Below are 72,089 nucleotides of genomic sequence, written 5' to 3'. Positions count from 1 at the left end.
AGCTGGTTACTTCTAAGACCCTCTGCTTTGGCTCACCAATGGCTCTTCTGTCCCTGTGTCCTCTTCTGTAACCACCAGTGTCTTGGTCTTCTCAATATCATTCGGGGGGTTGGAGAGATGGCTTAGCAGTTAAGAGCATTACTCTTCCAGAGGTCCTGAGTTCAATTCCCAGCAACCACATGGTAGCTCACAACCATCTATACTGAGATCTGATGCCCTCTTCTGGCATACATGTGTACATGCAGATAGAGCATTCATCTATAAAATAAATCTTTTAACAATATATACCATTCAGAATGGATTAGGGTCACTCTCATTTACCTCTAATTGACTCTTAAAGATTCCCTTTCCAAAGGCAATCATATTCTGAGGTTGGGGTTAGGGTTTCAGAATGTGAATCTTGGGGATACAGCCCTGCCATACAGGCAGGGCCTAGCAGAGGCCCAGAGAGACTTGATAAATTATTCTAAGGTGACCTGAGACTAGCATAGGAGAGGATCAGAAAACAACAAAGTTTTCTAAAAGATTATCTTGCCTGATGTTGTGATTAGTGTCCCAGGAAGTCGTTCTGAACTAAAGGTCCCAAGAGAGGACAGCAGGGAGATCCTGGTGAGGGTAGCATGGTGGAGCTTTGTTGGTAGGAAAACACCTGGTACTTGGTATTTTGGAAATAGAAATGGCAGTCCAGGCTGATGAGTGACCAGACACAGAGTATGAGAGAAAGAAATGGCAAAGTCACACAGCCTCAGCACACTGCCCCCACTTAGTGGCTTTGGGGAGGGCATTTCATATCTTTGGGAAGATTGAGATGTGGTTACCGACTACTGTTAGACTTGTAATAAATCCCCGAGGCCGAGGGTGATTGGTTCAGCCCCATGAGATGCTCCTGGCCTTGGAATCTATCCCATTTGCAGAAGCTTATCAGATTACAAACTGCAACTGCCCCTCGAACTGTATCCTCTTGCATGCTATACAATCTCATCTCTGGGTCATGGGAGGCATTTCATACCTGATCCTTCAGGTAGGGAGGATGTCCCAGGCCCTGTAATGATAACACACAGTTGGAAAGTGGAATCCTGGCTCTGGTTGTGTGATCCTGGCCCATCCCTTTAGCTCTCCATGGTAACATGGGGATGGTCATGACTGCCCCATGGGCTGCTGGGATCAGGAGATAAGCCTCTACAATGATTAACTAAGGACGGTACATTTTATCGGCCATTAGCCATTATCTAAATTCTACATGTGACCAAAGTGAAAGGTACTAACCCTTTTCTCACTCCCCATCCACAAGGCTTCTCATAGGCTGGATGATAGTGCAGTAGTATAGATCATGCAGCTTTGTTTGCAGAGCACTAGCTGCTTCTAGCTGAAGCTTTCGGGAAAAGCTTGACTGGCGTGGGTACTTTCACTACCACAGTAATCAGTTGTCTCTCTATATGGAACACACTCTGTCACATGATGGTGTTCTAGAGCATCATCCTTTCTTGCAGCTGTAAGCCAAGTCTCAGGCTGCCATCAGCCTCACTCTTCCTAGGACCTGAATTCAGGTCCCCAGCATCTAAAGCCAAAAGACAGGAAAAGCTGCAGAGCTGCTGTTCCAAGTCCAAAGGCAGCTTTCCCTGTCCTCTGGCCTCAAGCTGGGAATCGGAATTCAGGTCCTCAGCCTTCCACAGCAGCACTTAAGCAACTCCCCAGTCCCCAGCACCAAGCCACCTCCCCAGTCCCTCCATCTCTTTGTTTGTTTGGTTTGCTGGTTGGAGTGTTGGGATGGAGTAGAGGCTTCCTTGTACATACATGGAATTGAAACCCTTCTTAGTGACAATGCAAAGTGATCTGTGACAGGGCTTGCACCGCTCCAGTACTTGGTGACTGGAGATACAGTCACTGTCACTTAGGCTGGGGTCTCTTCCCCTGAGCAGCATTGGAGCAGCTGCCAGCACACCCCACCACATGGCAGGCCAGGCAGTCAGCTGCCTTGGGTTAAATCTGGAATGTGTTGTTTTGCTGTGTAATTAACAGTATTCACTTTTAGGGCCTGACTTGGGACTGAGTGCCAAGAGCATTCCTGAGGGGTCAGAGGGAGCCTGTTTACTGCGGCAGGAAGTTCCTGCCAGGAGTGCTTGGTTTGTGCTCTCATGCTCAGTTGCTCAGTGAGCCTCCCTGGACCCTGCTGTGTGCCAGGCCTGGAGAGCCATAGAGCAGGTGGGGGTGGGGTGAACTTTAAGAGGACAGTTGTGGGAAGATCAATGATATCAATGAGTCCAGGACATGGTGGATGGGAACAGGAGGGTGGCTCCAGAGCCCTGAGCACCAATGTTCTTTATGCTGGAGAGTGGGCCATTTGCAGAGATACTTTTCAAACCCAAAGAGCAAAACAAACAAAAAAACAAGCAAAAAAAGCCACAAACAAACAAGAATACCTTATTCATTCTTCCTTTCAAAACGACAAAGTGCTGTGAAATGTGTGTGTTCAACAACACAAAGTCCTAAGAAATCACCCACATGAGTTGTGAACATTTTTTTTTTCCTAGAGTTTTCTCCTAGATTTCAGAATAACAGCACCCATGAAAGCTTTTAGCACTGGGGCTGTCCCCAGATCTCATACAAAATCCTGTAGATGTACTCTTCACAGTGCTGATGGTCACAAGACATCAAGGGACTGGTCACTTAGGAAGTGGTCACTCCAAACAGGAGGGAGGAGGTGAGTCAAGATTCACAATGGGGCGCCTGGATCCCTTTCTGAGCACTTGCTTGACCCAATGGCAGAGAGTTCAATAACTCACCACCTTCATTAGAAACCAAAATTGGCTCTAAGTCCACCTTCTGCTGCCACCAGCGGGACAAGTAGTGCTGAGTGCGGTATCCTTGCCTGTATCCCAACCCTAGGGAGGTGGAGGCAGGAGGATTTGGAGGTCAAGGCCAGTCTTGAGTACTTGAGACTTTGTTTCAATAAAACCACTCAAGCAAACAAACACAAGAAAGAAGAAACTGTGGTGGTCAGCGTTTGTCAACTTCCCACAATGGAGACTCATTTGAGGAATTACCTAGATCAAGTTAGTTTGTAGCATGCCTGAGGAGATGTTCTTGATTGTTAGTTAAGGTGGGATGATCCACCCTCAGGGTGGGCCCTGGACAAGCATGAGAGTGATGAAAGCTAGCAGAATACAAGAGACAAAACATGCAAAGATGCCTTTATCCTCTCCCTGCTCTTGACTGCTGTGTGATGAGACCAGCTGCTTGAGTTCCTGCCTTGCCTTGCCTGAAATGGTAGAAAGAGCTGCACTGGGGAGCAGAGGGGGTGCAGCTGGCTTCTTCCTTCTTGCCAATGACTGTAAGTAGTTCTTTGTCCACCTGTCCTCCATGGAGGAGAGCTTTGTTCATGTCTGCCACCTGTAGCGGTCCCTTGTAGAGGGCTCACGGAGGATGCTGTTCCTACAGCAGCAGTGATTCTGGATCAGGACCACGTGAAGCCTGGAGGGAGAGGGGCTGTGAGGAAGTACCCACAGAAGAAGAACAATCATGTTCTGTCCCTGTGCTGCAGTGGTTCCATCTGCTGAGGTGTAGGGTGTCTACCACCAACTCTTCTCACTGTCCAGCACCATAGTAGTCAGGCCCCAAGGAAAGGATTCCCTAGTCCTTCCTATAGGGTCTTTGATCCTACTTGGGTTTTATCTGCCTTAGTTGGTTTATTCTTGCTGGGAAAGTAAACATTTTCTGAGCATAAAGGTTGAGATAACAAGACATGCAGAGTGGAGACACAGGCAATGGAAGTACATGGTATATATAGTGAGGTTCAGTTCCAGGTTTGTCTGACTTCTTTAGTACCCTTGAAGGGGACACTCCACCTCTATGAGTTTATCCTCCTCACCATTTACGAATGCCTACTCTACCCACTTGGCACTGGGCAGCCACATGACCCATCCCTGGATCCTTAGAACAGTACTTTTCCTATTGCTGGGAGATGAGGGTAGGGGTAAAAAACAAACAAACAAACAAACAAACAAAAAACCCTCACCAATGCAACTTAAGGAGAAAGGGTTTATTTGGCTCACAGTTCAAGGATGCAGTCCATCACAGTGGGAAAGTCAAAGCAGAAGGAATTTGAGTAGCTTGGTCACATTGTCTCAAAGTCAGGAGGCATTGATGCTCACCTTTACTTTTCTTTTTTTTTTTTTTATACAGTCAAGACAAGACCTAGCCTAGGGAGAGATTCATCCCACTTTTAGGGTGGGTCTTTCTCCTTTTTCTAGTTTATTTAATTTTATGTTATGTGCATTGGTGGTAGGTGTCAGTCCACCTCGAACTGCTTACAGACAGCTGTGTCTTGTGGGTGCTGGGAGTTGAACCCAGGTCCCTTGAAAGAGCTGACAGCTCTCTCAACCACTGAGCCATCTCTCCAGCCCCAAGGGTGGGTCTTTCTATCTCAACCTAATCTAATACCTCACAGGCATCCATAGAAGCCAAGTAATACCTCACCAGTGTATATGGAAGTTTGTCTCCTGGGTGATCCCAGATCCTGTGAAGCTAACAGTCAACGCTAACCAAAGAAAGCAGAAAGGTCTGGGTAGAGACAATGGAGCCCCACAGGCAGCCCAGCCCACAATCCTTGTCTTTCCCTAACGGCAGGAGGCTCATTGCACAGGTGGCTTTGTATCATGAAACTTGGTCCCAATAGGCCCCTTAATCTCCCAGCCCTGGTGTGCATGTCTCAGACTCAGCATCCTTTGGATGTTTCAGCCTGGCAGAGCAAACAGCACTGCATTAGCGTAGCTGTCTCCTCTAGGTCTCCAGGCAGAGATGTGGGCTTTGGTGACCTACAGAGGCTTTGCAAAAATAAAGTCTATAATAAGGTCTGCAAAACACACAGACCCTAACCTGAGATCTTACCTACCCATCACTCCTGTATGCACATGATTTTGGGATGTTCAAGGGAATGTATAGGATATGGAAGCTGACTGAGGGTGGGACTCCAGGAATACAACATTTTAAAATTGTCAGCCATGTTGGACTGGACTTTTTGTTTTGCCCCTCACCCATGTTTCTGTAAGCAACCCATCACCTGTGGCTCTCGTAAGTAGCTCACCACCCATGTTCCTGTACCAACCTTCACCCATGCTCCTGTGAGTAACCATGATAATTCATTGGTTCATCAAGCTGGACTTGGGCACTCATTTCTTCAGTTTGTCAGTGCCCTATCTAGAGTGAATATTCAAGTTTCCCTCAGAAAAGTCATACAAGTACCAAAGCCTCACTAGGCCCAGAAACCAGTCTAGAAGGACAGGTCAGTGGCTAGGTTTGAAGCCATGTTTATATTTAGTCTGTAGACCCAACATTGTCTTCCAGGGGTTCTCAGTGTCATTTTACTGTTTGTTTAGAAAATTTCGAAACAATGAAAACATCTGGCTTGGATCCCCCACTGGGTAGATAACAATAAGAAACCACTCTGAGTTTGCTCCAAGGAGGTTGTGGGACAGTGACACACCACACACCCGTGATGAACATCACATGAACCACATAATCCCAGGCTCCTGCAAAGGCAAGACCTGACCACTTCTGTCCATCTGGTTACTTGGCCCACAGACACAGTGCTTCTATGAATACTCCAAAGTAGGGGTACTCCTGGCATCTGGATCCCCATGTCCCCTGTGACCACTGACTGCAGCTGTTGTGGTGTGGCTGCAGGTTATTTCTGCTGACTGCTGAGGGATCTCTTTCTCTCTGTCTCTCTGTCTCTGTATATGTGTGTGTCTGTCTCTCTGTGGTGTGTGTGTATGTGTGTGTGTGTGTGTGTATGTGTATGTATGTGTGTGTGTGAATATGTATGTGTGTGTGTGGGTGTGTGTGTGTGTGGGTTAAAACAGTCCTCCAGGCCTGTTTTATGATTTCCACTTCTGATATGAGCCAAGGTGTCCCCATAAACAGCCCATGAGCTGTCAAATGCTTCTGCTGGCCTCTGTAGCCACCATATACAATGTTCCCCCTTTTGAAACTGCTCTAAAAGAAATTTCAGTTTGTGAATGGTGCAAAACAAGGCAGAAGATGTTAGTTCTTATAAAACTGTTGTTCTTCACCCCAGTGGGCCCTTTCCTGGGTGGTGGAGTGTTGTGAGGCCCTTTAACACAGGACCCTTGTTCTGGGCAAAATGATCTAGGGAAAACCACCTAATCTCTCTGAGCATTACTGTCTTCGCTTGATAATGACATATATCCATCTAGATGTCAAGGGTTAATAAGATAGGAGAAATAAAAAGCTGTGCTGGCAATGGATAACATTTGATTTAAATTCTTTTTTTTTCTTTTTTTCTTTTTTTTTTTTTTTTTTTTTACCTTGTGGCTAGATAGAATCATGTCCATTTCTTTTTCACAGATGTACTATGGGATGGCATGCTCCAAAGGAGTGGCTATGAGCATCTGGCCCCACCATACCTCTTATTGGTTAGTGTATATCTATGTTTAGGAGCTGGAGATAAAGGGAGCCCAAGGTGATATTCCAACCTTCCGTCTTCATAGGGCATCACTGTAAGATAAGCCTAGATAGCAGTGTGTAGACACTGAAGTGCCAATGCCATACGATGCTTCTCAGTAAGTGTTACAGCGACCAAGAGGGTGTGACAAATCTAGGGTCACTCATAGCCATAGGGATGGAATGAAGTTGAATCTCACCTCCATTTCTAGCAAGTTCTCAGGTCCTGCTGAGTCCAGAGCAGGAGAGAAATAGGGGATGAGACAGGAGGTCTAAATCCTCAAAGGAGTGTTACTGCTTGGCACATTCAGAGTGCTACCCATATCTGTCCCACACTGGCTGTGGACAACAATACAACTGTCTGGATCTCACTGAGGATACTCGTGTGGCCCTGCCAGGTACTAGCTCTGTGATGGATACTGCTCTGAATTTGACCACATGTCTGCTCTATTGCATCCATAGTCCAGAGGAAGGGAGGGTGTGTGTTGTCACATAATGTCACACTGACCACTTCTCCCTGGACATTGGATGCAGCTGACCCTGAAGGTAGAATTGCCACCAGCATCCCCCTGGCTTTTCTTGTAACCTTAGAATGCTTAGGCAGGGAGGTTTCTGCCACCTTCCTAGAAAATGGAGGGTTAGGCTGTGTGTGGGTTGAAATACAGGGTCAGCTTCTCCAACCATGACCAAATTAACAGTGCTGAAGAAAACAGGAGTTCCTGTTTCTGCCACAGTCTGGCCCTGCCAGCCCCGTTCAAAGGGTTGTTCAGCTCTTCTCGATTACTCCATCAGTCCTGGCTTGGGGTGTAATGAAGATGACTCACCGGGGCTACCCAGCATGTGATCCCTGGGTGCTTTGCAGAGAACACAGGGATTGATCTTATAGTCTCTGGAGTCAAGGACACAAATGACACTACTAATTCTATTCATGAGCCAAAGATCACAGCTCAGCCCTATATTCCAGCTTGGTTGCAATAAGGCCTGGACAGAAAGCTCTGTCCTTGTGTCTGCATATTCAGTTAAATATGAGACATCAATGACCACATACTGGGACCTTCCATCCTATTCTTGTAGAAAGCTATCCTTTCTAAAATGTCATTGTCACCTTGTTCTCTCCTTTGAAAGTAGGAGACATATATAGAAACAGTCGTTTAGAACTCAAGCTAGTCTAAATTCATATTCACTCTTAGTGGATGTAGCTTTATAAAACACTAATGTCAGGGTTTAGAGCGATAGCTTTGTGGTAAGGAGTTTGTATTACTTTTCAAGAGGATTAAAAACCCCAGCACCCATCATGTGGCTCCCAACTGTCTATAACTCTAGTTATAACTCTAGTTCCAAGGAAATGGAAGGCTCTGGCCTCTACAAGAACCTATACTCACACCAATACACAGAGATATGTTAAAAATATATTTATATTTTTTTAAATTGTGACATCAGGGCTGGAGAAATGATTCCACAGCTTAGAACACTGGCTGCTCTTACAGAAGGCCAAGGCTCAGTTTCCAGTACACACAAGGCAGCTCATAACCTTCCAATTCCGAGGAATTTGATACTGGCCTTTGTGGACATCAGACATGCACATGGCTCACATACATACATACAGGCAAATAAAAAGCATTTAAAAGATATTGATTATCAGGTTCCCCCCCCCCAAAAGAAACCTAGTTTAAGGTATCAGAGAAGCTTCTTTTGCAGCAGATGGGGATTAACAAAGACCTACAACTGGTCAACATGCAGAGAACAAGAGACTGTGGCATGCTCATTTCAAAATGTGACATCTATTTCATACTTCCTACCCCCACTGAGCAGGGATCACCACAAAATAGGGGCAGGATTTTAAGGGCCAGAAGGAGTAGATGTTGGGAGTGGCTATGACCACATGCACAAGATCAGTCCAGCCAAAATCTTAACCTAAGTAGAGGAGGAGCTCATGAAGTCTCACCTTTAGCTGAGGAGCTATTAGCAAGTGATGTCTTCTGCAGAGGGAGAGTTGGTTTTCTTCAGTTATGTGGGTCCTGATAGTAGATCCATAGTCCAGTAGACAGTCCTATGCCCATGTACATACAGGTATCACTAAATGAACTCAGTGGATGAAGAGAGAGAGAGAACATGAAATTGGCAGGGAAAGTGGTTGGAAGGACAGGAGAGAGTTGGAGAGAGTTGGAGGAGGTGGGGACATAGATTTGATAAAGCACATTATATGCATGTATAAATTTTTCAAAAAATTAAAAACATATTCAAGGTAGAAATGTGTATTGGTTACTTTTGTGTCACTGGAACTAAACTTGACACAAATACAGATTTATTTGGGCTCACGGTTTTCAGAGGGTTTGGTTTATCAGGCCAGGAAAGGCACGGAGAAGAAAACTGGTTGACAAAATTGTATTAGTCAGGGCTCAGAGAGAGACCAATGATGCTTCTCAGCTAAATTTCTCCTTTTTTATTTATTTTATTTTTTAAGTACTCTGGGTCCTCAGTTCATGGGAAGGTGCAGCTCACGTTTCAGCATGGGTCTTCTCTCTGAATTATTCTCCTGGAAACGACCTCTCAGACACACTTAGAGATATGCCTCACTGTCTTCGTTGTGTTTGTTTTGTTTTTGATTGTTTGTTTGTTTGTTTGTTTTCTTGTAGCTGTGGTAAAACACCCTGGCAGAAGCAGCTTAAGGGAGAAAGGGTTTACTTGTCTCACTACTCCAGCTTACAAACAGGCCATAATTGCTGGGAAGTCAAGGCAGCAGGAACTTGAAGCAGTCTGTCACATAAAATTCAGAGTCAAGAGCAGATAGCAGTGAATGAACGCATACTTTCTCCACCTAATTCTCTACTCTGTTCAGATCCCTTGACTAGAGAATAGCAACAGAGGTCAGGTTTTCCCACCTCAACAAGCTTAAATAAGACAATTTCTCAAATACATTCTCGTAGGTTAACCCAAAGTATTCTATCCATCACTGATACCCTCTTCCCAGTTGATTCTAGATTGTGTCAAGGAGATAGTTAAAACTAATTTTACACTCAGCAATCTCCTAGGTGCTAAATATAGTCAATTCGATGATGAAGATCAGCCATTAAAGATTGGGAACAAAGCCACAGGCAATGCTGTTGGCTGTCCAGCCTGGGAATGGCTCACACAGGCTTAGCTCCTCTTTTCCCAGTAAGAATTGGGCTCACACTTCTGGACAATGGATAACAGGTTCACCAAAGTGAGCCCAAAGTGCTTGGAGATGTGTTGAAATGGTTATGATCTCTATGTGTGTTAACTAGCACTGCTTGGTTGATACCAAGGGCCATGCAGAAGTTGTCGCTTGCTGTTCCTGAGACAGAAACATCCTTTCCTGGTGTTTTTGTGTCAGTCATTTCTTGACAGATCACCAAGAACCACGGAACATGGGTTTATCTCATCTTAGTGTGATCCTTGGAATAGGGAGGGCAGCTGGAGAGGACGGACAGCAGAGATTAAAAAAAACGAAAGTATTCTTTCATAGTCCTTTGCCTGAAGGTTTCTCTACAAACATTCCATGCCCCTAATTATGCATGAGTTTTATAAATCTACTTAGCTAAATGCATACCATGTATTTTATTTTGACAACGGCTTTCTAGTGTGGTTCTCACAGTGACCTTTGTTGCATTTGCTGCAGCCCAATTGCTTCCCTGCCCTTGAGGTGCTGGCCTGCCTCTCTGCTGTGCCTATCTCAGTCACATCTTTCACTTCAATGCTTGACTGGAAGGCATCTCTACCAAGGAAGTAGACAGAACCCACCCAGCTGGCTTCTCATGTTACCTCCTCCAGCCTCATGGCCTTTTCTCATTCCTTCCTCCAGAGCAAGGCTGCCTGACCAAACCACTTGTTGACCCTCACCCCTGAAGTTTGGGATCTTTACAAACAGATGAGTCATGTTCTCATTTGTGACTTCAGCATGGTGTCCCAGGCTCAGGAGAAGCTCTGAAGGTCATCAATGAGTGGGAATGTTGTCAAATGGTTCTTGTTTTCTTGGGTTCCTTGTTAGCCTCTAAGCCAGGGGTCACAACTCCTTTGCAAACCTCTATCTCCAAAAATATTTACAGTATGATTCAAAACAGTAGCAAAATTACAGTTATAAAGTAGCAACAAAAATTTTACTGTTGGGGGTCACCACAATATGAGAAATTGTATTATTGGGTTACAGCATTAGGAAGTTGAGAACCAGAGCTCTAAGCTGATGATCCATTCTGGTCAGCTGAGGACTGGACTTCTGTCCTGACTGGCTTCTTGGTGTAGCAGATGGAGATAAGTAAGAAAGTTACTTGGAGATGTTATAAGTTATTGTTACAAAGAAGTTATTTGGGAAAGTGTGATATGCATTTAGAAGTTATTTGGATCACAAACTGGGGACCAGGAAAGGAGGTGAGATTGAACCAAGCTTGGCTGCCTGAGGCTCTGTAGGAATGAGCAGTTGGTCTGCTGTCCATCATATGGAGTTGTGTCAACTTAGTGAATTTGTTTCTGGGGTGAACTTAGTGGTTTAAGACAATAGAAACACACTGTTTCTCATTTTTGGAAGCTGGAAATATGAGATTATGGTATTTCCTTGTACAGTGTCTTCAGTTCTTATGTTCTAGAAGGAAGGAATTCAGACAGGAGATATAATTTAAGCAGAAGTTTATGCCATAAAATCTATGTGTGTGCATGTGTGTAGAGAAAAAGAGAGATGGAGAGACAGACAGAGACAGAGGCAAAGATACTGGAGCAGGCTGCTGTGAAGGGCCAGGTAACGGCCTAGTGGGTTCTGCTTTGAATATTTTTAATAACATCCTTGTGAATATTTATGAAGCGGTTGACATATTAATGGGAGTAAATTGACCCCTATTCCCACACAAATCACAGTGCAGCATATTTCTTTCCACAGTTCCCTTGAACAGCCCATCGATGTCAAGAGTGTAATACCTTAAAATTCTAATGGCGTTGTTGTCTTCTGAAGATGCAGCTGTTTCATGCATGGGAAAGTGCCCTGGTACGTTAGTTTTAAGTATATCGGGAAAAGCGTTCAGTTAAAGGATGTTTAACCATAAGGGGGCACCTGGTTATCAGAAGGCAGGCACTAAAATGCAGCTGCACTTTCCCCCGCTTCCTCATACCTAACTCACTGCCTACCCCTCTCGAAAGTACTAGCAGGGCTGTCCTTCCCACAAAGCTTTGAAGAAGTTGCCTAAAAAATAAAAAATAAAAATAAAAGCCAGCTGTTATGAAAAGTTTTGAGGGGGAGATATTCAATAGAATCACTGAGATGAATCACTGGTGAGGAAGAAGTTTATCAGAAAACATTAGTATTGTGCTGGAGAGATGTCTCAGTGGTTAGGAGCATTGAATTATCTTCCAGAGGACCCAGGTTCATTTCCCAGCACCCACATGGCAGCTCACAACTGTTTGTAACTCCTGTTCCAGGGGATCTGACACCCTCACACAGACACCCTCATACATGGGCTCAAAACATCAAAATACATAAAATTAAAAATTTTAAAAAAGAAGGAAGTTATTACCAATATCACAGACAGACAGACAGATCCATTATAACATGACGTCTCCAAAAGGAGTTCAAACTCTAGCTTCAGAGACAACAGTATGGTGGGGTCTCTAGAGAGTAGTCAGGGCTCATGCAGCAGAAGAGGGAGTGGCTTCTTATACCTGTGACTGGGAGAGGATTCACAACATCACAGCATGAGCCTCTAGACAGGCTCTGTGATTCCCAGGCCAGGTGAGAGGCAGGGAAGCTGGCAGGGGGCAGGGTGTGCAGCCACCGGGAGCCCTTTGGTTTGAAACTCCTTCCCCAGGTGAAAGATTCTGGCACGAGAGTCTGTTAGCTAACGCCTTACAGATGACATCTCAGTGGGGGCCCTGTTAGTATCTGTGAAGAGGGTCAAGGCTGCTTGCTGCACAAGCAGCAGCTGATTCCAGCTCTAACATTATATTCTTACACCCCTCTTGCCTTGTCTAGGCTCTTCTCTAGTACCTGGCAGAACTTCTTGGAATTCTTTGGATTTCGGATGCGTCCCTTAAATTGTTGTCTCCATAAAAAGCTAGACCCAATTGTCTCTGTCTTTGTCTTTTTGTATAAGGACATGGGTCATATTGAATTAAGGTCCCATCCCACTTACTGTGATGTTATCTTAAACAATTATATTCAGAACCATGATATCTTTAAACAAGGTCATACTCTAAGGTACTGGAGGTTAGAACTTTTGTCATATCTTTATAGGGGGAAATGATTCAACTCTCATCAGTTAGCCAGGCATTTAGGCTTTGTGTCCATTAACTAATGCATGTGACTATGCTGTGACCTCAGACAAGGACAAGGTCTGCAGTTGCTATAGGGGCTCACAGCGGATGGTTGTCTAGGACAATGCTCCTGGCAAAGAAGACTGTGTACCCCATACTGAAGGTGAATCAGGCAGACAGCTTGTGAGAACCCACCACATTAGTTAAATGGGAGTTGGCTTTCTTGGTTGCTCATTTTTTAAAATTTATACTGTGTATTAAAATTTGGGTCAAGTGCATTCTGTTTTTTACTCTTCTGAGGTCTGACATTATGTTCCTGGCCCCAAAGTTTGCATAGCCTGGCTCATCTTGGGGCCTCCATCGGATATGAAAGATGAAGGATGCAGACAAGGTTGCTGCTGACAATTCTTTTGTGATCAGAGAAGACCAAGGCTCAGGATGAAGCCAATACAGGGACAGATAGGACAGAGATGGGAGACAGTAAATCTTGTTGACAGCCATAGAGGTGCTGCATCAAAGCCTTTTTTCAAGTCCTTCCCAATTATCAAATTTTCATCCCTTTTAACTAATGGATTCCCTCTGTCATGTTGTTCAGATATGTGTAGGTGTTGCCTCTTGCAACTAAACTATTGTAACTGGTTTGAGACGTTACAGCTGTGTCCAAAAAATACTAATATTTAGTAGTAGCCTTGAACTCAGACCCCCATGCCACCCATACATCTATCCCTCCATGTTGAAAGTAGATGAAACCTAAGGTGGGACGGGCCCACGATGGTCTTAAGTAGACACAGCAACACATAAGCATCCATGAGTAGTGTAAAAAAAATTGAGGTCTCACAAGTTGTAGCCTTTGAGTTTTAACAAGAATTATTTCTTTCGGTTTCTGACATTGTGACAGAATTCCCAGGACAATTAACTTAAAACAGGAAAGGTTTGTTTAAACCTCTTTGATTAGGGATGCCAGTCTGTAGCCTCTTGACCTTTGTGGATTTGGGCCCCTTGCGATGGCATAGGACACATAGTGGCAGGGGGTGACAGTCACCTCATAGTGACTGGGAACACACACACACATAGAGAGACAGAGACAGACAGACAGAGACGAGATGGGGGATGAAGGGCGGGAGGCAGGGCAAGGCAAATAGAGAGAGAAAGAGAACCTATAAGCCTATAATCCCAGTGTCCTCTCCAAGGGACCGACTTCCTTCCACTAGACCTCATCTTCTGAAGTTTTTATTACCTAATAGCACTATAAGCTGGAGACCATACCTTCAACATATAGCTTTTGGGGGACATGCAAGAGCCCATCTACAATCAAGGCAGAAAGTGTAGCATAGATAGCTCTTTACTCATTCATGCAAGCTTTGTGTCATTTCTCCCATTTTCCTTCTTATAACTGTTGTCAGCTGCTTTTCTGCTCATTGTCCAAGATGCTAGAACCTTCTTATTAAGGTACAGGTGATTGAAATTGGCCCTAGCATCACTGAGCCCTACAAGAGTGGGGTGAAATGTAAACCCTGAAGTCATAGGTTCAGGCACCATTATAAAGGAGATGAGGTTCTCCCTTCCCCAGGGCATCATTGGCTCCTCTGTACTCATGGCCATTTTCCTCAACAATGCTGGGTAATTATTTTTACTGTCTATATTCTCCTCCCATGGGAAGATATCTTTTCCCTCATAACACACAATCTTTGTAAGTCTTTCCTGATGATAACTCAGGCACCATGGATCACCTGTCCAAATTTTAAACTCTTAGACAAAAGGGGAGATGGCTGTCAGTAAAGTCAGCTTTGCAAGCATGAGGACCTGAGTTTAAGCCTCAGAACGTACATGAAAAAGCTGGTTGTGGGGCTAGAAAGAGGACTCAGGGGTAAAGGTGCTGGCTTCAAAGCCTGAAGACCTGAGTTCGCACTCGCAACCCACATTGTGGAAAGAGAGAACTGATTCTCACTACATGTTTGTTAAACTTCACAGGCTGCCATGACATGGCCTGGTACAGACTCACACACAAATGGATCTTAGACAAAAGCAGCCTAGGACTATAAATTCTGTTATACTCCAGTGGAAGCTGGTGTAAAAGAAAGTGAATCCAATCTAGGTACCTGAACAGTTGTGTGGTTTTGGGAAGCCCATCAGCCTCTCTGGGCTACTGTTCTTACTAAAGAATTGAGAAAACAATCATATTAGGCCAACTAAAAGCCCACCAGTGATAACCAAGTGGAAATCCCTGATATAAAGGGTTCTGTGCAGATGTGTTGGATTTTGTGGAGGGAAAGTACCCTAGATGGTCCAGGTAGCCGTAATGGTAACCCATCGCACTCCCACCCCCCAGTATCTTCATAAGTCAGAAAAAGGTCTGGTGCAGAATGAAAATGGTGAGGGTAGGGGAAATACCTCAGTGAGTAAAAGTGATTGCTGTGCAAACCTGATAACTCGAGTTCAATCAAAAAAAGAAAAAAAAATCTCCAGATGAAGCCAGATGAAGTAGGGCGTGGTGGTGTACTCCTTTAATCCCAGCACTACAGAGGTGTGCAGATCTTTGAGTTCGAGGCCAGCCTGGTCTACAGAGTGAGTTCCAGGATAGCCAGACTATATAGAGAAACCCTATCAAACAAACAAACCCTAAGAAACGAACAGACAACAACAAAACCAAAAAGCCAGATGAGGTACTGTACAACTGCAATGCCAGTATTTCTACAGGAAATGGGAGGATAAGACAGAAGAATCAGCTGGAAGCACACAGGTCAGCTAGACTGATGTATGCAATTGCAAAAATCACCAGAGTCCTTACTTCAAAAACAAGCTGGAAATGTAAGGACCAACTCCAGGAAGCTGCCCTCTGGTCTGCAAATACATACCATAGCACATGCATGTCTGTAACTTTCTCAAGCACACATCATATACATGTACATACAAACAGAAAAGAGAGAAAAAAAATGACAAGGAGTTGAAGAGGAAGAGAAAAGGTACTGTGACCACAGAGAGGCAGACATGGAGTGATGGGACTTGTCACAGCAAATGCCACCATAGCTTCAATGGGCAATAGGCATATTCTGCCCTGGTCTTAGCTCAATGAAATTGATTTTCAGACTTCTGGCTTGCAGACCATGAGAGAGTGAAATTCGAGCTTCTAGGTTGCTGTGATATATGTGCCCTGGAGCCTAATATAAAAATCACCAGGACCTTTGGAGGGCCCTCCCCAAAGTCTCCTCCTCCAAAGAAGCTTCTAGAATGCTAGATGAAAATGCAGATTCTGGGGGTCCCAGCCCAGAACCACACAGCCAAAATCACCACCAGAGGTCCTAAGCAGCTACATGTGATCTGATCTCTAGCTCTGGCTGTAGCATCACCTCCTCTTTGGGCCTGAGGCACAGCAATGGGAAGGCTTGAAGAGAATGAAAAGGAAACCTGCCCAATGAGGATGGCTGCTTGAGCCTAACTCCCAGGTATACACAGCTTCTCTCATCCACACTTTTCTTCTGTGTGTGTGCCAACATAGCAGACACACATGTAAATCATCCCCAAACCACCGTGCTCTCAAAGGAAAAGGACAATGGCCTGCACATTTGACGTGTGTGTGTGTGTGTGAGTGTGTGTGTGTGTGTGTGTGTGTGTGTGTGTGTGTGTGTGTGTGTGTTGATAAGCATGGTAGAAGGACAAGAACTGGCTCCCTTGGTCCCCAAGTACTCATATGGCACAAGAACATCACACAGAGCTGATGCCACTACAGGACTTGCTGACATGCACGTTAATAATAATGCAAAGAGGACAAGTATCCTCCTGCAATGTGTAATGCCGCAAGGTCATGGAGCATCAGCTATTAGCCAGGCTCTAGCTTAGTTACTTACAGCAGCAATGAAGTAGAAGAAAGCATCATCCTTGTGGAGTCCACCACATTCTGAGCAGCAACCAGGTAATGTGGTGAGAACAAGGATGTACCAAGCTTGCTCATTGGACACCAGCATAATGGAGAAAGAAAGCGGGGAAGAAGACTGTCAAAGTCAAATTGAAGGCATGCTTCAGTTACTAGCCACCACTCCCAGGGCCACCTTTCAGAACATTGTTGATTTATTACTTTCCGGACTCATAGTCTAGGATGAGCTCAGCTGGGTAGGTTTTCCTGTTCTCTGTGAACTGGCTGGGGCTTGACTGACCAAGATGGCTTCTGCTCATGCATCCTTCCCTTTTGAGGAACAATTCATCAGTGTAGTTTCCTGGTGGCATAGGGCTCCATGAGTACCAGTCTTCTCACCTTTGGGAAGGAAGCTCCCAAAGGTCAGGTATGGACTTGTTCAGTGATTACATCCATCTTCCCTGGTAAAAGGAGTCTGAAAGCCGCTCTGATGTGAGGGGCAGTATCTGTTACTTTGCTTTCCTAAGACATTATGAGCAAAAGCAACTTAAAGGAGAGTTTATTTTGGCTTCCAGTTCCAGAGGGATAAGTGACTATGATGGTGGAGAGAGCGCAGGGAAGCAAGAGGCAGGCATGGGAGCAGCAGCAGTAAGCCAAGGGCTTATATCTTCAGTTGCAAGTAGGAAGCTGAGAGAATACGCTGAGAGAATGACATAAGACTTTTCATCTCAAAGCCCACTCCCAGTGACATCTTGTCTCCAGACTGTACCATCTAAACATACCCAAACAGCACCACTAACTGAAGACTAAATGTTCAAATGCTTGAGATGATGAGGGGACATTTATCATTCAAATAGTCAAAAATAAGAAAAGCTACTTTCTTCCAGCTGTAAGAATCACATGTGTACATACTCCTAAAACAACCTTGGAGGTTTTAGACCATAAGAGCAGTGGCATTTAACTGAGAGGGTCCCAGAGAGAGGTGATTGAGGAAGCAGAGCACATCAGATAGACAAGGAAAAGCAACTCTAGGCAAAGGAACAGCAGGTGCAAAGGCTGTGAGTTAGAAAGTGCTTGGCATATTGGAGGACCAGCAAGAAGCCAGTGTGGCTGGAACAGAGTTCAGAGATGAGGCGATGAGGCCACAGAGGACATTTGTAAGAGCTTTGATGAGGTGATGGCTTGGGTGTACACAGCTATCTGGAGACCACCAAAAGGACTAGGATTTACCACTGGGAAGACGTGATGGCTACCAGTTGCCTGGATCTCTCCAAGGTGAATGAATTCCTGAAAGCCAGGAAATGTGCTGCCTAAGCATGGAGCAGAGTGGCAACTGTGGCAGGCCCCCAGTATGGGATGATGCAGCTTGGCCCAGTGAGGCAGCCAGAGGTGGTGGGATACAGTCTTCAGCCAGCCCTGTAGAGCACACCTGTGATTTGTCTCAACTCCACCCTCTGAGAGCTCAGAAGCCTTCCAGCAAGAGTGCACAAGTAATGTAGATGCATAGTTTGACTTCTAGAAGTTAAGACTCCCTTGCTGTCACATGCTCTGTTATGTCCCTAAGGTGCCATTTAGTCCCCAGGGTCCCAGACAGAAACAAAGGGCTGAGAGCAAGAGGTTGAGTCACTGAACTGGAATCCAATTTAGAATTCCCTTGGCTAGAATCCTGGTTTCACTTCTGCTCAGTTGCAGCTGGAGCCTTAAAAGTTCAGGTCCTGGAATAGCATCGTGGCAACAGCCAGTACATCCAGACCCTACCAGTCTCTTCCCACTATTGGTTTCCTTATCTTCCCAAGTGATGATGCATGCGAGGAGGTCCCACCAGCCTAGCTGAAGATGCTGCAGTTTCAGGGTATCGGTGCAGCTTAGACCTGTTGTCTGTGCCAGCAAACTAGCTGGCAAACCATTTTCAAAGTGTTCACCTGAAGGCTGCGCCTTAAGAGTGATCAGGGGCTTAGTCCTGAAGTGCGGGAAGACATGTCACAGGCCTTATGTTGTGTATATAAACATGCTTTTGTTTTGGTCCTAGGTGTGGGATGTGGGACTGATTCAGATGGCTCACAACTGTGGACTCTGAGAGGAGCTCTTTGACAGCCGCAGATAGTTTAATTATGAGGACTCTACAAAGAGAATAAATGCCAGAGCCCAGAGAGTGTGGAGTTCAGAGAAAGAACAATGCTGCTCCTGATTCCCTCTTGCTGCTCCTGGTTGCTGCTGTGAGACAAGAAGTTGGAGATCTCCTAAAACAAGGATTGGACTGGCAGCAGGAAGCAGCTAAGAGAACTGTGCCCCCTCTCCCACTAACACTTTCTCTCTCCTACCTGGTGTTGGGGTATTGAAAGGGATTGGGGTGGAGTAGGGAGAAAAAGATAAGAAACTTAAGTAAAAGAGTTTCTAAATAGTATGCCTACTAGTCATAGACATCACATACAACACGTGGCACTTAGCATCTAATTTCCAACAAAGCAGGGTGCAAGGTGATGAGGTTGGGCTCATAGCACACCCCGTCCCTGCCTAAGGGAGGAGCACAATGATTAAGTGGTAGGAAAAGGCTGCTGGATGAGAATATAAAATACATTTTAGTGGAACAGAAAGTTCTGGTTGGACTGGAGAATAAGCTAGAAGGGAAGAGGCAGAGGTGGAGGAGGCAAGACAGTTTTTACAGTTTTTACAGTTGCAGGAAACTTCTGGAAATGTCCTTGAGTGAGACTCTCAACAAGGGTTCTAAGAAGGACCCTTCCTTTGCTCCATCACACACTTAGCACTCACTTCACCTGGCCCATCCTGCCCAGACCCATACCCAAACACAGCACAGGCACACAGGCATGTTGCCTTCAGTTCTCAACCTCTCTTCCACAGTCAAGTTGGCTCCTGATTCTCTCACCTTGACCAGGAAGTCCAGCTTCAGTCCCTGGCTTGCTCCCTTTAGCCTAATTCCAGCAGGGCAGGGCCTAATGATGATTGGCCTCAAATGGGAACTGGGACCCTGAGAAGGATGTGCAGCCTTAGAAGTCAGGGTTCCTAATAGTGTCCCTCATCACCTGAGGTCATCAAAGATGACATCAGCCTTCAAATGCTTTCCGAACACCCTGCATCAATGGAGGCAAGGGCCGACTTCGCAGCAGCTCACCTCTTACCGTCTGTGTAACCAGGGGTTGTGGGCTCTTCTCTATGTAGCCCTTTCCTCATCTCTGAATGAGGTGCACACATAAAGCATGTGGCATGCTCTGGAACTTGTTGAGCAGTCCCTGTCCTCATTCCTTAGGACACAGAGAGATGCAAGGGCAATGGACAGGTCTGAGTTCTCTCTGGTGTCTTATCTCATGATCCCAAAGCCCTGGGGATTAGGGGTCATGACATCTGCAGGGATATTAGAAAGCTGACACCCTTCCATCAGAGGGCTCAGAGCACAGCAACCCTGCAGGTGTGAATGCCACACAGACCACCCAGCAAATTTGTCCTGGCCTCAGCTAGAGTCCAGCTGTTTCTCTATGGCAATGGTTGCAACCTTTTAATACAGTTCCTCGTGTTGTGGTGATCCTCAACCGTAAAAGATTTTCATTGCTACTTCACAATTGTAATTTTGCTAGTGTTATCAATCATAATAGAAATACCTGATATGCAAGATGTCTAATAGATGACCCAAAGGTGTCACAACCCACAGGTTGAGAACCACTGCTCTATGGAGTCTAACTGACAGAGAGAGCAGCATATCAGAACCAGCCTCAAAAGAACAGAACGGCAGTAAGGCCACACTCCCTAATTCCTGGTTATTCCTAGGCCCTCATGCTTTGCACCCTTGACCTATCTTGGGTAGCTCTTCCTGGTAACTCAGATCCAAACCCTTCAGTGACTTCCTGGAAGCTTTTCTAGACTGCAGTGGCTTCTGGATTCTTTTAAGCTCCATTTACTGTCTACACTGACGACTTAAGTCTTATTACCTAACAGCATCATTACCCATGGAGCAGGAGCTACCCAAGAGCCAGCCTTATCACTGCCTGGACACCAGAATTATAGTCATTTAGGTTTCTGCTACTTGTCTCACCTGGAGGCTTCACTCTGTTTTTAAAATCATTTCACTCTTGTTAGGCACTATTTTTCCCAGAGCCCAGCTAAGTGGAGACGTTAAGGTGCTTTTAAATCACAGGTTGGAAACACAAAGCAGGGCTGCTGAGGAAAGGGTTGAAGAGAATTAAAGGAGGAAGATGGGTGTGGGAGCAAAGAACAGGGGAGGAGGAAGAGGGAGGGAGGGAAGGGGTGGAAAGATTGATTGAAGGAGGGATGGAAGAATAGAGGAAAGGATGGGAGAGGAAGGTTAAAATGCTTACTGTGGCTGAATGTAGGCCACAGCCAGCCAGCGCTGCAACCTAATCTTAGGGTTACGTTCGAGGCTCTGGCAAGTGCCTCCCCCCCCCCCCCCCCCAAGTCTTTCTATGGGGGGTGTAAGGGAGCCTTAAGAGATGTGCCCAGGAGGTCAGTGCCCTTGCAGCCCCAGGCCAGGGGCCAGATCCAAGTCTAGGAATGGCTTTGGCAGGAACTAGTGGATGACGGTGGGCAAGCAACAGAGCCTCGAATTCCTACTATGAAACTGCACTGGTCATCTTCAGAAACAGGGATGTCTGTATGGCAGGGTAGCTTGGGCAGCAGGTGGGAGCCAGGCATGTGGGCAGAACTCTGAAAGGAAGAATGAGTAAAGCCAGAGGCCAGGTTCCACACTTGCATGACTGTTGGGGAAGGCACAATGGAGTGGGTGAGGGGAACATGTTCAGCACAGGCACGGCCAGGGATCTAGGATTACTGTGAAGAAGTCTGCGAGTGGAAAGGTGGCCCTACGCCACAACCTCAGCTTTCTTCTGAGCCCAGTGTTCATGAAAGGAATCACAGGCACACATTCCTAAGACTTCTTCCCTCCCAACTCAGGGGGGACCTCAAGCCACTGGAGAATACAGCAGCTTATGCGACCATAATATGCAGCCATGGCCAGATACAAGCATCATAATTACTCACTCTCTTGAGAATACCCCAAATGTGTCCACGTGCACACATACACACACACACACATATCTGTACATGTATGTTTGCATGTACATACCTGCATGTGTATGTATGTACATGTTATGTGTATGTGTATAGAGTATATGCATGAATGATTACATACGTGTGTGTGTTTTGTGAACATGTGTGTCACATACCATGCTCTGCTTCCTTTTTACTCTCCTAAAGGTTGGGCACACTGCCTTCAAGCAGTGACAGGATCTGCAGCAGCCTTGGCTTGTAACCTGTCGGCAGGAGATCCCAGGAAAGCAGAATACCACTTACTGCAAACTCAGCAAAGCCTTGGGGACCCTCACTGAGCTGATGGTTGCATAACTGGGGATGGGTGCTCCTGGGGGCCAGAGTCGTGGGTGAACTGTGTCCATGCTTCTCCCCTAAATAGAAGTCTGTGTTCTCACCCCAGAAAGGGAATGTGCTACCTTATATAGTAAAAGGACATTCAACAAGCCTATTTAAATTAAGGGTCTTGAGATGAGAGCATTGCCCTGAGTCACCCTGGTGGCAGCAGTATGAGAAACACTGCCTGTATGAGGGAGGCAGGGGGAGGAGAGATGACCACAGGCCCTTGGTTGCTGCCCAGAATGCAGACTGAAGAAGGGTGCTGAGTGGAAGCCTGCAGGGGCCACCAGAAGCTGGAAGCACATAGCAAGTGTCTCCATGGAGCCTGCAAAGAGGAACTAACACCCTTTTTTTTTTTTTTTTTTTTCTAGAAACACTTCCTTCAAGCAACAGACCTCTCCAGAGCAGTGGGGTAACACATTGGCATGGGGCTCAGTCACTCACAGTGTGGTGAGCAACATAAGGATTAATCAACGCTGCCCACAAGCCCCTTTTAGACACCATCCGGAACCTCTGACAGCTGAGGCATTAAGATGGTGGGCCTTAGGGCAGAGGGAAGCTCCTTCACCAGCAAGGGCTAAGGACTGGCCCAAGGGAAGAAGGCTGAAAAGAGTCACTGTGTGCTGTATTTAGATGAAGTTCAAGAGAAGGTGAGACAGATTTATGGGAGAGAGGACTTTTAAAAGATAGAGTAAGATGATGCCCAGGTCGGCCTTTATACTATATAGCTGAGGATGACCTTGAACTTCTGATCCTCCTGCCTCTGCCTCCCAAGTACTGAGATCACAGGCATCTATTACAGTGTTTAGTGTATGTGGCACTGGGGACCAAACTCAGGGCTTTGGGTGTGTCCTGCAAGCACTCTACCAACTAAGCTACAGCCTAAGTCCAAGAAACTAGATACTCTCTCTAGGGACTGGGCATTAACCCGTTAACCAGGAAGGACAGGTGTTTGTCTTGGTCTCTGAGTGGCTCCGTGATTCCCACACGTGCCAAATAGCCTTTCATCGCCTTTAAATCCCAAAGGACTGTGCTGGGTTGCAGACTCAGGAAAAGCTGCTGAGGTGACTATTTAACCTATCAAATAGGACCTGCCTTCTGGATTCTCCCAGTATATCTCAGTCCCCACATGTTGCAGGGTATGGCCGGCATAACCCCACCCTCTGCCCTGAACTTTTCAGCTCAGGGGCTGGGCTTCCTCTCTCCCAGAGGCTCTTATATAATCCACACATGTGGCGCCCTCTCTCTCCCTCTCCTCCTCTTCCCCTCTCTCTTCCTTTCTCTCCCAGCATTCCTCTCTCCAGCTTTCTTGCCACCCCCATCCCCACCCCCACCTTGTTCCTTGGGACTGGTGAACCTAAGAGCTGCCTCCAATAAACCTGTTTTCATAGTCTTATTTCGGTTTGACTTGGCTTATTCCGTCGGCAGAGAAAACCTATTAGTCTGTTCTTTCCTCTGTGCCAGGTATCTCTCACTTAAACAGCTGACGGTGAAAAACAAAGGCAGCAAAGGCTCCCCCACCCAATTCGTCCCCAGTCTCACAGTTCTGTGTCCTTAGCCTGCTTCGGATCAAATCCTCAGTGACTTCCTGTGAAGAGGAGACTTTACTACACCTTAGGTGTTCATCACTGGGGAACTGTTGGGATGTTTTGTACCAGCCCCGCGCCTGTCTGACAGGATGCTCCTCATCCACTCTGTCTCCTATAAGCTAGAGCTGATCTGCTATCCCTTTCTGCAGCTTAGGGGAGGGAATGTCACCTGCAGGCTGCCTCCCTGATGTCATCCTCCATTCTGTAGTTTGTAGACTGAGAAGAGGTGTGTGAATCTCCTTTTCAGTACTGTTGGCTTCTGTTCCCTCAGCACCTTTCTTACCTCCTTGGAACCTTGCCAGGGCTCAGGTAGGGTGTGAACACCCCTCCCCCCTTAGCCCTATCAAAGCATCAGGCCTCATGCTTTGGGCAAAGGGAAGGAAGGCCATACATAACAAACTTTCTTGCCAAGGCCCTGCTCTTCATCCCTTTATGCATTCAACCAACATTTTCTGAAGAAGTTGGGGCCCGGCCCAGGGTGGAGACAATCAGCCAAGTAAGTCAAGGAATAAAACGATGGGTGACCCTGCCCAACCTAGATGGTAACAGGTTCTGTGTCATACAAAAGGGAGTTGGCACTCCCATGTCCCTTTGCCTGAGCACCCACGTGACACAGAAGTAGCATAATGGGGAATCATCAGCCTCCAAAGCCTACCAGTGGGAAACCAGGGGTAACTGGCAGGCTTTCCACTCCTTCATGCTGGGGAGCCCCCAGCATGCTGGGAGAGGGTTTTGCTTCTACATGGTTTGCGACTGAGGTCAGCAGAGACAAGCAGAGACAGTTTAGGCCCGTCTTGAAGATCTGCAAGTCCCCACAGAAAGAGCAAGATCTGAGAGCCCCGCCTAGGAGCCCTTCCCAGGAGCCCTGTGGTAGAATTAGAGACTTTCTCTATTGCTGGTCCAACTCTAGAAACAGCGGGGGAGGGGGGCGGTGTGGGTTCAGCTCCAGAACCTCAAGGGGGCCCTTGGCTGGTACTCTGGGCTGGATGTGCTTGCCAGCTGGCCCTGTTTCACAGCTGCCTTCCCGGGCTGCAGAAGTGGAAGAAAGGCCACCGGACTGAGGACTCAGGAGGGAGTGGTGCCGGCAGCCACACCCGCTCCGAGACAGACGTGCAGCAGCTCACACCCTTTCCAGAATCTCTGGGCCGGAAGGAGACTCAGCTTGGCCAGATCCGCAGTGGCTGTAGGGGAGGGCTGGAACGTGCAGCCTGACACCTGTACTCTGGAAGTTTGTCCCAGGACCAGCCAGCTTGTCTTCTCAGCAGGGGCCCGGCAAGCTCCTCCCTCTTCAACTCCCTCTTTCTTCCCAAACTTAATCTTTTGGTTTGGGGCAACTGAGCTGAGGCCCCTGCAGAGTGAAAGCAACCTCTTGCCAGTTACGTGGAGAAACTGAGTCTTGCTGAGCAGTGCTGCAGCAAGGGCCTGACATGTGTAACCCCACCCCCACCCTGCCCCGTAGTGCTGGGTGGGGTGTTGGGGGAATCACTGACAGACTTAGAACCCTTTTGCCCATTTTAGAAAAAGGGAACCTGAGGGAAAGGAAAGGGAAAGGGAGGTGACAGTCTGGGGAGAAAAGACACCATAATCTTTTCTTAGGATCAGACCACACTGCTCCTGGTACGCCCATGGCAGGCAGCGTGAGTGTGTGTGTGTGTGGGGGGGGGGGGGGGGGGGGGGGGGGCTGGTGCTGCCGGCTTTTTCTGTGGCAGGTACTGCTGGTTTTGGCTTTGGCAAAGAAATTGAATTTTTAACTTTATTCCAATCGAATCTATTGTATTTACGTAACTGAGCCACTAGTGCATTTCAGGACATACAGGATCCCATACTCTCCTTCTCAAATTAGGAGAAATTAAGAGATTACATAAATTCGGACTACCAGGAAGTAGCAAGGCCAGAGAATCAGAAACCAACAGAGCTGGGATTTGAAGCCTGGCATTCTGAGGTTAGATTCTGGAAGCTTTCTCAGTGCGTGAACTATTTGTCAAAAGTATAGGATGTGCCATGTTTGCGCAGGCCTGGCTCATCTCTCAGTTTCTAGAGGATAGCTTTGCCTCTGGGTACCGGTCTACACCTGAGAATGCTGGGCTTAAGACTTTAACTGCCAGGTGGAGGAGCTGGCTTAAACAGAGGCCAGAGAAGGGAGAGCTGCGGCTAAGGTCCAGATAAACAGCCAGATCGAGAGATTCCCAGAGCTCCGCATGCTGTAGAGAGGAAATAGCCAGGAATTGTCACGGGACTTGGAGTGAGGCTAGGCTGTGCTTGCTAACTCAACAAGTTGTGTGTTTGGGGTGAGGGTGGGGTCAAGGCCAAGGAACTCCGGAAAGGAACCACTCTGCCATTCTGCCAGGGAAGGGCCCCACAGAATGTAGCTGGAGGCCTTAAAGGCTCTTGTGGAGAGCTGATCTTGCAGGAAAAACCCCCCAGCCACTTCCCAGGGCAGGCCACTAAGGTTCCAACACGACTGAGCACTTGGTGGCCAGAGAACGATGGGCGCTTCTCAGTTCTCAGAGCAGCAGCAGGTACAGGACAACACAGCCACCTTGTCAACAAGGTTTCAATGAAAGTAGCAACCACAGGGAAAGTGCTGGCCAGGGACCTCTGCCTTCTTTTCCTGTCCAGCTTTCAGAGAGGGCAAATTCTCTAGAGGGGAGAGAGATTTTGTTTCTAGAATGATTTCACTTTGGAGAAAGCTAAAAATAGTTTTAGAGAAGCTGGAGCAGTAAATCAGTGGATATGAGTGCTTTGATTCATGCTCATGAGGACAAGAGTTCAAATCCCCAATACAGTGTGGCTACATAGGACCCCTGATGTCCCCACAACAAATGCCCACCTCTGGCCTTTGGATGACCTTGCAACCCTCCTCCTCCTCCTCCTCCTCCTCCTCCTACACACACACACACACACACACACACACACACACACACACACAATTTCAGCCTTGTGAAGTGGCTCTGGAACTCCAAAGGTAAAAGCAGAAAGTCCAGGAATCCACAGCCATCTTCCACCTCATAGTAAGTTTGAGGCCAGGGCTACAGAAGACCATGTCGCCACTCCCAGACCATAAAAAAGCAACATGAAAGAGGAGGTGCAGATCTCAGGTGGAAGCCACCTACGCTACTCCTGGCACACCCTCCCAGGTTCTTTAATTCGCCACTGACACCGTCTCACAATCACTTTTATGTAAAATGTGAATTTATTTTACTGACAGTCTCTCTCCTCCCCTCAGAAAATAGGCTCCTGGAAAAGGAATGTTCTGGACTCTTGCTAACCATGGAAACTGCAGGGTCTAGATTGTATTTGGTACAGAGTAGACAGTCAGTAAACTTATGTTTGATGAATGAATGACAGCTGTCATAGAAAGCACATGACAGTCATAACAGTGGAGCTCTACCTAAGTAGAGCAGGCCAAAGAGACAGGACTGCAGGCCAGGCTCCTGCACACAGGGAATGTCAAGGAAAGGAAAACAGTAGTAAAGAGTGGTCTGCTAACCACTCTCAGTCGGTCTGTAAGATATCAGCTGTGATGGCTCGGTTGCTGTTTTTGCCTGCATTTCCTGGCTTATCCTGTGTGCCTGGTACCAATTCCTGCTTCTCTCTACTCTATTCCTCAGCCTCACTCAGTACTTGTTTGCACTGGAAAAAAACAAAAAAGCAAAAAAAAAAAAAAAAAAAAAAAAAAAAAACGGTCATTGGTTCTGTTAATCCCACTGTTTGAGAATAAGACCCCTACCACAATTTAAAGCCAAATTGGAAGCAAGCTTTAATTACATACTTGCCAGGAGGCTAGACTCTGGCTAGGTCCACCCCTGAGTTCTTAGGAAATGGCCATGTTTTGTAGGGGCTTAAAAAGGCAAAACCCATAATTCACTGTATTTTCCAGCAGGTCCGATCAGGGGCAAGCATACATCTTGATGTATTTCCTGCCCACATACCTTTTGCCCACATGTGATCAAGCACATCCAATGCTTGATGGGTCAAACAGAAACATATTCTTAACTACAAACAGGACTCTTAACCTGCAAGGTCTATTTTCCCTATTTTGGTCTCATAGTTCCCCAACACTGGTCATTGCAGAGGTCTGAAAGCCTTCAGAATCAGAGTGGAAGGGCATGTCAAGAGGCAGGACACAGTAGTACTGGCTACTGTTGGTGAATGCAGAGGTGGTGGGCACAGCTGAGGCCCCTTTATAAGTGTGTTTACGTGTTAGTCAATGTTGCCTTCCTGAGCCAAGCAAGGCCACGTTAAATCCTCCAACAACACTTTCTAGCTGAGTGACCTTGAGCCAGGAGATGCTTAATTCAGATTTTGAACAGTGTTCATGTATGTATAGGCACACACGAGCATACATGTGTGTTTGTGAACATACATACATATTAGGTATATTTTGCCTCATGTGATTAATATGAATACTCATGAGTTACATACAAAATTCCCCTTTCTGGCTTTAGTCGGTTTCACTTTGGATCTGGAATCTGGAATGCTCCTCTAAGGTTCAAATGTTGGAAACTTGGTCAGCAAATGGGATTGACATTTAGAGGTAGTGGAAATATCAGGAGGTATGTCTAGTTGGAGGAAGTAGGTATGCCCTTGAAAGGGATGTATTCTCCCCCTGCCCTCTCCCCCCATTTCCCCCTACACTGTGTGTGTGTGTGTGTGTGTGTGTGTGTGTGTGTGTGTGTGTTTGCACAAGTAAGGGCTGAAGGATAACCTCAGATCTTGATCTTCACTTTTCAACTCATCTGAGACAGTCTCATTCATTCATCCTTATGTGTGCCAGGCTTGTTGGCCCGAACCTTCCTGAGATTCCCTTGTCTCTGCCTCCCATGTCATCATAGAAGTGGTGGGAGTAGCAGTAGGAACTACTGCATCAAATTTTATAGAGGTTTGGGGGATTAGAACTCAAATCTTCAGTTGTTGTTAAGCCTACTAATCAAGAATAAGACTACTACCACAGTTTTTGAGCCAAATCTGAAGCAAGCTTTCATTAAATACTGGCCAGGATGGTGGACTCTAGCCAGGTCCATTCCTGGGCTCCCAGAAGATCACATTGAGTATATCTATTCCAGAGTGAAGAGGGGGCACACACATACGGGCATCCCTGTAGGGGCTAGAGGTTGGTGTCGAGTGTCTTCTATTGCTCTCCACCTTATTTTTTTGAGACAGAGTCTCTCGACAAATCTCGAGCTCAAAAATTCATCAGGACTATCCTCCAGAGAGCGGCAGCAGGGAGCATCCAGTCCAATTCCTCAGCCTTATCATTACAGGGGTGCCACAACCAGCTTTTTTGTGGGTGCTGAGAATACAGAACTGAGGTCCTCAAACTTCTGCAGCAAGTACTTTCCTGTCTGAACCATCTTCCCAGCTGCTTATGTTTTTATGTTCCAGCCACACAGTTATACTCCCTGACACACAAATGGACCATCACAACCCTTTTCCTCTTTGTATCAGTGGTTCTCAACCTTCCTAATGCTGCAAACCTTTAACACATTTCCTCATGTTGTGGTGACCCCCAACCACAGAATTATTTCGTTGCTACTTCATAACTATATCCTGCCATGTGACCCATAGCTAGAATGAGTACTACCAATACTGATAAATGCCCTGGTGGCCCACCATCTTTCTAGCAACCAGGAGAACAGAGAGGGTCCAATCATGTCACTCTTGAAGCCCCAATAATGAAACAGTTGTAGTAGGTTTAAGTCTTACTTAAGGTTGCCACCTTCTAGCTGTGTGTCTCTGAAAACGTGACAGTGCCTCTCTTGAGTCTGTAGTATTGTTTGTGCATGAGGATGAGGTGTGTAGAAGCTGTAATATTTGCTGTCCTGAGGGGGGGGGGGTGTCCAACAGGTCCCGGGAACTGGAGCAAATAGCCAAGTTGATAGTACCCCAGCCCTCTACTAGTTGTTGCTTTATCCCACGCATGTCCTAAACCATCTTCTCAATCCATCCTGTGGAGCCTCAGAGACACAGTGCTCCAGAAAACTGTTAGGTGGAGGTAGAGCCAGGTAGCTTGGGGGCAGGGTGTATTTTGGAAAGAGTTACCCTCAGGCTGAGAGGAGGGGCCTGTGCCCCAAGGCTGACTCTGATCCCCAGAACTCAGGTCCTCCCTGCCCCACTCTGTAAACAAGGGCAGAACAGGCTTGATGACCTGGCCCTCCCAGGCCCTGGCTCTCTCTAAGCTGTTTCCCAGAAAAGTTAAATGTCATGATCTAGAGTACCAACCCAAATTCAGCCCCATGCTTGTTTTTGCAGCTCCAGAGAGCTAGGAATGGTTTTCATACTTCTGAAAAAAAATTTTTTTTTCAAAAGAATAATATTTTGTAACATTTGAAAAAAAAATGACATAGAATTCAAATGTTAGTGTCCATAAATAAAGTTTTACTGGAATCCAGCCAGGCCCACTCATTTACATGTTATCTACAGCAGCTCTAGAGCTCCTCACTTAGCCCACTCTTCCTGGAAAATGCAGCTGCCTCTTACCCTGGAGCCATTTCGGTAGACTAGTTACCTGCACACACAGACCTACGGCATCAGCTTCCTCCCCATCCCCCTTGTGTGATCGAAACGCCTAGAAAAACAACTTAGGGAGGAAAGATTGATTTGGGTTCTTGGTTTCAGCCGGTTTATATCAGTGTGCTGGAGAAAGTGAGGAAGGAGCTTCCTTACCCAGAGGCAGAGAAGAGGCAGGGAGGACAGCAGCAGGAGGGGCCACCCAGAACACACCTCCAAAGTCAGGGCCTTCTCTGGATGAACAGGCCCTCAAGGGCCCGACAGGTGTTTCTCACCAGTCTTCCAGGGTTTCCCAATTCCTACAAACTGAGTAGGAAGAATAAACATAACATTATTTCACAGGAAGTCACCTCCAAGAGTAGGGTGTGGAGAGGGTAAGACGTCAAAATAAGAGTCTTGTGAGGAATGGGGGTAAAGACCTACAGCCTCTAACATTACCTCACCAGATGGAAGGCGGGAACTGGACCATTGTAATGACTATAATAACTGTAACCTCTGTGTTCATTAATAAGTGCTGATAGCAGATCAGGATGGAGCCTTCACTGTAATTGTACCAAAACACTTGAGTTTATTATGCCTTACGGCAGTAACAATAATGAAAACAGACAGCTTGTCCACTATACAACCTCAGGGGATGCTATTTCATTGTTATTTATAGCTGTATTGATAAGGATATTATTCTATAGTGGGGGTTTCCCAGTCCCTGTGAAGCCACAGTGTGGCCCTGAGTAGCACTGCTTCTTTGCCACCCCACCCCCCCTTCCATTTTTAAGGATGGATGTGGACCTTGTCACAAAATAGGTACTCAACAAAGTCGTGTTGAGTAAAAGTGAAAAACAAGCCTTTTCTTGAACCTGACACTAGAGTGGGAAAGGCTTGAGGGCAGGGTACTCTCTGGCTCAGTCACTCATGTGACTGCAGGTATTCAGTTGAACAAAATAAACAGTTCACTCACAGCTTGAGTTCTCTGTCCCTTCCTTATAAACAAGTCTTCATCATGTGTCACATGGACTTGGAGCAGGGACAGCACATTATTGAACACCCATGATTTATTACTGGCTTCTTTACTGCCTTTCTCTGATGTGTTTGCTTCTCAGTGGAATAGACTGTTCTGGAAAGAGTAACTTTTCTATTACCTCCAGCTGTTTCTGTTTCCTGAGATGTCACTCTCTTTCTCCTGGGAATGCTGTTACAGATCAAAGGGCTTAGCAGAGGCCTGTCAGTAGGTGCTCAAAGTTGCTTTACCCCTTCTTCTGCTTCCCTAGATGAGTGCATTGCAACCACCTGGACTCTTCCTTCTTTGGAGACTCCAGCCACAGAGGTGGAGGAATAGAAAGTTGGATGGAGAAGGGAAAGGAAGAGACCTCCTCCAGACCAGGTGCAGGGTCAGAGGAAGCAGCCCTCAGCCTTGATCACTGGGGATAGGCTGCCTTATCCCAACAGGTGCAAGGATGTGTCAGGCCACAAGCAGAAGCAGGGTAGAGTTGGCTGTGGGGAAAGATCCTGCAGGGCTTCCTGGGTTGCGGGGCCTAGGAAGCCCTGCTCCATGCTGGGGCTGAATGGCTCTTTCTCTCAGAAAACAAATGCTGGCCTTGTTTGCAGGTTTGTTTGTGTCTTTGCTTTTTCCCCCAGGCAATTTCTGTTCTCCTCCCCCAGGCTCAGCTTCAGGCAGGCCCAAGCTTCCAGAATTTCTCAAGCTGGGCAGAGAGCCTGTAGGGCCAAAAAGAAGAAGAGCTTTCCGTTTCCAAGTGCAGACTGCCTTCAGCTTCCACGGCCCTGGGGCTTCTAGGTTTGGCATTGCTACAGAAGCAGATTCATGCTCTCTACATTCAGCTGAACACTCCACTTCAGTGCAGTAGTCACTAGTGACATGGGTGATCACGTTAAAAAAAAAAAAAAAAAGGCTTTGTGTGAGAGCACTGTCTCGTGAGCATATGTGCCAATGGTTCTGAGCGAAGTCAAGCTGGGTAGGCCAGGTCCATCAATTGTGCTGCCATCTAGTTACTCTGACCTCACTGAAGGCACTTCAAAAGCTCATCCCACCATCAATGGAAGATCTCAGAAAAGAAAAACCTGTCTGCAGATTAAGGACATTGTTTAGGAAGCCAGCTTCAGGGCCAGGCACCATGCTGGGTTCCCAGTTCTACAGAGCAGACATAATTCATTGATTATATCACCACCACTTCCAGACTCTTCCAGGCCCAGCTTTGCCTGAAAAAAAAAAAAGAAAAGAAAAATATCACAAGGCATACTGCCCAATGCTTTCCCAGCTCTGTGGCTGAATTTGAACCCAGGCCTATCTGGACGATCTACACCCCCGCTCCCTGGATCAAGGCTCAGCAGTCTTGTCTCTCAGTCAACTCCTAAATGGAACTTATTTCCCTGTTTTGAAAAATGAAAGCTTCAGCATTTCCTATCTACTGAGTCTGCCCACAAAAAGAGATCCACTTCTTAGGGTGCCTCTACATGTCTTCCCGTCAGCTTAAGATTATCTCAGGCAGGTGCTGCTGGCATCTTAATTTCAGAGATGGGGCCACTGAGCCTTGGAGCAGTTAGGACTTGCCTAGGGCACCACACTGGCGAGAACTGGAGCTGGCCTAGATTCCGCTTTTCTTGTAAATGCACCACATCACAGTCCATGCTGTACTGAGACATAGCCTGGAGTTAAGATTACTGGATAGCAAAGTGTGGGAGTGGTGTGTGTGTGTGCGTGTGTGTGTGTGTGTGTGTGTGTGTGTGTGTGATGGCAGTGATGGTGGTAGTCATTGTACACACGTAGACTATGAGAGTGAGGAAGAACATGTAACAAGTGCAAGGCTTAGAGATTGGGAAGGATCTCACCCAAGTACAGAGCCACAAGATGAGGAAAGCATTGCACAGGCGCAGAACTTGAAGGCGGGGCAGGCCACTGCATGCTGTACTGAGCCTGCAGGGTGGAGAGGCCATTGTAAAGGTGCACAGCTTAAAGGTCGGGCAAGCCATTGCACAAGTGCACAGCCTAAAGGGGAGACATTCCACAGATGCAGAGCTTGCTCAAGTACAGAGTATTAAGACCGGAAAGACTATTGCATAAGTACTGAGCTGGGAAGGGAGGTATGCATTTGCACAGGGTAAGAGTCAACAGGTGGGTGAGACCACCACATAAACACAGAGCCTTAAAGGGGCCATTGTACAAATGCAGAACCTGAAGGCAGGGGTCCTAAATCTGGGAGGCCTTTGCTCAGGCACAAAGGATGAAGAGAGCATCACACAAAGTGTGAGACAACTACTGCAGAAGCTGGAGGTTGGGAAAACATTATACTCCTGAAGAGCAGGGAGGTGGGAGCCTCCTTTTGCACAGGTTGCACAGCCTAGAGGCTGGAGAAGACCAGTCTTCATGTGTGGCGATGCTGGCACCTTGAGGGTAGCCATGGTTATATAGGGGTTGCTCTCCTGCAGAAGGTGGTGGAAAGCTAGCTGGTTGCAAGGCATCGAGGGAAGAGCTGATGCACTGATGGCTTGCAGAGATTTAGAACACATGACAAGGTCCCAGTGTCTGTATCTCAAACAGCCTTCCTTTGGAATATCCTCTAGCACAGCCACATAGCTGGCATCTCTGCATGACTCAGAAGCCACACATCCTTCTGAAGACATGTGTGGGCACTGTGATATGAGCCAGCAACAGTGAACGCTGGAAACTCTTCCCACATCTCTCCCGGGCCCATTTCTCATGTTTTCCACAGGGGCCTACCTCATTGCCTCCTACAGGCTTCCTCCTAGTGGCACCTCCCTACCCTATCTCTGTCTCCCTCATAATGCAGAGGAGTTGTGGGCTCTTCCTTCATGGGGTGGGGAAACAAAACAGTACTAGAAAAGGCAGAGGTACCTACTCCAGTTCCTGACCATATTCTGGGGCTCCTCAGACTGAGCAATGGCAATGCAGCCCAGGTGGGAAAGATCTTCAGCCAGGGGGAAGATTATTCAAAAGGTATGTTTTTGTTGTTGTTTTTGTTTTTCAAGACAGGCTCTGACCTCAGTGTGGTCCCTGCCCAATACTTGGTGGGCATTGCCAGACTAAGTCTCATCCTCTGATTCTCAGCCTCGGAATGATGTGAGAGCCCACAGTAATCCTTCTTTTCTCCTCTCTCTCTGGAAAAGCAGGCAAAATACAAGTCCTAGGCGCTTTTTCCTTCCAAAATTCCAAGGCAGCCTGCTCAATTTGACCACTGCCAGGATGGAACGCTCATAAAACGCTGTTGTCATTGTGATAAAAGAAGCATTTTAAAAGGAAGGGTAGTTTGTTTGGGGTTACAGCTTTGAGGGCATGCAGTCCACCATGGCTGGGAAAGGACATTGGTGAGCCATAGCAGGGGGACCACACCACTCACTCACACTGAGTGAAACTGGAAGTAGAGATAGGACAGAAAAGTGGGGTTGAGCTATACGCAAAGGCTTCCCAGCCATGTGTTTCTCAGCTCCCAAGGGTTTCACAACATCCCAGAATAGTGCCATAAGCTGGGGACTAGCTGGTCAAATACACAAGTTTGTGAGTGACATTTTACATCCAAGTTAAAATGATTACTAGGGACAAAATAAAAATGAAGTCTATAGAAATAACAGCTTAAAAAAAAGAAGGGGGTATCACTCAAATTGGACCCTACCTTAGTGCCTGGAGACCAGGGGACCTCGGCACTCCTCCTTCTGGTTTCACAGACTTACAGACAGAAAAAAAGAAGAATATTACTGATATAAATGGTATCTTCAAGAGAGAAAATTAAAAATAAGATAAATGACTCTCCACCATGAGTCTCTCCACAGAGTCCTGGGCCCAGTGGAGGTGGACAGAGGCTGTTGGCTTTTTTCCTCCTGTGTTTTCACCTGTGCTGTGAACTCACAAGCAACACTGTGCCTGTTCTCACTGGGTGGAGCCCTGATAAATGAGGCTCAAATAGGCTCCCTTATTCCTTCTATCATGTGAAATGGAGCAGGCAATTCTGTTGGCCCCTTGAGTCTAGATCTCTGATCTCCCAGAATAGTGAGCAATATATTTTTATTGCTCATAAAACTATCCAACTTAAGGTATTTTATTACAGAAGATGATTAGATTAAGACAGTTTTCAAGGATGCATAGATTCCTACAAGGTCATCAAGCCAACTGGGCTACCAGCTTGGTTTCCAGCTTCTGTCTGGATGCCTATACTTGGCATAAGACAAGAGGCATTTGAACAATGTCATGGACTTGGGGGAAGGAGTCCTGAGTCTTATGTGGCTTTCACCTCTAGCTACCAGGGTGACCTGGGCAAGTTGGTGAACCTCATTGAGCTTTAGGGCTCTGCTTATTAAACCAAGGAGACCAACATACATTCACCTCCCTGAAGTTTTCAACAAATCGCTTTCCAGGACTGTCCAGTGGAGATACAGAGAATGTTCTGGGAAGAGCAGCTCTGTGGGTGGAAGGTTACCAAGGCTAAGAGAACACAGGGGCTTGAACATTTGCGGATGCTTCACTGGGGGATGGGACAGTCTGCCCCCATTCCATCCTGCACACAGCAGGCTGACCTTTGCTTTTCATGGCCTCAGTCTCTTTACTGACAGGTATCCTAGGGACACAGCCAGGCCTAGAACATTCCATGGTCAATGATTGTCAACCTGACCCCATGCAAGGAAGTGCAGCAGATATCTGCCCATTGGGGTAAGTGGGGGTGACCTAGGACTGACTCAGAAGGTTCTCAGATTCCTGTAGCAGCGGGGCTTCTAGAGCAATGGAGGACCTAGCCCTAAAGTAAGATGTTGCTGTGAACACATTGAGAAGCATAATTATTTGCATATTCATAACTACTAATTTTAGTAGAAAGCTTATTCTGTGCCAGGGTCTTTGTGTACTTACACTATTTATTTCATTTGCTGCTTCTGCAGACTTTGAAATTCAGTGACACTTTTGCATAAATCAGTGCTAATTAGTAGGAGCTAAGTGTGCCTGAGAACCTCAGAGCACACTTGGTGTGAAAGGAGACTTATATAGTACACACGTCATGCCATCTTAGCCACAGGTTAGCATTGATCTATCAACTTGAGTGATGTGACAGTCTCCAAAAACCAATAGCTTATAATCAGTGCAGAAATTTGAATAATGTAAACATCTTTTTTATTTTATGTTTATGTTTATTTTTGGTTTTTGGTTTTTTGAGACAGCCTTGGCTGTGCTAAGTTTGCTTTGTAGACCAGGCTAGCCATGAACTCACAGAGATAGACTTGCCTCTGCCTCTCGAGTGCTGGGATTAAAGTCATGCGCCACCGTGGCGCTCGACTTACAATGTAAAAATCTAATGACTGTTCCAATATATATTTGAGTAGGTGAGCATTTTGTTCTACCATCATCATTTATATCTCATGTTCCAAGATGCTTGCTTGGTTTCTACCACTTCTTCACTACAGGTAATGACAAGAGGGAAAGGAGGGAAAGAAGCATTTCATTTAGTACCTCTTTTCGAATTCTATTAAATAGACGAGGGGAGTTGTTGTCCTAAAACTGGCTGTGGCCATCGTCACTAAGAGACTTGGATGAGGCTTGCTGAATGGCTTATATCCATGGCTTCTGCCGAAGCCTCCTTTCCTCTCCATTTGGAACATTGTGTATGGTCCTAAGAGGCTTTACCTTGTAGCAGAGCTTCTCAACCTGTGGGTCATGCCCCTTTTGGTATACCGTTTCCAAAAATATTTACATTACAATTCATAACAATAGAAAAAATACAGTTATGAAGTAGCAATGAAAACAACTGTATACTTGAGGTCACCACAACACAAGGGACTGTATTAAAGGGGGCTCAGCATTAGGAGGGTTGAGAACCACTGCTCTAGTGTATTAATTACTTTTTTCCCCATTGCTGTGATCAGATACTTCACAAAGGCAACCTAAGGAGAGATTTGTTTTAGCTTACACTGTGAGGATACAGTCCATTATGGCAGATGAGTCATGGCAGCAAGAATGTGAAGCAGCCAGTCACATGGTACTTACAGTCAGGAAACCAAGACAGGGGATTCCTGGTATTTAGCACATTTTATCTTTATTATTCAGTCCAGAATCCCATCTCAGGGAAGGATGCCTCTCACAGTTAAGATGGTTCTTCCCACCTCAATACTATCTAGAAACTCCCCCACAGACATGCCCAGAGGTTTTTTCCCAAAGTGATTATAGATACTGTTAAGTTCACAATCCACTAACCATTTCACCTAGAATGGGTTATTTACAGAGAGTGAAGAAGAAGCCACATTATTTCTTGCCACTGGTCTCCAACACCATGGCTTTGGCCACAGTTTTTCTGCCAATGTCACCAAGAGCTTCCCATACACACTTTGGGAGAAGGGGTAGGAGTATGAAGATCTATCTTTCAATAGAAAGAGGATCAAAGAATTTGGGGTTCATATTTTAAAGCCACCAATGCAAGTTAGCTGTTTTTGCTAGAGATGTAGTCTCTTCACCTGTAAGCACTTAACATCTTCCTTCAGGGGCCAGGAGGGGTTTAGAAGGGGTCATGGGCATAGGAAGAATCAGGCACAAAAGGAGTAGAAGAGCGGGCAGTGGTGGCAGAAGAACTGGTGGTGATAGTGCGTACCTTTAATCTCAGAACCTGGGAGGCAGAGGCAGGTGGATTTCTGTGAGTTCCAGGCCAGACTGGTCTACAAAGTGAGTTCTAAGACAGCCAGGGTTACACAGAGAAACCCTGTCTCAAAAAAAAAAAAATCAAAGAGACATAGACAGAGAGACAGAGAGAGGCAGAGACAGAGACAGACAGAGACAGAGAGGAGAAGAGAGAAGAAAGAGAAAAGGAAAGGAGAGAAGAGAGGAGAAGAGAGGAGGTAATGGGTACTGCCCTCTTGCCTGCCCCTGGGTAAGGGCGACTTTGCTTTCCTATGACTCTGCAGTGGTCTGTGAATTCACAGAGTACTTAGAGCACCATTGTGAGGTCTCCTGACCTGGCATGTTTGTGAAGATGCTCATAGCTATGATGTAGTAATAAATCAAATCCAAGTGAGTGGGAGGTGTTTACTGAGGGATGGGGAGTGTTCTGCTCCCCGACTGGCGCAGCGCTTGTTCCCATATGGGCACCACATAAACACAACTCAGCGTTCACTCTGCATGCCAGCTATGATGACTGACATGTGCTGGAGTATGCTGTAGAATTTAAATGACTTTTCATTTCTGCAAACTGGCACTGTTTTATAGGCTTATAATGTATAACGGTGTGGTTTGAATATGCCCCCCCCCAATTTGTATGTTGGACACTTCTCACTCAAGACAGTGGTTTTTGAGGTGCAAGCTGTAAAATAAGGCTCAGTATTGATGGCCCTGCCCTTGTGAATGGACCCGTGTTGTCAGCACTGATGCATTTGTTATAAAAGTGATTTAGACTCCTTCTGGCCTCTTCCCTACCCTTCTGCCTCCCACTGTGGGCTGATTCATAAACAAGGCCTTGGCAAAGGCCAGCTCCTTGATTTGGGACTTCCCATTCTCCAGAATGATGAGAAATGATGGGTTTCTTTATAAATTTAGCCTTCCCTCCCTCTCACGTAAACCAGTAGAAGGGAACTAAACAGATCCAAATGGAATGGAGGTGCTGTGTTTACTAATGGATTCTTTGAAGACAGATGCCATTGTAGCAAGCCAAGGAAACTCTGCTTCCCCGGTTTGCATGCACTCCTGCCCACTCACCCCTGCTGCAACAATCAGGTGCCCGAATGATGCAAGCACTTGGCAGAAATCCATCTTCTCTCAGCACGTCCAGCCTTTTGACATCATGGCATGACGTCATCTGCACAGCTTATGCTCAAGAACAAAGTGATTGAGTTACCAAATGGAAAAAGGAAATCACAAAGAAATCTCATAATGTTTTTAAATAAGTTTGTGCTGAGCCTCACTCAAAGCTTTTCTGGGACTCATGGGGCCCACAGGCCTTAGGCTGGACTTGCCTGAGGCTGTTGAGTGTTCACCAAGAGATAACTGCTGTTACTGTTAGAGGCCATTGCAAAGGTGTCTGTCCTCCTTTCCTCAAAGGCTCAAGGCAACAAAGCCCAAGTGACTGGGAGCAGGGAGGGAGAAAGGGGAATGGAAAATTGAGAGGCAGATAAAATGCAAAAACACATCAAACAAGGAATAAAAATAACACAGATCTAGGCTGGGCAGATGGCTCAGTGAACAAAGCGCTTTCCCTATAAGTGTGAGGATGTGCACGTGTGTGTGGGTGTGAGTGTGTGTGTGTTGGTTTCCTCTCTAATGGCTCCATGGGATTGATCACATGCTCTTTTTGATGCACAGTTCCCAAGACCCACTATTCTCTCCCTGACCTGTATCTTTATCCCTCATCTAGCCAGACACCCCAGCCTCCCCACACACCTAGGTCTTGCTTCAGAAATCAACTGGACTTCTCTCTCCCTCTTGTCTTTCTCACCATAAATCTATCCTCTGGAGGGCTCCTAACTGCAGCAAGGAGCACCCCATTACCCTGTATGTGTGTGTATGTGTGTGTGTGTGTGTGTGTAGCCCAGAGAATAATCTCAGCTGTTGTTTCTCAGGTTCCACTCACCTTGCTTTTAAATGACAGGCTCTCTCACTGGCCTAGAGTTCACCAAGTATGCTTAGCTGCCTGCCCAGAGACCCCTAGGGATCCACCTGTCTCCTTCTCAGTGCTGAAACTCCAAGCACAGGACAGACACCAGACCTATGTTCATGCCATCAAGGGAAAGTCTTTAATGACAGAACCATCTCCCTAGCCATTTTCCAACCCTCTGTGACTTTTTACGATCCATGATAGGAGGACAACAAAAAACAACAAGCTGGGTCAAGCAAGTTTTTTGATTCCAAATTCTAATCTGCTTCCAGATACTAACTACTCTGTTCTGAGTGCCATGTCTATGCTCCTTCTCTACTCTTCCATTAAGCTCTTACCCTAGAAATGTCCAGTCTGAATTAATCCTTCCCCACCCAGGGACCTCCCCACCACCCCCCAATCATTCTGTCTTCTCTTCTTCCTGGTCCCCTATCACACTTTGAACCTTTCCTTCCTATCTTATCGCCTTGTCCCTGTAACAGTCACTTGTGTATCTATGGATTTGCCTCTGCTGTAGATTCAGGACTTTGCCTTATTAACATAAGTATTAAGTACTGACATTATGTATGAGAGGGGGACAAATTCAGGATGCTCTGTCCTCTGTGGAAGGACCTATCTATGACAGAGGCTGAGAATCCGGTTGGTAGCTCTTCCACAACACAGAGTAGGTATATAGTAGGCACACCGTAGTAGTGCCACTGTAGAGCTTCACCTATATATATATATATATATATATATATATATATATATATATATATATATATACACATACATACATACATATATATACATATATGTGTATATATATGTATATATATGCAGATACATGTATGTAGATATATATATGTATATTTGTATGTATATAAATCCTTCCCCTTTAAACGGTAGCTCTGTGTCACTCCATGGGGGCTATTGAGATCAGTATTCTCCCTAGTGTGGAGAAACGGGTGGTAGAAGGGATTCTGTCTGCATGGTGAGGCATGAACAGTCCTAGGGGCTGTGTCTAGTAAGTGACAGGAAGTGACAGGAAGAGGCAGTAGAGGAAGCAGCCACTGTACCTTACAGGGTTTTTACAGGCACAGCAGAAATTGGCTTAGACTACAGTGTCTAAAAGCCAAAGCCTGTTTTAATTTTTCAGTTTATTGTATTTTTTTATATTTTAAATTATGTATATGTGTGTGTGGGAGTGTATGTGTGAGTCGGGTGCCTGTGCAATCCAGAGGTGTCACATGGCTCCGGAACCGGAGTTACAGATGGCTGTGAACCACTTGACATGGGAGCTTGGGAACTGAATTTGAGTCCTCTGTAAGAGCAGTGTTCACCCTTAATCACTGAGCACTCTGCCCAGCCCCCGGGTGCGTTTAAGCGTGCATACGCCACTCACTGCTTGATCTTCCCAATTGTTTGTCTTCCACAGACTCAAGTGATAACAGTCATTTGTCCAATCACAAGTCTTTTTTTTTTCCTTTCTCTGAAAAATAGATTTATTATTGATTGTGAGTGCCAGTATTCACTACAGAGTCTGTATAAGCCAAGGTTGCCTTTATATACATAAAAATGCCTTATTTCACTTGCAATCATAAACATTATTCCAGTAAAAGAGGTACATTTTCTCTCCCTTTCTATACTTTTTGCATGACCATCACAATAAGTCACAATGAAATAGGTCCTGTAGAATGAGAAGAAAAGAGCACACCCGGGTCCCACAGCCCAGGCAAGTCTACACTGTTGCCCTAGCCAGTGCTTTCCTGCTGTCTCTCTATCTGAAGTGGTTTAATGTTCCCCCTCCCAGCTTTCTCAGAGTGGAGGTCACGAAGTGGTGGAGCCTGGAGTGAAGAGAACATTTTATGTCAGCAGAAGTTGGAAAGAGAGTACGAAAAGGTGGAGTGGGCTGCCTTTTTCTTTTATTCATTTTGTGGGTTTCATTAACAACAGTGTTCCTTGATGACTGTTCCTTCATCTAGATGTTGGCTTTTTAAACTGTTGATCAAAACACGTTATGATTCTGTTGAGTCCATTGTGCAGTGCCAGGCTCTCTTTAGTGGTCTTCTTGGGTCATTTTCTTACTAGGGAAAGAAAACTGTTCCACCTCTGGAATTAACGTTGAAGGAGCTTTGCATGTTCTCGGGGGTAACGTTATCCTCCCCTCTCCAGCATGCCCTGTTTGTCATGGCTGACCCAGTGCATGTACTGGCTGGCCAGAGCATAGCCCTTGAGTGTCTGGCGGGTGTTCTGGTGGTAACACTGGAGGATTTGGGTCTACAGATCTGCACAGACTTGATGGTATTCATACCTCTTCGGCAGCTTTCTGATCCTCCTCGGTGGTGACTTTGTAGAACTCTGAGCTCCTCTCCTCCAGTCTGGCCAGCTGCTCTTTGTAGAGCACGTCCTGCTTCTGTCTCACTAGGTCTTTCTCTTCCAACTGAGGAGCCAGATGCTTTGCCTTCGGGCGCTTCTCCTCTTGGAGCTGCCTATTCTTTCCTCAGGATAGCTCTGGTCAGCTGCTCCTTGGCTGCAGCCCTCTCTCATTCTAGGTCCCTGGCTTGCTTAAGGCGTCTCTGGTTTTCAGTTTCCTCCTTGGCTTGCTCCAACGCAGCTCCTCAGCTACTCTTTTTTTTTTTTTTTTTTTTTTTTTTTTTTTTTTTTAATATTTCACTTAAAACTATATTAAACATGGTTGAGCAAATGTGTACTTATTGTGTACTTGAGCTTTTTTTGGATATATGCCTAGGAGTGGTATGGCTGGGTCTTGAGGAAGCGCTATTCCTAGTTGTCTGAGAAAGCACCAGATTGCTTTCCAGAGTGGTTGTACAAGTTTACATTCCCACTAGCAGTGGAGGAGGGTTCCCCTTTCTCCACAACCTCTCCAGCATGTGTTGTCACTTGAGTTTTTCATCTTGGCATTCTGATGGGTGTAAGGTGAAATTTATTTTCAATTCTTCATCAAAAACTGAAGCACCATAAATACTGGAATATCGCTGACACTTCAGAGCCAGATGGAGAGGACTCCTTCATCCGGTTGATCACATTTTCTGAAGGCCAGATGCACAGCTGTGCATGAGCCTGGGATGCTTTCCTTGCCCAGCAGGAGCAAGGCCATGACCCCAAGAAGCAAGGAGACCCAATCAGAAGTCTTGACCATGTATAAAGATGCAGGCACTGGAAAATTCCATAGAGTCTTCTCTGAGTCAGCAGTCCTCACTGTCCTGTTATGAAAGGTCGCCAGCTGTGTAGTGACCATCTTCATGGACTACTCAAGTAGTGCATGATGTCTGTCCCCATACTTTGGTAGCCTACATACATAGGCTGTCCCAATAATGAGCTTCATCTTGCAGTGACATCAGCTCAGTACTTACCTGGGTCCACTCACAGCATTTTTGCGTCCAGAGGAATGTAAAGTTGACATTGTCATCACATGCAACCCCTTTCTGTGTCCCAGAATGGTGAGCCCAAATCCCTTCCATTGCTACGGGAGCCTCCCTCCCAGGCTACAGAGTCTTTTGTAGTGAGTTTAGAAACTGAACTGGGGAGTGCGGGTGCTGTAAGATCCAAAAAGCTGGAAGACCACCCCAGGACCTTCCGTGCCCCTGCTTTGTCCTTGGAGTTCTGTGCCCATTCTATAGTAGCTGGTCATGCCTTCTCTGCTCTAACCCCAGACTTCTTCCATCTACACCGAGTCCCAGCTCTCTGGTGAGCCATCATTCATTCCTCTGTCCCCCAGTGACCTCTTTGTCCTCAAACTCAAAATGACATCATGTTAGCAGATATGGAAAGAAACCATATGCTGAAGGTATAGGGGACCCCAAGGGTCAGCATGTATTATCTTGCTAATCCTCAGATGTCTTAGTAACTTCAGCTGTCGTGTAGGTAAACTGATGCTAAGAGGGGTAGAATGATGTGCCTAGGACCAGGCACACTGCTCATACTCTCTCTGGCCCTGCATGGTGGATAGGACTGTCTCCTCTGCCATAAAGTATGTGCTGCTCAGAATCTCCATCTGTATCCCCAGTGACATGAAAAGTAGCCTATTACCCCTGCTGAGCACATAGGCCTGAAGACTAGAAATAGCTGAAGTATGATAATGACTGTCAGGGAGAAGCTGCTGAGCAAAATAGTTCAGAGTTCACACCCTGAGTCACACTGACACAGTTTCAGCCCCTGTCATGTGACATCTCTGCTCTATGCTTGAGCAGGTAGCACAGTTCTCCTAATCCTAGTTTCAAGTTCCAAACTGGAACAACCATTGTCCCTTGCTCCTCTCCCCTAGGGAGTGTGATGAGATCAAAAGAGTTATAAACAAGAGGGAGACCTAGTATCTCTGTGCTGAAGGCTAAGGGTCCAACCTAAATGTCAACACCTATCTATCAGTGACAAGCTATTCCCATCACTCTCGAGACAGAACAACAGAAAATGTCAATCAAATTAGAAGTTTTAAATGTCACTAAGAGTCTTAACAGTATGAAAATGCTCAGTTTTTTTTTTTTTTTCCTTAACCACTCATCAACATCCAGGAAGCTTTCACACTAATTAATAACAGATAATCAACATGTGCTGTTATCAGCAGCAGAGGCATCGGAAAGAAAGATTTTAGAACAGCAACAATTAAAAAAAATGCTTTAATGGAGCTTCAGAGATGGCTTGGTGGATAAGCCCTTGTGCAAAGGTGAGGACCTGGGTTCAGATTCTCCAAATTCATGTAAAGTTGGGCTTGGTAACAGGTATCTGTAATCCCATTATTCCTATATTGTGGTGGGAGACAGAGATAGGAGAATCCCAGGAAGTTTGGGAGCCAGCTAACCCAGTGGACACATCATTGACCAACCACACAAAGCCCTGTCTCAAACAAGGAGGAAGACGAGGACGAACACTCAAGGTTTTTTCTGATCTCTATGCCATGACTTTCATGCTGTGGCACATATGCACCCTTACTGCCACACACTGACACGCACATAGATGCACACACATACACACAATGACAAGTTTTGTTTTTTTTTTTAAGTTTTAACAAGCAACTACAAACAAAACAACAGAGAGACTTTCAAAGAAGTAATTTTATGATGAGATAGAATATACAGGGAAGAAACAAATGGAAATAGCACAACTGGATTGAAAAGGCATATGAATGGACTCAAGATCAGAAGAATGGTCTGTGTGGTATTTGTGTGTATGTGTATATGTGTAATGTGTGTATATATGTGTGCATGTGTGTACATAGGAGTTTGTGTATGTGCATAGTATACATCTGTGAAGGCCAGAGGTTGTCATTGTGTGCCTTCTTCCTCAGTTGCTCTCCACCTTACTCTCACTGAATCTGGAACTCCAAATTCAGCTAACCAGGTTAATCAGAAAGACCCTGCATCCTCCTGTTTCTGCCTCAGTAGTGCTAGGGTAACAGGTGTGCACTGCCATGCCTCAGTTTTGTAAATGGGCACTAGGGATCACTCTCAGGTCTTTGTGGTCACTCAGCAAACTCTTTAATGGTTTAGACAACTTCCCAGCCTAGTGATAAAATTTTAACCTCAGGGTTCATCTCCCTTATTTTCTGATGTATCCTAAAGGGATATCCCTAAAGGGAGCATTGTCAGGATGAGGTTGCTAACAGTGTCCTGCAGAGGTGGTCAGGGATCAGTTCATGCCATTTGATGACCTTCCAGAGACACCTTATGCAGAGGTGGGAAGAACACAGTCAGGAGGGGCTCTGGGGAAGATAGTGGGTCCTCAGAGAGCTGGAGGGAGGAATTTTGGTGGAGCTGAGGCAGTGAACTCTTGGGATGGTGGAGAATGGAAGCCATGGGCTCCAGAAGGCAGACTTCTGGCTCCTGGACCCTAGAAGGAGGAACTGAACTGCCTTCGTTTGGAAGAGTGGGCAGCAGCTTCTAAAGTTGCAGTTTATTTCTGAGAATGACTGCTTATAAGGCCAGGTGTGGGTTATAAATTAACTATCTTAAGAGTGAATGACAGAGGAAAAACAATGCCTGGGGAACCTGTGAAAAATACGCTCATTTCGCTGGGTGTGTTAGCACAGGTGGACTGGGAGGTGGAGGCGGGAGAGTTGGGGGCATAAATTCATCCTTGGCTGCATAGTGAGTTGAGGCCTGCCTGGGCTACCTGAATATCTTAAACAAAACAAAACAAAACAAAACAAAAACAAAACAAAACAAAAACCATCTGAACTCAAAACAAAGAGGCAATGCTTCCATCCCTTTAAAACAGAGGGTAGTGGGGAAGCCCACCCAAGCCTCTTCAGCCACTCCCCATCTCTGCATACTGAGGATACAGACCCAGGCCTGGCTCCAGGGCTTGCTTGAGTATCAATGAAATCTGGTTGGCTGTGAGGTCATTATCGACAGATAAAGCACATTCAGTGAAAACTCCTTTTCCTGTGTCAACTTACATGGGCACAGTACCAATTTCTGGCATGGGGACATGGTTTCTAGTTCAAGTTGGCGGCTGATTGTGGGGTCATTAGAAGGCCTTATCTAACAATGGTCTCTCCTCTAGGGGATGCCAGCACACAGCAAACAACTGAGAAGTACCACCAGCAAGGTTGACTGAATCATCAAAGAACCTCAAATCTGAACCCCATTTTCATTCAGGAAAACTGAGACACCAAAGGAGAGGGACTTAGCTCAGGGCCTGTTTGAGTGCAGGGTGTCAGAGTAAAATCTAGATATTTGGGTTAGGCTTTCTCATTCTCAAGTACCAATTGTGTTGCAGGTTGGACTGACTGCACAGTTTCTGGGACCCACCCTGACCTAGACGGAGTAAGGACAGCAAGAAGCTTTGCTCTCTTGTATTCCTTCAGGAAATAGTTTCTTAGCTCTGCATTTTAATTCAGTTCATTGTATGTATTGTTTCTGTGGAATGAATCACTCCAAACCCCCGTGGCCTGAGGCCGTACACGGTGGACATGATCTGTAAGTCCATGGGTCAGCGAGTAGTCGTGAATAACGTAGTGTCAGGCTTGGCTGCTCTTGGTTGAGTTTTCTGCGACATCAGTAAAAGGTATGGAAGAGTCTTACTTGCTGGAAGCAGGCTGTAGTCTACTCTGAGTTACCCCATATTGTATAAAACAGTGGATTCTCAGGGTGTGGTTTGCCCTAGGAAACCACATTTTAGAAGCAGCTTTTGACTCCATTTTGAAAGAGGAGAAAGACAGAAGCCTCTGGGGGCATGACACAAACATCACGACCTGCCCAGCACTACACATGCAGCAGAGGCAAAGACTGATAAGTGACTTCTTGAGAGTTGAAAGGGAGCACTCTATAAATTTATCAGGGTAAATTGAAAGTGTAAGGATGCGTGAGCATATTAAAATCATAACAAAAACAACAAAAAAGGGCTGAGAACTTACCAGACACAGCAGACCAAAGAAAGAGTGGAATTCCCTTGCCTGGACCTCATAAAATGGCAGACACCTCACAGTGCTGTGACAGCACAGTGGCCCTGACCTGGTACCTAGCGTGCACCAGGGACTGACAGACAAAGAGCACCTGTCTGTCCCTGGAGTTTCAGCTTGGGCCCTGCTACTGACTCGCTTACCTGACTGCCTGCTTTCCACCTGAGATTTCAGGTCTTTCTCAGTGTAGACCAGGCTGGCCTTGAACTCACAGAGATCCACCTCCCTCTGCCTCTTGAGTGCTGAGATTAAAGGAGCGCGCCACCACTGCCTGGCTCTGTTAATATTTTTATCAGCACTTCTGAGGCTTTTTCAATTCTACTGTACAACTTAAACCTTGTATTTATTTTTTTAAATCACATGTTTCATATGTATTTATGTATATGAGAGATTTATTGTGATGTATGCTAAGAGAGTTAATATTAGTAATTAATATTGGAATCAAGGAAACTGCATTCATTTTGGACAGCTCACCAAGGTAGGTGGGGTTATCTATCAAATTGCTGCCATGAAACTCTAGCACCTTGTGAATGTCCTGTTACTCAGTAAATTCTGACACTGTGGAAAAATACAATTGTGCTGATTTAAATTTTAAAAAAAATGTTTCCTATAGACCCACATATTTGAATATTGTCACTGTGAGAAGCATGTCACTGTGGGGCAGACTTTGAGTTTATGGCCTTGCCCCACTTCTAGTTCACTTTCTCTGCTTCCTGTGTGTGACTGAAGATATGATCTCTTCACTTCCTTATTAGGCTGCCTGCCATGCCTCTCTCTGAAACCATAAACTAAAAGACACTCTTCACTTCGTAAGTTTCTTTTAATGGTGGTGTTTTATCACAGCAATGAAAGGTAACCAATACCGAAAAGCACTGTACCTTGTACCACTGTATCTTGTTTTTATTCAATAAATTCCGACCACGTGGAGAGACGCGGCCATGTTCATCTATGTTTCACACTGAATGTTTCTCATGACACTCATGTGGTAGTAGCGTCAAGGTGACTGGATGGCCTATCCCTCTCTCCAGCAGACTAGTTCAGGCTTCATGTTGGACCAGCCTTGACGGAGCAAGTAGACGCTACACAGTCGAAAGTCTCAGAGCTCTCTGTCTCTAGCCTCACAGCCTCACTCTGCATATCCTTTTAGCTTTGCAAGTAACAGAACCAACCAAGACTCCAGGCATGGGGAGTGCATTCCATCTCTTGGAATCAGCTACAAAACTGCACCTCCAAGGGGCCTGGATGCAGGATGACTGGCAACTGTGGTCACTATTGCAGTTCATCCTGGAGTTGCTTCTAAAGACTTTGCTTCTAGGGGCTGGAGAGATGGCTTAGTGGTTAAGAGCGCTGGTTGCTCTTCCAGAGGTCCTGAGTTCAGTTCTTAATCCCAGCACTCGAAGAGGCAGAGGCAGGTAGATCACTGTGAGTTTGAGGCCAGCCTGGTGTACAAAGGGAGTCCAGACATTTAAGGCTACACGGAGAAACCCTATCTTGAAAAAAAAAAAAAAAAGAAAGAAAGAAATCTTTTTCTGGCTCTCCAGGGCTGAGATATGTTTTGGTGAATAAAGTAGAGCCTGCTACTTTTGGGTGAGACCCTGGGTGTGATTTTCCATGTTTATGTAAAACAAGACTAGAAAGGGGTTCTCATCAGCCTGAGACCCCAAGTCATTATGACATTCAGATTCTGCACTTCCCACCCTCTCCCTCACTCACCCATGTTGTACACGTACTATCAGAAGACTATTAATGAAAAGTTATTTCCTTCTGGAAAAAAAAAAAAAAGGAATCTGTCTTTGGTCTTTGGTGAATATGTAAAATTCCAAACTATGCAAACTTAAGAGTTTATGCAGCCTGGCCTGTCAATCATCCAGCTAAGAGACCATGCCTGGGGAAGATCGATTTAAGTAATACTATGCTAAAGAGATGCAAGGAATAATATGCTTTTAATGAGATGACACAATTTTTCTTCCCCTAAGCCACTGAAGTGCACTGAAGCTGCCACGAGGCCCTGCTAGGTCTGCCTACGTATCTCTTAACTCTGAAAGGTGTTGCTTTTCCATTTCTTCTTTTCCATCTCTTCCTTTTGTTTCCTGGCCAGAGCCTAAGAATGCTTTCTCTGGTACTTCTGAGATATTTTTTTTTCCCCACTGTTTCTCTGAGGCTACCTCCTTTTTGCCATGTGGCTGCTTGCCAAACCCCAATGCCTAACTTTAAAAGACCCAGCTTAGTTTAGCTTCCTCTTTCCTGTCTTTCTCCTCTTGGCGGCTGCTGGGGTGAACAGTTTGCCTGCCCTGTTGTTTTTCATTTAAACTCTGGTAAAATTGTTCCCAAACCTTTTCTGGGCCTATTCTCAAAGACTAAGAACTTTGAGAGAAGACCCCAATTTCCTAGTAAAATGTAACACCCCCAAATTTCTGGTAACAACATGACAAAGAGTTCTTTACTGTTTTAAGTTCTGAGATCCGAGGATACTTGTCACAGACACATAACTTACTGTATCCTGACTGATACATGCCCAACCCTATGCCACACACTCACTGGCTGTGAAGTTAAATAGGAAGAGGAAAACCCTTGTCATTTTCAGCTCTTATTCTCATGAAGGCATAATGAGGGAATGAGCAAACAAATCAATGAGCAAGCTAATATGCATTCAAATTGTGATTGATAAGGTAAAGGAAAACAGTTGGACTGTATAACTTTGCCACTGGTTCAAGGCCACGTTTCTGAAGGAAACATTTAAACTAAGACGGGAAGGTAAAAGGAAGGTCCCAGCTTTGTGGGAACACAAACAGCATTCTGGGGAGGGCTTGGCACGAGACCAGGTCTGAGGTGGGCAAGGCCTGACTCACTAGAGGAAGTGAGAAGAAGCCAATACATCAGGAAGAAGTGGGAGATGATCCTCTGAGGATGAGAATATGGGTAGGGAGGATGTCAGACCACTATGCCTTGGAGTTGTGAAAGTTATTTGGGCTTATTGAGGAATCTGTGGGGCTCCACTGCCTAGTGACACAGTGTTCAAAAAGCTTCATTTATCTGCAGAGGGAACAGGGCAGGTAAGCCTTTGCCTCTCTGGCACAAACACAGATTCTAAGACTTGGTCTTGGCATTAAGGGACCTCATAAAGGAAACGTGACTTCCCCACAATGTTTACAACATGGAGCAGCTTCTCTTTTCCTCTCCAAGGCTAGAGGCTAGGTTGGGGGCTGGGCAGAAGGTATATTAGCAAATCCTGGCCCAGCCTAGAGCCTTCAGACACTGAGGGTCATATGTGAGCAGATGCCTACCTTTAGACACTCACTTCAGGGCAGGGCAGGGCAGGAAATACAGACTAAAGCTTCAGGGACAAGTAAGATCTAGGCCAGATGGATCCAGGGAACCACAGTTGGGTCTGTTAATCCCGCTGGGCCAGAATAAGACCACTACCACATTCTTTGAGTCAAATTTGAAGCAAGCTTTATTAAATATTGGTCAATGGACACTAGCCATGTCTGTGGAAGTTTGAATAGATATGGCTCTCCCTCCCCACCCTATAGACTCATGTGCTTGAATGCTTGGCCATAGGGAGTGGCACTCTTAGGAGGTGTGGCCTTGTTGGAGGGGGAGTAGCCTTGTTAGAGAAAGTGCATCACTGTTGAGGCAGGGCTTTGAAGTCACATATGCTCAAGCTACATCTAGTGACACAGTTTCTTTTTGCTGACTTCAGATCAAGATGTAGAGCTCTCAGCTCCTTCTCTACTATCATGTCTGCCTGGTGCTGCCGTGCTTCCCTCCATGATGACATTGGACTAAATCTCTGAACTGTAAGCTTGCTCCAATTAAATGCTGTCCTTTATAAGAATTGCCTTGGTCATTATTTCTCTTCACAAGATCTATGCCTGAGATTCTCAGACAATGGCTGCAAATTATGTTAGTCTGTTGCTTATAAAGGCAAACCCCACAGGGCTGTGCACTTCCCACAAGTATACATCCTGATGCCCTTTCTGCCTATGTACCTCCTGCTTATTTGTGATCAAGCACATCCTGTACAGTTGGGCAACCAACCTGTTTACAGAAGTAAAAACATGGGGCTTGCTTTCTTATATAAAAAACAGCCCCCAGCATTCCAAGAAGTTATCTGTCCTTTAGCCCTTATAGGCTCAAGTCTTAGTCCTTCCTCCCTACAAGCCTGTTAGCAGGTAAGGAGAACCTAGCCCAGAGGCTCAGGCTATCTGCTTTGACTCGTCTAGGCTGTTGACTCAGTGGTTCATAGAGGATCCAAGTGGCCTGGCTCACTGAAGAAAGTGAGAGGAGGCAAGTGTGGCAGGAAGAAGTGAGAGGCGATCCTCCCAGGATGAGGATATATGGAGGGTCAGATCATAGGCCATTGAGTTGTAAAAGGGGCTTGAACTGAGCCTCATATATATTCCAACCCTCCCTCTCTCCATGTCTCCCATACTCCTGTGACATGTAATACATACATGCCATAGCAAACATACATTTCACACACACACGCCATACACAGCATGTTGGATACTTCATTCATAAACTTTCCATATGTACCACACCATATAGCAAAACCACCTAGAGCACCCTATCACACAGCATACACACTATGCCACATACACTGTACTAGCCACATAACATACCTCACACACTCTATGCATTTGCTTGTCATATTATATATGTGATATATATTACATAAATCATATACCCCACATTATACACATCTCATACACCCCATATGTCCATAAGCACAAGCTCCATATGAGCCACACACAAGCTACTTCATTCTGTATACCATACCATGCCATGACACATCATACATAAATACATAGATATGTGAACCACATATATTTCTCACATGCATGACAGGTAGCATATGTCACACCCACATTACTATTTACTACACAGAAATACATACCCTTCTGTAGGTGTGAGGGAGTTGACTATTTTATTTGGTTCTTATAGCTATCACTCTTCTCCAACCCCATCTCTTTCAATAGCCCAAGACCAGGTAGGAGAGACAAGGTCAGAGAAAAAAGGGGCTTAGGTCTTTTTTAACTACTTCCTGCTGATTAGTGTTGTTAGGTTCCTTAGGGCAAGTCCAATCTTCCTTGTCAGGATATCTCCAACTTCTTCTAGTCAAACCACACCAGCGGCAAGCAGGAACAGCTGCCATCTTCTTTTTTAGAGTTCATCTCGGCCCTGCTCTGGTCTCTGGCATTTATACTCTCGCACAAGTCCCCAGAATTCCCCAGTGCCCTAGTGCTCCAGATAGATGCCCCAGTGACAGAAGCAGTAAGAAAGTCTAAGATCAAGGTGTCCAGAAGTTGTCTCTAAGGAGTATCTGCTCTCTTGTCCACAGCTTCTGATGACCTTCCTTGGCTGGTAGACATACCCCTTGGATCCATCTTCATGTAGTGCTTCACCCTATGTCATCTCATTATTCTAGTAAGAGTTCAGTAAGTCCAGAGTGACTTACCTTGTAACTATTAATTAAATTAGCAAAGTTGCTATTTCCAAATGGCAGCGCTGGGAGGAGTCATTCAAACCATATCAGGCTCAAAGATCTTTCTCAACTTCCAGAGGTCTTTGAAGAAGAGTCCTGTGAATCTGACTCAGTTGACCAAACCTGTGCACTCACCTTGTCCTATCCAACTAGTTGGAGCAGCAGGGTCCCTGCATGGTGACATGTACAGAACCTATTACCTTGGAGAGCTTCATCGTTGTCTGAGTTACTTATCAATCTCTGTGACAGAACACTATGGCCAAAAGTAACTTGGGGAAGAAAAGCTTTCTTTCACCTTGCAACTCTCAAGTCACAATCCATCAGTGAGAAAATTCATGGCAGGAACTCAAGTTCGGAACCTGGAGGCAGGAGTTGAAGCAGAAGCTAGGAAGAATGCTGTATACTGCTCACTGGCTTGCTCCTCATGGCTTGCTCAAGCTACTTTCTTATTCAACCCAGGACCATCTGCCCAAAGATGGTACTGCCCACAGTTAGTTGGGCCCTCCCACAGTAATTGTTAATCAAAACAATACCCTACAGACTCACCTATAAGCTAATCTTAGAGAGACATTTTCTCAATTAAAAGTCTCTCTTCCTAGATATGGTTTGAATCAAGTTTACCAAAACCAACTAGCATGGCTAAAGGAATGGCTGAGTTCTTTTTGTCACTTTGTCACACTGACACCTGGTTCTGCACCAAGAATCAAGCCGGCTGCCTTCAAGAATGACTTGCCTGTCCTTAAGAGACACAGGAAATACAATATTATTGCTTTTTCATACTTGGGGAAACCGAGGCTTGCAGACAATTCTTACCTAAGCCTACCCAGTTGTTAAGTTGACAAGGACAGAAACCGAGATCCAAGGCACTCAGATCTTTTCATAGACTCTACCAAGGTTCCTATTGTTTTGACTTGTCTTTTTTGTTTTCCATGAAATTCAAAGCTGGGTGGGTAAAGAAAGGAATTTGATAAACTTCTGCAGCCTGGAGTTCTTCCCAGAGGCCTGAGGGCAGAGAACCAAATTCTGGAACACACCCTTTCTGCCCGAAAGGCTTTTAAACAGCCATCCCTGCCTGCCCTTGGGGTTCCTGTTTATGGCACTGGATGGGAGCACCTGGAGTGCATTGTGGGTTCAGAGAACTGTCTCTCCTAGATCGTTGTACTCCGGACTGCACAGCCCAAGTCTTCCTGGATTCTAAGTGCAGAGACTTGAGAGGAGAGAGGTTAACATCCTTCTTGGACCATCAGGGAAAAGAGGCTCTCAGGATACAAAATGACTTCTGCCAAACCATAGAGCCCCTGCAGGCAACCTCCAAACAGCTTTCAAAACAGTGGTGGCCTTGAGATCAAGGGTGATGAGCAGAGGCTGGAGAAAGGTGCTCTCCCTCTTTCTACTCGGGACCTAAAGAGTAGGTGTGTGTGCAGCAGATTGAACTTCCAAACAAGAACTTCACCCCAGGATCAACCACTCAGCCCTGCCCAACAAGAACTCTGCCCCAGGAGACCTCAGCTGGTGAGCAAAACAAGAGTTCACAAAACACGATTGTTTTTATTGTTTCCTTTCCAAAACTCCAAGGCACACTCAGCAACAGCCCCAGCTTGCTTCTCAGTGACCAAGTGACCTGGGAAACCCCCACAGAGAAGCTTTTCTTTGGAAGCAGTAACACCTATGAGAGAGAATCCAGGCTCCAAGTCTTGTCACTGCCTTTCTCTGTGAGGGGTGATGAGCGTGGTCCAAAGGTGCTTATGAGGGAGGGGTCCATCTTCAATAACCTTCAAGCCTGCTTATTAAATAGTTGTCTAAATTTGTTGTCTCACAACTGTAACTCTGGTTATTTGGTCATCCAGGAACTTCTCATGTTTAAATAATTGCTCAAATATATACTTGCTGATCATCTTCTGCAAAATACTACAGTCTTAAAAGATTTTCCTTTATCTTTATGTGTAGAGGTGTTTTGCCTGCATGTACATCTATGCACCATACGTGTTCAGTGTCTTCAGAGGCCTGAAGAAGGGGTTGAATACCTTGGGACTGGAGTTACAGACAGTTGTGAGCTGCCATGTGGGTGTTGGGAATTGAACTCAGATCTCCTACAAAACTAGATGAATGAAATAGTAAGATCTGGAGAGGACAAGAACTCCACAAGGAAAGCAACAGAACCAGAAATTTGAACACAGGGGTCTTCCCAGAGACTCATACTCCAACCAAGTACCATGCATGGGGATAACCTAGAACCCCTGCACAGATGTAGCCCATGGCAGTTCAGTGTCTAAGTGGGTTACATAGTAATGGGAAGAGGCACTGCCTCTGACATAATCTGATTGGCCTGCTCCTTGATCACCTCCCCCTGAGGGGGGAGCAGCCTTACCAGGCCACAGAAGATGACAATGCAGTCACTCCTGATGAGATCTGATAGACTAAGATCAGAAGGAAGGAGAGGAGGACCTCCCCTATCAGTGGACTTGGGGAGGGGCATGCGTGAAGAAGGGGGAGGGAGGGTGGGATCGGGAGGAGAAGAGAAAGGAGCTTATGGGGGGAATACAAAGTGAATAAAGTGTAATTAATAGTAAAAAAAAAAAAAAACAAAAAACAGGTAACTTAAAAAAATAAATAAAATAAAAGGAGGACATGACTACTCCTAAAGTATGGAGAAGATGTTTATTGTTGATATAAGGGAGAAAACAGGCAGAAGGATGAGTCCAGGATGAACATGGCCTGCAGACCAAACCAAACCATGAGAGGAGAGAGCGGGAGGGAGAGCAAGAGAGGAACCGCCAGGACTGAGAGAGACCAACCAGCATAGCCCAAATAGCTGAGTTATATAGAGGGTGGGAAGGGAAGCGGAAATCCAGCTCTCAGGAGAGGTCTAGGGTAGTGAGCAGGGTAAGGTGTGCTGGGAGGAGCCACAGGTTCTGATACTTGTGCAGGATTTGAGACCTAACAGTGGCCAGTGTTCCTAATTGCTGAGCCATCTGTCCAGCCCTCAAACTTCACAGTCTTCAGACCTCAGCTTTCTCCATTGAACAAGAAGGGGTTCATCCAGCTATTTCCCCCAAGTCAAGGTGGCTTTTTTATGTTTAGATTCCTACAATGTCCTTCCTTTGTGACATCTTTCTCTTCTCTATCTGTGAGAGTTAATATTGGTTGGCAACTTGACAAGATCTGGACTCACCCAGCTTGTGGCTGGCTTCTTCCTTCAGCCATATCGGTGTGTGCTTTATACACTTAGGGACCTTGAGGGTTGGTGCATAAATATTATTAATTGTTTTATTCTCCTGGTGACTTGATCTCTTACCATTATACAGAGCTTTCTTTAGCTTGTGACATTTTTTATTTGGATAGTCTTGGTATATAATCCATCCTAGCCTCAAACATATGACCCTTCAATGTCAGTGTCATGAATGTTGGATCACAGGACTGCACTGTCACACCCAGGCATCCTTGTGACAGTTTTTACTTAAGTCCACTTTGTGTGAGATTAGCATAGCTTTTCCTGCTCTCCCTGGCTTGCCATCTGTGGAGACTGTTCTATCCTTTCATTTCCAGTCTGTGTGCCCTTGTATCTAATGTCAGTTTCTTATAGGCAGTGCATTGGTAGAGCCTAGGTGGTCTCCCCCCACCCCCGGCAACCACATTATACCTTTTGACTTGGGATCATGACATGGAGGAGAGTGGAGTGGAGCCAACTTTGACTCATTCTTTCCAGGGTTGGTGACTTCCTCTTGGTGTCTTTAGAAACTTCACAGCTCTTGCTTGGTACTGGAGCCACTAGACTGTTGCATTGGCTTGTAACTCAATATTCCATGTAAAAGTCAGTGTCTCTTTGATAGTAGAAACATTGCTCCTTTGACACTCTGAAAGCACAGAGCCAAGCATGGAGCAGGAACTCTGTGCATTCTACTGAGTGAATACTGTTGGTGAGCATATCAACCATTATTGAATACTTGCATTGGGTCAGGTACTGTGTGGACACATTTTGCTTCTGTCTTAGTTCCTGTTCTAGTGCTATGAAGAGACACTTTGAGCAAAGAAACTTAGAAGAGAAAGCATTTAATTGGGGGGGGGAGGATTGCTTACAGTTTTAGAGGGTTAGTCCAGCATGGTGGAAAATATGGTGGTAAGGAGGCAAACAAAGCCATAGCTGAGAGCTTACATCTGATCATCTGCTCTATAACTTACAAGGCAGATAGAGAGAGAGAGAGAGAGAGAGAGAGAGAGAGAGCGAGAGAGAGAGACTGTGCCTGGCATGGGCTTTTAAAACCTCAAATCTGACTCCAGTGACACACTTCCTCCAACAAGGCTACATCATCTACAATAAGGTCATACCTCCTAATCTCTCCTAAATAGTTCACCAGCTGGGAATCAGGCATTCAAATATATGAGCCTATGGGAACAATTATCTTTCAAACCATCACAGCTTCCATCATCTCTTAAAAATATTCCCACAGATAGATAAAGTAGGGATAATGATTAATGATTGCTTGGGAACAGGAAAGTAACAGAGATTTTCAGACTCTGGGAATAGAAGACCAGTACTCAAACCCAAGTGTCCAATTCAGTCTCAGCTTTTACCACCTCAATATTACCTCCATTTGTATCTCATTTGTTCCATGTGACAGAACACTGCAAAGGGCTAACAGCCTAGATCATTGGGAAGGAGCCCGAGGCAGCAGCAGAGATGAGCACAGCAATGGAGCAAGCTCATCAGAATCCCAGAGGTCAGTTCTCTGTGCTTGGAGAACTGCCTTGGGAGAAGCTGCCTCTCCAAAGTCTCACCACCAGAATAGCTACTAAAGTTCTAGAAAAACAAACAAAAAAAACCACCCACATTCCAGGTATGTGGTGGTGGGAGACAGGTAACAAATGGGCACTTTTTTACTTTGAGACAACTTTTTGAACCCTACATATGTTCACATATTTTCTTTGCGTATGTCTGTGCTGGCTAGTTTTATATGTCAACTTGACACAAGCTAGAGTCATCGGAAAGGAGGAAGCCTCTTGAGAAAATGCCTCCAGAAGCTCCAGCTGTAAGGTGTTTTCTTAATCAGTGATTGATGGTACCACCCAGCCCATTGTGCGTGGTGTGGTGCCACTCCTCCACAAATGGTCCTGGGTTCTATAAGAGAGCAGGCTGAGCAAGCCATGAAGAGCAAGCCAGTAAGCAGCCCCCTCCATGGCTTCTTCGTCAGCTCCTGCCTCCAGGTTCTTGCCCTGTCTGAGTTGCTGCCCTGACTTCCTTCAGTGATGAACAGTGATGTGGAAGTGTAAGCTCAATAAACCCATACCTCCCCAAGTTACTTTCGGTCACGGTGTTCCGGCACAGCAATAGGAACCCAAGTCAAGACAATGTATATATACATGTTTATGTGCAGGTACACATGCATGGTGCATGTGTGTGCACACATGCTTGTAGAGGCCAGAGGGTAACCTCTACTGTCATCCCTTAGTCACTGTCCACCTGTTTTGGCCGTTGCTATTGTTTGTTTGGTTTTGTTGTTGAGGCTGAAGTCTCTCACTGGCCTGGAACTTAGTAAGAGAAAGCTTGGCTGGCTGGTGAGGGAGCTCCAGGAATCTATCTGCTTCTACCTACCCAGTACTAGAATTGCAAGCATGCACTGCCTCACCCATATGATTTTACATGGATTCTCGGAGTTGAACTGAGCTCCTCATGCTTGCAAGGTAAGCATTTTATTGACAGAGCTATCTCCGCAACCCTTATACACACTTTCTGTTGCTCTAAAGTAAACCCAACAGCATAGAAAATATACAGCTATGACAACAATTTCTCTTAATCAGGAGACGAAGACATGATTCAACTGCTCTTAGAGTCTTATGATGCTGCAAACCCAGTGACAATGGGCAAAGAATTCTTTGGAAGATGAGGAAAGATTTGCTTCCAAGCTTACTTGCCGGTCAGGCTGTTGAGAGGATCTCACTCCTGTATCTGGAGGAGCAAGGGCATCAGTCTCTAGTTATCTGTAAGCTAAAGCTGCCTGGGCTCCTAGTTGGCCTGTGAGTCCTATCCTGTGACTTCTTCAACAAGGTAATCTGTGTCATCCAGTGAGCAGGAAGAGAGAGCCCCTGACAAGGTGACTCCTGAATTCACAGAGACATGCTCACCAGTTGTTTTATTTGTTCAGTTCTAACAGATTCCAAAGACATCTCATATGACACTTTTACTTTGCTCCCATTGGCTGAGATCTACTCATGTGGTTATATTAGACACAAGGGACATGAGGACTGTAGTTCTTCAGTTTTTCAGCCATGTCCATTTAGAAGGAAGGTTCTTCTGCTCAAATAGAGGAATATTCACAGCTGGAGTCACCTCCAACTCAAACTGTTCTGCTGTTTCCTGTGACAAAAAAAAAAAAAAAAAAAAAAAAAAGATGGATAGGAACAGTTTCAGTTTCTCTCTTTCTTAGGTTGTCCTGTAGTAATCTTAGTTAAAAATAAGTAAGTAAGTAAGTAAGTAAGTAAGTAAGTAAGTAAGTAAATAAAGACTAGCAGGGTGAGGTGGTCATGCTTTTGATTTCAGCACTCAGGAAGGCAAAGGAAGGTGGATTTCTGTGAGTTCAAGGCTGGCCTGGTCTACAAAGTGAGTCCAGGACAGCCAAGGCTACACAGAGAAACTCTGTCTTGAAATATAGATATATTTATGTTCAAATATATAAAAACACAAAAGATAACCAACCAATGAACTAACTAACTAACTAACGAACTAACCAACTACTAACTATTAAAGTAAAGTCATGCTTCCTTTTCTTGAAAAGTTTCCTTTATAATTGTATGAGGTAGATGCACTCAGATTCCACAGAGCATGTATGAAGGTCAGTGGATATCTTGTCGGAGTTGGATCTCTCCCTCCAGCAGGTAGTTTCCAGGAGTCAAACTCAAGCCTCCAGGCCTGGCAGCAAGCACCTTTACCTGTTGAGCTATCTTGCCAGCTCTTTTCTCTTACTCGGCTTTATTTCAGGTTCACTGTGTGCTTTATTGTAAATTTTCTTCACTTGGGAGTCGATACGAGGACTGGGATCCTAAGGAAAGACTTTGAGGTAATTAACAAAATAAAAGAACTGTCACAGATGCAGTCTGGTCACTAGAGAGTTTGGGGTAATGACTGACATTTGCTACAACTTAGAAGTCCGACTATTATGTGCCTAACAGATGAGATAAAGATAAATGACATATGGGAATAGTGGCTGCCATAAAATCTTTTATGATGTGTATTTAGAAAAAGAAGTGCTCTCAACACATTGAATTATTAAAGAAACAGGAAGATGTGTGCATAAAACTAAGACTTCAATAATATACAAATGTGTGATGGAAATAATCTGATAGACAGATGATAAAAATGTCGACAGTGCATATCTTCAGCTGATGAGGCTCAGGAGATGAGATGTTGGGTTGGTTGTCAGAGGGGACCCTTCTCAGCATTATTGCTTTGCATATTTTTGCATTCTCTACTTTAATAATCAGACAACCACTTCCCGCATCTAAAAAAGGTATAAGTGTGTTACTTCTCAAGCATTAACAGGAAACAGTCTTGCCTGGTTAGAAGAGCATGGTGTGACATGGCTGAAGTGGCAGCCAGCTCCTTCAGTCTCCCAGGACGTGAACATTCATCTTGGGAAATGATGAGTTGGTGAGGGTTCTCCAATCCTTTACTCTGGCCACAGTCTCCAGTGTCAGGTCCCAAACAAACCCTGGACAAGGCTCACTCAGTACCTGTGGCTCCTTCCAGCACTTCTCACCCCGCCCCCTACCCTAAACCTACCTCTCCAGGCTGTCCTCTAGGACGGTCAGGAGTGGCGGTGTTGGATGGAGGCTTGGGAAGGCACAGGTGCACCTTTGAACCCACAGAGTTTCCATGAGTGGATAATAGCTTCCTGAGGAAAACCTTTATATTCTGCCTGTAGCTGATGCTGCCACTGTCCTATTCCTGTCCCCTCTGCCACCAAATCTTTTCTCCTTAAAACTCTCACGTCAGACTGAGAAGGGGCTGGTGGGACCTGTATTATTAACTGTTCTCTTTGCAATGACAAAATACCTGACAAAGAAACAGAAAGGAAGAAGGAGAGAGGGAGGGAAAGAAGGAAGAAAGGAAGGAAGGAAGAAAGGAAGGAAGGAAGGAAGGAAGGAAGGAAGGAAGGAAGGAAGGAAGGAAGAACAGAAAGAAGACAGGGTCTATTTTGATTCAAAATTTGACATTACATTCTGTTGTGGCAGGGAAGGCAGCAGGTCACACTGTATCTACAATTAGGAAGCTGACAGAAAAAGTTTGTGCTCAATTCACTTTCTCCTTCTTATTCAGTTCGAAACTCAGGTCAATGATACTGCCAAGGTTGGTCTTTCTAGGAACTGTTGGTGAATGCTCTTGTGGAATGTGTACAGTTTAGCCTTGTTCATTCAAATGCTGATTTCTCTACCTCACTATTCAGTTTTAATCAAGACATTGCATTGAAATGCTTATTCTAAGTATCACCTATCTCAAGTTTGTGTAAATATGCCACCGTTTGTTCTCTGTATTTTCAATAAAACAACTAGCCAATGCTGAGCATGGAAGAGAATAGGGTGGGACATCTTGGTCTGGAATGAAGGAGAAGGAAGCAAGTGGGAGGAGTCATAGACAAGTGATTAGGCAGGACAGGACTGGGAAGCACTAGGAGAGATGAACCGGATCTAAGATATGACTAAAAGCAAGTATAATGTGGAAATTCTGAATGGGAATAAACTACGCTGGCTTGGAAGTTTAGGATGGAATAACTATTGCCCAGCATTGTGCTCTAGGTTAATTAAATAAATCGTAGTCTCTGTGTGGTGATTTGGGTATACAACCGGTTTAGGAGTAACCACTGTTTAACTAAAAGATAAATCAATATTAAATATTAATAACCGACAACAAAAATCTCCATCATAGATATGCAAAATGTCTCTCTCTGCTTCTACTCCAACATCTGGAAGGTTCTTTACTTCTCCTGCATTCTACTCCAGGGACACAAGAAAGCAATCATCAACACTCTGAACTTGGACATGGAGAAGCTACTAGAGAGAGGCTGAGGATGACCTGTGAGTCCATTGAGATACTGAAGCAATTCAAAAGATGGGAGAGGATCACAGCTCTGACACAGAAAGCAGGTTCTATTCAAGCTGGTATTGAGAAAACCAATGGTGAAATAAACAGGAACTAGGAGGTGTGAAATGACACCAGAAGCATATGAAGGGCACAGACTTCCTTACCATACACAGGAGGAAATTAACAGACACATCTTTGTTTTATTATATGTAACCATGCAAGCTGAACAGTAGGGCATGTTCTGGAAGATGTGACAGTATGCAACTTCTTCATTGTGTGAATATTCTAGTGTGTGCTTTCATAAACCCACATGGTGGAGATCAACCACTCAGGGGAGTCACATGGTGTGGTAAACAGATGCTGTAGACAGGAGATGCGAAGTACACTTTAAACAAATAACCCAAAGCATGCAGCCTGACACAATAATATAAGCTGGAGCAGAGAAAATACATAAGCCAGGATGAGGTCAACTTGATTAGATTGAGACACATCCAAAAGATCAGCAAGACACACTTTAAGATATGTCTGCAACGGCATTTTCTGACAGGATTGGCATACAAGACAGGAAGAGAGAGGGACCCCAGGAATACAGACAGGGGTCAGATGGAAGAAGAGTGAAAGGAGGAAAGAACCCACAGCACAAGCTTGTTGCTGCACTCCCTGCTTCCTGGCTGCTACATGGGAAACAGCTCTTATGCAATACACCCTCCGTACCATGATGAGTCTTCTTTACCAGAAGCTTAAAAAAAAATAAAAAAACAAAATAAAAAACCAAAAAACACAAAAGCAATGCAGTGAGTGAGCCACGGACCAAAATCTCTGAAACCATGAGCATGGGAAGTAGATGAAGTCCTGACCGAAGTGAATGTGTATTGTTGACATGAGCACAGCCATATTAAGGACCTGTAGTATGCTCACAGCAGATGCCTCTTGCTAACCCTCTCTCTGTGCCTCATGCCATCCACTTTGCCATCTTGACAACACAGTACCACACAGGTCAGCACTCTTACCACAGTATGCCCACTCTCCGACAAATCCTTGACCTTTCTGCTTTCTATTTCTAATGTTGTTCCCATATCTTCTACAAGGTTGCCTCCTCCATGCTCTGATGGGAATGCCAATCTTCACGCCAGTAAGAACTACTCCCCTCTGTCCTTAGTCTGCCCAGAGACTCATGATAATAGCCGAATAAACAATCAGTACAACATGATTTCCATGACTTGGCATGAGATCTTCAGCTTTGTGTCTTAGAGACCCAATACAAAGCCCTGCATGGAGGCACTTCTAAAATGTATATAGTAGAAATCAATATTTTAAGGATACAGACTGTGTGCTTGTCATTTTTCCTGGATTCAGTCAATCCCTAAGCTGGACAGGTCATGGCAATAAGATGAAGTATATCTTTTCTCCTTTAGGTTGGTTTTCTCTTGGGTATTTTGTCAAAGCCTCAAGGAGTGACTAGCACAATTAACAACACACTTAATCATTATAACCATTAACTATTGTGTACTATAGACAACTGTATTTCTCTGCTTTTATGAGACAAACAGCACAGCACTTCTGTTTATGCTAGCGTCACCATGAAGGTTCAAATGGAGAAGAAGAAAGATGGATGAGATAGATGCACAAGTAGAAGAATGGAAGGCAAATGGATGATATAATAAGGAGCAGATATATAAAGAGTTAAATGGATAAATGTATAGTTGGGTAGGTGGGTTGATGTTGAAGTAAAGAATCGAGAGAGATGAGATGAGTGAACGTATGGGATGCATGCATAAATAAAAGGACAACTAGATGATTGTTGGAATATATAAATGATGAGTAAAAGAATACATGAAGAGCTAGTTGAATGAAAGGATGGGTGGGTTAGTGATAAGCTTGGCTCTTCTTGGTCCTGCACTACAGTTCAAACTACACTGTTCATTAGAAATATTTATTATTTAGTTGGCATATATTCATTTTACATAATCCTGAGTTTTATAGTGGCATTTTACTACAAGTATGTGATCCATTACACTGAAGTTTTCCATACCTCCCCAGCCTTCTCCTTTCTTTCTACTTTCCTGCTCATCTTCTTCATTCTTCCAGAGCATTCTATTTCTACTTTCATGTCATACATACATATGTGATTGTAATGTATCTATATAAGTTCTAGGACCTACAAATGAAAGTTTCTCTTTCTGAGACCAACTTAATTCTTTTACTATGACTTTCTCTAGTTGTATCCATTTTCCTGCAAATAGTATAATTTCATTCTTTATAGTGTGATAACGTGTGTCTTCATCCCCAGAGCCTGTATATAGGGTATTTTACATGGAAAGGGGACCTCGAAAGCTTGACAAAGAGGAATATTTTAGGAGAGCGATATGGTCCTTGAAGATGGGACTGAGGCAGTCACAAAAATCCTTCTAGTATGGAAACAGAAGACAGGAGAGTCAGAGATGGAAATGGGGCATCAGGAGCTGGGTCGGTGATATGACTGCTGATGCTGTGGATGGATGAAAGGCCACAGTCCAAGGGACAGGGCAGGCTGCTGAAGTCTGAAGAAGCAGGGAGCTACACATATCCTTGTGGTCCAGAATGAATACAGGCAGCTGAAACATAATTTCAGCCCACTAAGTCCACTTTAGAACTTGCAGTAACAGAACTTTAAGATTATACACTGGGGCTGGGCATGGTGGCACATGCCTTTAATCCCAGCACTCGGGAGACAGAGGCAGGTGGATCTCTCTATCTCTGTGAGTTTGAGGCCAGCCTGTTTTACGAAGCAAGTTCAGGACAGCCAGGACTCTGTTAAACAGAGAAACCCTGTCTTGAAAAACAAAAACAAACAGAACAAAACAAACAAAAGATTATACAATGGGTTTGACTTTGTGTCTGTGTTTCTATGAGTGTATATATCTGTGTGTGCATGATGTTTGTGCATGTGTATTTGTGTGCACAAATGTGTACATATATGTTTATATGTGTACATATATGAGCATTCATGTGTACCCATGCATGCATACATACATGTATGTTCGTGTGTGTTTTTCAGAGGTCAATCTTTGGTGTCATTCCTCAGAAACTCTCAGTGCTGTTTTTTTGAGACAGGGTATCTCACTGGCCCACTGCTCACAAGTAGGTGAGGCTGGTTGGCCAGCAAATCCTAGGGATTCACTTCTTCCTGCCTCCCTAACACTGAGTTCTAAGTGTACACCACCATGCCTAGCCTAGTGCTCGTTTGTCCTAGTGTTGGGAATTGAACTCAGGTCCTCATGCTTGGAAGGGAAGCACTTTAGCACCGGAGCCATATCCCAGCTCTTGGTTTAAGACACAAAATCTGTGGTTTGTTTTAGGAGCCGTAAGATAGCACATGGCAACAGCTAGTCCTTACAAACCTCATAAGCCCACATCCTCATTGCCTGGTTTCAGTTCAACTCCCAGGTCAGACAGAGCAATGAAATCTCATTTCTGGAAGCAGTTGGTGCCCAGTGCCTTGGTTTCAGCCCCTCAGAACCAAAGGCTGCTGGAGGCCTTCCTCTCTGTGGCCCAGACACCAAGCGCTTGGTGACAAAGAACACAGGGTAGTCTCACTTCGTTCTTAAGTCCAGATCCCAGAGGCAAGAAATCTGTTTCCCCTTCCATTTCTGCAGTTATCTAAGAATACAAGCTGGTGGGGTATGGTGGCCTAGCCTGTAATCCCAGAGATGGGGTTGGGGGTGGAAGCAGGAAGGGAGATCAGGAAATCATGGCCAATGTTGGCTGCCTAGTGAGTTTGAGGCCAGCTTGGACACACAAGATCCAGGCTCAAACAAAGGGAACAGCCTGGAGTGGCAGATGTTCAGGCTCAGCAGAAGCTGGAGGAGCCCGCCTGCTGCACCCCTACCTTCATCTTTTGCTCCCACAGCCCTGACCTCCCACTGAGAAGAGGCTCATCATCGGGCCATCACTAGGATGCCAAGTCAGCCTCCGGCACCAGACAGGTGGGCTGTGGCTTTCCCAGAAGTCTTTGTGTTGTGCCAGATTCTCCTGGAATCTGTCTGTTCATGCTGCCAAGCAGAACTCTGTTGTGTGCTCTGGTCTCCTCCAGGACAGCAAATGGGGTGGGGAGGTGGGGAGAGGCTGTTCAAGAGCTAGGGGCAGGCGTCCAGGCATGACTGCCAAGGCAACTCCAGAGTCAGCACTCAGTGGAGGTCTGCACCCTTGGCTCTAGAGGGTACAAAGTCCCCCAGAAGGAGGCAACAGGCTCCCAAGAGAAGAGGGAAAGCGACACACCAAATCCTTGCAGCTATGAAGCTTACTGATAGGCACTGTTCTTGAAGGTCCTGAGACACATTATCTAAATGTCGGTTTAGGCTTATGTATTCCTCTAAAGCTGTCTTCTTTCTGCTCCATTCCCTACACTCCAGGGAAGAAAACAAATAAGCAAATACACCCAACAAAACTGAAGCAGCCATTTGGATCATGACTTTCATTGAAAAAAATTTATCATTATAGGATTTTTTTTTTAATGAATAAAAATTAAGAAACCATATAAAAGCAAATGGCAGGAGATCATACTAATGAATTTTGGTAATTCTGTATGCCGGTATACTAAATGGGCTGTGAGCAGAAAGTTTCATGATGTTTAAATACAGGATGTCAGGAAGCGGGAGGCAAACATGAAAGACTGTGATTCAGCAAGGATTCGTGTGTGCGTACGTGCGTGCGTGCATGTGAGCTTGAGCACGTGCACATACACACACACTCACACACACACTCACACACACACACTCTCACACACACACTTCCCAAAGAATGCTCCAGAATACTCGGCACAGTTGTTTTTAAGGCTGAGGTATAGTTTGTAATTTTCTAACATATAATTATCTGTGTTGTCTAAAATAACACGTTAGTTTATGTGTTTTTTTCTTTTTTCTTTTTTCAAGACAGGGCTTCTCTATATAACTCTGGCTGTCCTGGATCTTACTCTGAAGACCAGACTGGCCTTGACCTCTGCCTGTCTCTACTTCCCAAGTCTTGGGAATAAAGGCATGTATCATCACACCTGAATATATGTCATATTTAAGAATTTTTTTTTTCTTGAGACAAGGTTTAGTGCTGTAGCCTGGGCTAGCTATGAACTCACAGATCAGAGGAATGGTGTATGTGTGTGTGTGTGTGTGTGTGTGTGTGTGTGTGTGTGTGTGTCTGTATATATGCCTATGTCATGGTTCATATGTAGAAGTCAGAGGGCAACTTGTGAGAGTTAGTTAGTTCTCTCCTTCTACCATGTGGATTCTGGGGACTAAATTCAGATTGTCAGTTTTGGCATCTAGTACCTTTACCAGCTGGGCCATCTTGCTGGCCCAAAGTACTTTTTTTTTTTTTTTTTTTTTTTTGGTGAAATGAACCCAAAGGGTGTGCAGTCAGCTTGTGTTGCATGTTGAGGATGGAGAAGAAGACAGCAGAAAGCTTTATGTCAGTGGAAGACAACCCAGCCCTGGCTGAACCAGCCACCAAGGACATTGTTCTAGAAATCCCTAGGGCTATAGCCATCAGCCAGGGCACAAGCTCAGTCATGAACCTGTTCCAAGTTAGCTTGACCTGTTACTTTAACGGCATCCCTCACCCTCTCTTCTTTAGAGGCTCTGGATTTCTGGGTCACCTGCATGGATGCCCCTGAAATTATACAAGTGGATATCCACTTTTGGATACTAAGATGGTTTCCAAATTATCTCATGTATTTTTTTTTTCCCATTCTAACACATCTTTCACACCCTCCTGTTGAATACTTTTCCCTGAGAAGACATGAGTATATCCCTCCAGATGGATTCTGGGACTCTTAGAGGCCATTTGATAGTGGCCCCAAAGCTAGTAAAGAAAATGGGGGCTGGGCCCATGGCCTGCTGGCTCAGAATCAGGGCTTCTCTGTCAGGAAGAGACTGTGTGTTCTCAGGCAGCTTAGATACACCCCCAGCCCAAAAAGCCCAGGGAATTGGGGCCCATCAGCTGAATTTACAAAAGGCAGGTGGAAGCCTCGGGACCCTGGTTATTCATTACACTTTATGAAACACTGATATCTCAAACCCTCATAAATAGACTAAGGGGTGGTGAGTCACTCAAAGGCCAAACCAGACAAACGAGAGCCTTACTCATTAACCAGCCTTACAGCAACCTGCCAGCTGCCTAGCAGCATGGAGGAGGCTAGGGTCCATGCCTTGCCAACGTAGCCAAAGGTCAGAGGCTGCCCTTGTTCTATGGCTCCTGGTCATCAGGAAACTAGACATTGCCTTTGGACGTTGGCAGCTCCTGGACTCTCTTATAATCTTCAAGGCCCAGAGGAGCTGTCCCTTGAGACCTGCCTTCCTGGACTCCATGAGGCCCATTGTGGAGACACAGACATTACTCATCCTTCTGAAGACATATGCAAACTTTGTCATCTCCTCTTCACTGGGCCTAGGGTTTCACCTTGAACTTGTACTCTGCCCCTTAGGTTGAATCAAACTTAAACATTCTTGGGCATCCTTAGTACAGATCTAAGAAAATCTTTACTTCTCAAAATGTTCAAGAACAGCTTTTGTGCTGGAAACAAAAACAACAACAACAAAAAAAAACAAAGCAAAACAACAACAACAACAACAAAACATCAACAACAACAAAAAAAAAAGGAGGAAGAAAGATGATCTCTGAGGACCATGAACCCTCAGGGACACAATGTTCCAGAGATACTGTCTTGGTTGATGATTGGATGTGGTTATAGTTTAAGTGTAAAATATCTCTCTGAATACTTGGTTCCCAGCTGGTGACATTATTATGGGAGAATGCTGAACCTTTCTGATATAGAGCTATAAGGCTTTAGCTCCTATGGCTACTTCCCACATTAGGATTCTGGTGAGCCTGGGCCCCCACCTTGGTTTGTGTTGGTAATCAGACTTGACCAAGACCAGGCCATAAAGCACATCAGGTAAACTGCTGCCACCTCCATGTTTCTTCATGGACACAAAAGTCCCATCTCTATGATTTTCATGAGAGCAGCCTGAAATGTTGGTTGGGTAACTTAAACACCAAGAATGGTCTTTTTGCTCCCTTGAATTAAGCTGAAGTTTTTTGAAACAGCTCAGATTCTGGTCCTTGTCACCCCCTCACAGTAGATCTTTCAGCAGGTTCCTGGAACACATCCATTTAAGAGCCAGAATCTCCCCTGCAAGGATGTATGCTGCATGATGGCAGGCCCTCTCTAATCCCACACTAGCTCATGCATTCTTGCTTGTCAGGCAGCAGATACACTTGCCTAGTTTCTGTTTCTCAAATACGCTAAATGTAATCTCTACTCTGGAATATGTATTTCCTTTCTATCCTGCCCAGAGCACTCTGCCCCAGCCACTGGAGCAGCTGACTACTAATCATCCTTCACTTTTTCATCCAAGCTCCCCTCCTCCTCCTTGGCCTCAGTAGGAGTTACTTTTTCCATTGGTTCTCTGTCTCCATTTCTTCTCAATTTCCTTCCTGTATGTATTATGTCCTTTTTTCCCCCCTCAACTTGGCTGGCTCCATATCCAAGATATGTGTTTAGTGGGCTATGGCATGGGACTTCTTTGGCCCCCAGCATATAATGCTGCCTATCTTTAGTCTTAGTTCATAACTCTATGATCTTTCCAGCTCATCCTAGACAAACAAGGTGCCAAGCATCAGGGGAGACTATGGACTTCCTACCAGAGGAGAAGTCATAAGATGGTAAAGCCTGAAACTTCAAACCAAAGGAAGACCTCCCTCTGATATGTAGCCCTGTAAGATTGCCCATTTCCCAAACATCCAGTTTTTGGTTGTCTGGTGCTTTTACTCTTGGCTTGTTCACTGTTTTTTTCTAATGAAGTACAACACAAATTAAGGAGGAAAGAGCTTGTTTGTCGTGGTCTTGTTAGTCAGCACAAAGCATGGTTTCTGGTCTGGAGACAAAAATGGTCTCCAAATTTGCTGAGTCAACAAGCAATGCCAATGGCCCAACTTCCCTTTCCAAGCTTTGTGGATGTCCAACCTCCTCCCTTCCCCATCCCCAACAGATTCTCAGCTCTACAAATCGGGTTGCATATTGGGGCTAAAGGTCTCAGAGGTCTACCATTCTCATTTCCTTCCTATTATTCTGTCTTCACGTTACAATAAGTCACACATGCATCTTCATCCTTTTCTGTTACACACATACTGTGTCACAACACACACACACACACACTCACACACACACACACACCTTCCTGAGGCCTTTGTGTACAGGATATTTAATTCAAGTTTAGGAAAGTGTGTTCACCCCATAGCAATGCCTAGAGCTGCCAAATGAAATCAACAACCAGTTTTCAGCTCCCAGGGCTGTTTCCCTTCACTCTCCCACTGGCCTAGGTGTTTTTACTGCCATTTCATTCCAGTATTGTTCTTCCTGCAGGCTACTTTTCTGTTCTTTCTTTTCCTCTTTGGCCTCCCTTCCGACCCCTTGATACCAACTATAGTTTCTTTCAAGATGAAATGGAGCCCTGTTTCCCATCCTGCACACTCTTCTACAGCATGATCCTGCCACCCTCTTCTTTGTCTCATTCCCATGACCCTGACCAAACCTGTGGCTGCTCCACATAGATGAGCTAAAGGAAGAAGGGGCTACCCATGGCCTCTAGGGCATAGCAGCTTCTCCCTTATCTACTGAATTGCTGTTGCTAGGGCTTCAGTGTGTCCTCCAAGATGTGTGTGTTGGAAACTTAGGCTGCAGTGTGACAGTACAAAGAGGCAAGGGCTGCCCTTGTGAGTAGCTGAAGCTATGCTGAAAGGGTGGTTTACTTATTTTCTCCTGATAAAGGGATGAGTTTGGCTCTTTCCTTTCCCTCCTCCACCACCTTCCCCTTTCCCTCCATAGTGTCCTCCTTTCTTTCTTTCATGTTCTCTGCTTTTCTGCCTCTGGCCATGGCATGAAATATTAGGAAGATTCTCACCAGATCTAACCAGATTTGAGCTCTTAACTTTTGGGTTTCCAGTCTCTTCCCAGGATGGTAAGAGACAAATTTCTAATTAATTATTTTATCTATCATTTATCTATCTATCTATCTATCTATCTATCTATCTATCTATCTATCTATCTATCCGTCTGTCTATTCTGTGTGTATGTGTGTGTGTGTGTGAGAGAGAGAACGAGAGAGAGAGAGAGAGAGGCAGAGAGAGACAAAGATAGAGACAGAGAGATTTTGTAGAAGTCAGTTCTTTCCCCCTTCCATCTTGTGGGTTCTGGGAATTGAACACAGGCTTGGCAGCAAGAGCCCTTTACTTGCTGAGCTATCTTGCTGGCTTGAATCTGCTTTTTAAAATGCTCTAGAAGAAAAAAAAAAAGCTCTAGTTTTAGGTATTCTGTTATGGTGACATAAACAGACCAAAACACTTTGTTTTGGAAACCTGAACTGACATGTCAGAGCCCAGCTCTGGCTGTAATATTGTGCGGAAGTTCTGACCACATGACACTCCCTGATAGATGTTCTGGTCACAAACTCCAGCCAAAGCTCTGTCTGTGAAAGGGTGAGTGAAGACACAGTTTGATGAATGACTTGGCTCATAAATAGGCTGAGGCCCCAGACATCATGGGGCATCCCTGCCGGGCTCTGTCCTACTTCCTGACCCACAGAATTTGTGAGCAAAATGAAATCGTCCTTTGACGTCACTAGCTCTTTACAGTAAAACGGAAACCAAGAGGTCCCTTCCCCAGGTCTCCACAGGCAGAATGACCACTACTTTTCTTAAGCAAAGCTGTGTGGTCACTTCTTTTGTTCTCTGGGTTCTTGCCTACCAGTCTCACATACTGCCTCAGGGTGACTTACCAAGATGTTTTCCTAAACAAAACCCTCCCAGGGGCGCCTTTGATGCCAGCAATTAAAATAGCAAAGACTTTTTTTTTTTTTTTTTTTTTTTTTTTTTTCCTCTGCCAAGGTTTTGAGTCCTTGGAACAGACACAGGGACACTCAATTACTGTTGGTTTTTTAATTTCTACTTTTCTTTGACACTGTGGGGCAGAAGGGTGAGTAGAAGAGAGCAGGGTGAAGGAAAGATCAATGTTGGGACTGCAGAAATACACCACTGGCTCACACTGACCACAAGTCTGTCTCACATGATTCAGTCACAGGAGAGCTTAGTAGGAAATGCAACACAGAAGAGCAGGTACAACTCGCAGGAGGCTCTGAGAAGCCTTATGTGCAATGTTGCCAGATAAAACCAGGTAGCTAGTTTAGTTGGTTTTTCAGACAAAGATGCCTCTCCCCCCAACACTCCAGAAAGGTATGTCCCATGCAAATTTGAGAATGATTATAATAAATATGATTTGGGATTTGCTATTTCTCTCAATGCAAATGTAACCATAACAGGGCTTCCTGTATTTTCATTTGCTAATTTTGGTAACTCTACTCTGGGGACCTACTGGGAAACCAGAGGTTAGAGCTGCAGGGAGCTTCCTTCCCTGGTTTGCAGGATGGGTGGTGCCTGAGTTCAGCGGCCAAGGCT

The 72,089-nt window shown here is 45.3% G+C and overlaps 1 pseudogene; it reads right to left on the bottom strand.

Annotated features, from left to right (window-relative positions):
• Positions 1–41,780: 41,780 nt before the first annotated feature.
• Positions 41,781–48,760, bottom strand: LOC129690815 (MICOS complex subunit Mic19-like; annotated as a pseudogene).
• Between the last annotated feature and the right edge of the window lie 23,329 nt (positions 48,761–72,089).

The sequence above is a fragment of the Psammomys obesus genome, unplaced genomic scaffold, assembly GCF_907164565.1.
Source record: "Psammomys obesus unplaced genomic scaffold, mPsaObe1.curated_primary_1811, whole genome shotgun sequence".
NCBI lineage: Eukaryota > Metazoa > Chordata > Mammalia > Rodentia > Muridae > Psammomys > Psammomys obesus.
The sequence above is the reverse complement of the archived record's forward strand: the minus strand, read 5'-3'. Positions and strand labels throughout refer to the sequence as shown.